Source organism: Bicyclus anynana, chromosome 18 (genome assembly GCF_947172395.1).
Source record: "Bicyclus anynana chromosome 18, ilBicAnyn1.1, whole genome shotgun sequence".
In the NCBI taxonomy this organism is placed as follows: Eukaryota; Metazoa; Arthropoda; class Insecta; order Lepidoptera; family Nymphalidae; genus Bicyclus; species Bicyclus anynana.
The window spans coordinates 14,553,882-14,625,970 of record NC_069100.1 but is presented as its reverse complement, the minus strand read 5'-3'; the positions used below and the strand labels follow the sequence as shown (position 1 = coordinate 14,625,970).

The 72,089-nt window shown below is 36.8% G+C and overlaps 6 protein-coding genes across 11 annotated transcripts in view; 3 read left to right on the top strand and 3 right to left on the bottom strand.

Annotated features, from left to right (window-relative positions):
- Window positions 1-4,311, bottom strand: part of LOC112052334 (adenosylhomocysteinase-like 1) — a 38,527-nt gene extending 34,216 nt beyond the window's left edge. The window contains exon 1 of the mRNA XM_052887211.1: window positions 3,658-4,311. Coding sequence (XP_052743171.1) covers window positions 3,658-3,898 — 241 coding nt within the window. The 5' untranslated portion in view covers window positions 3,899-4,311. The remainder of the gene's footprint in view (window positions 1-3,657) is intronic.
- A 784-nt stretch (window positions 4,312-5,095) lies between these two features.
- Window positions 5,096-22,166, top strand: LOC112052336 (uncharacterized). Its single transcript, XM_024091364.2, has 8 exons — window positions 5,096-5,208; window positions 7,932-8,061; window positions 9,062-9,219; window positions 9,761-9,864; window positions 11,683-11,834; window positions 12,861-12,935; window positions 13,384-13,499; window positions 13,972-22,166. The coding sequence occupies exons 2-8, from the start codon at window positions 7,938-7,940 to the stop codon at window positions 15,025-15,027; spliced, it is 1,785 nt and encodes a 594-aa protein (XP_023947132.1). The 5' UTR covers window positions 5,096-5,208; window positions 7,932-7,937; the 3' UTR covers window positions 15,028-22,166.
- A 912-nt stretch (window positions 22,167-23,078) lies between these two features.
- LOC112052333 (uncharacterized) lies at window positions 23,079-36,462 on the bottom strand. Of its 2 annotated transcripts, none has more exons than XM_024091352.2 (7): window positions 36,328-36,462; window positions 35,893-35,956; window positions 34,174-34,342; window positions 33,079-33,202; window positions 32,326-32,491; window positions 27,191-27,310; window positions 23,079-25,831 (listed from the first exon to the last, which is right to left on the bottom strand). In XM_024091352.2, the coding sequence occupies exons 2-7, from the start codon at window positions 35,947-35,949 to the stop codon at window positions 25,634-25,636; spliced, it is 834 nt and encodes a 277-aa protein (XP_023947120.1). In that variant the 5' UTR covers window positions 35,950-35,956; window positions 36,328-36,462; the 3' UTR covers window positions 23,079-25,633. The 2 variants fall into 2 exon arrangements, with proteins under 2 accessions (XP_023947120.1, XP_023947121.1); XM_024091353.2 differs by having other exon boundaries at window positions 33,079-33,199.
- LOC112052332 (differentially expressed in FDCP 8 homolog) lies at window positions 28,117-29,909 on the top strand. Its single transcript, XM_024091351.2, has one exon. It carries the CDS (start codon window positions 28,530-28,532, stop codon window positions 29,853-29,855), a length of 1,326 nt encoding a protein of 441 aa, XP_023947119.1. The 5' UTR covers window positions 28,117-28,529; the 3' UTR covers window positions 29,856-29,909.
- A 9,855-nt stretch (window positions 36,463-46,317) lies between the features above and the next one.
- LOC112052337 (uncharacterized) lies at window positions 46,318-56,550 on the top strand. Of its 5 annotated transcripts, none has more exons than XM_024091368.2 (12): window positions 46,320-46,496; window positions 46,956-47,023; window positions 47,426-47,440; window positions 47,986-48,029; window positions 48,726-48,847; window positions 49,074-49,183; window positions 50,621-50,733; window positions 51,122-51,180; window positions 52,493-52,658; window positions 54,252-54,359; window positions 55,146-55,197; window positions 56,383-56,550. In XM_024091368.2, exons 2-12 carry the CDS (start codon window positions 46,963-46,965, stop codon window positions 56,514-56,516), a joined length of 984 nt encoding a protein of 327 aa, XP_023947136.1. In that variant the 5' UTR covers window positions 46,320-46,496; window positions 46,956-46,962; the 3' UTR covers window positions 56,517-56,550. The 5 variants fall into 5 exon arrangements, with proteins under 5 accessions (XP_052742908.1, XP_023947136.1, XP_023947140.1 ...); XM_024091367.2 differs by lacking the exon at window positions 46,320-46,496 and adding an exon at window positions 46,562-46,714; XM_052886948.1 differs by lacking the exon at window positions 54,252-54,359 and having other exon boundaries at window positions 46,318-46,496.
- Window positions 56,551-59,453: 2,903 nt separating this feature from the next.
- On the bottom strand, window positions 59,454-71,470 carry LOC112052341 (actin-like protein 6A). Its single transcript, XM_024091377.2, has 8 exons — window positions 71,121-71,470; window positions 70,211-70,359; window positions 68,646-68,872; window positions 67,038-67,155; window positions 65,232-65,363; window positions 64,735-64,885; window positions 63,612-63,812; window positions 59,454-61,980 (listed from the first exon to the last, which is right to left on the bottom strand). The coding sequence occupies exons 1-8, from the start codon at window positions 71,320-71,322 to the stop codon at window positions 61,877-61,879; spliced, it is 1,284 nt and encodes a 427-aa protein (XP_023947145.1). The 5' UTR covers window positions 71,323-71,470; the 3' UTR covers window positions 59,454-61,876.
- Between the last annotated feature and the right edge of the window lie 619 nt (window positions 71,471-72,089).

Sequence of the window (72,089 nt, the reverse complement as noted above, 5' to 3'; positions counted from 1 at the left end):
TGCCGGCTCGTTGACCCGATGCCGATCCCTTCAGAGTTGATACGTGTACAATGACCTTAAATGTTGCCATTTATCGTAGCCATTTAACAGCAGTTTACGAGGCATCTCAGGTAAAAAGAAAATGTCGTCACGATCCAATAGAAACAGCTTAAGACTGTATACGGCGAACGATAAATCGTTACGACACATTAGGACCGACTCTTACAATGCCTTGCCATTACTATATTTTTAAAGTTGATACTTATAATCATCCGCATCGTAAATACCTATCGGGCGCATCGTATCAATGTATTCTTTGTATAGAAAGTCAGATCGCACGCTAAAAATTAATTATCTTGTATTAGTCGCGAAGTGCGAAGACACGATCAGTTTTATCGGATGTCCTGCGGTTGGCGCTGCAGACTCGTAAACTTATTGGATTGTGAGTGGCTAGCACAATGCGACGCGTCCGATACAGATGCGGATATGTGGACGCGTGTCATATAGGGGATAGTATTACAAATACCAATGTATGTAGGTGCATATATGCAGATAGGTAACAGATATCTAGGTCATGTGGGTAAGTCTGTGTTGTTGATTGAAGTATGTGACAACATATTTGATACTACAAAGGTATACAACTATACATACATATATGTATATGTACAAGACTACTAGAATTCATATTTTATTCATAAAGAGATTAACGCTTAACTGTGAATTAGCTTGTTGTTAAGTGACATGCCAGTTCATGATGGTAACTTGATAAAAGTAATGTTTACATTTTAATAAATATATATATATTTTTAATTTTTAACTATCATTAGAAATCTGTTTTGATAAGGTCTCTGGGTTCGATCCCCGGCTGGGCAGATTGAGATTTGCTTAATTTGTCCAGGTCTGGCTGGTGGGAGGCTTCGGCAGTGGCTAGTTACCACCCTACCCGCAAAGACGTACCGCCAAGCGATTTAGCGTTCCGGTACGATGCCGTGTAGAAACCGAAAGGGGTGTGGATTTTCATCCTCCTCCTAACAAGTTAGCCCGCTTCCATCTTAGACTGCATCATCACTTACCATCAGGTGAGATAGTAGTCAAGGGCTAACTTGTAAAGAATAAAAAAAAAATAAAAAAAAATAAAAATAAGGAATAATTCATTTTATGCAATTTGTATGTCTAATACCTAGGTAAATTCAATTTTAAAACCTCTTGCTAAGCAAGCTATTTTTATAAATATCTAACTTATTTAACTAGTGTTTGAGTAGTTCTATTGACAGACCATGCAAGTAGCCCACCTGATGCGAAGTATAAAAACAAAGCAGGACATTTTTATTTATTTTATTTTTTTTAAAGAATATTTGTCATGTCTTTTTTTTTAAATATGACCATTCCCCTCTAACTAGTCGAGAAAGACTGTATAAGGAGTGGGTATGATAGTAGACCAACAGGGCGAGGATCGAACCACCAGCTCTCGTGATGAGTCTGACCGCTCTTACCATTGAGCTATTGAGGCTTTCAAAAACATGTAAGAAATACAAACCTACAAAGTACAGAGTTCCTAGAAAGTGCCTCTCTATGTCCATCAAACTGAGACATAAGTGTTAAGCCCAAGTGCTCCTACAAAGTTTTAAGCAATGTGTTAAAAAACATTTACTTAGTCGAGGGTACTACAACATTGATGAGTTCCTTAATGATAAAGATGCTTGGAGGCCGTTGGATCAGCTTCCACCTTCACACAGAAAGTAAAACTATAAGAAATGTAAACAGTAATTGTTATTAATTGTAAATTATAATACTGTATGACTTTTTCAAAAGAGCAACTGTTGAGTTTCTTGCCGGTATCTTCTCAGCAGAACCTGCCTTCCGAACCGGTGGTAGAATCTTTACAAATAGTCAACTGACGTGTCAAAAGTGCTTGTAAACTGAGCCTACTTGAAGTAAATGATTTTTGATTTGATTTGATTTGAAAAGTGCCTCTCTATGTCCATCAAACTGATGCCCAAGTTAAGCCCAAGTGCCAAGTAATTAACAGACAACCGTAAACTTCAGACTGAACAACAATAATGCTTGGCGGCTGAGACAAAATATGGCATTCCATGGATTCACCTTATGGGTGGCAGAGAGACCTCTAAGCAGATCCCTAGACTTGTGACCGATGGTGTAGGGTTAAGAATGTCCTTGACAGTTAACTGACACCTAGCCTAGCCAAATTTGGTAAGATCCTACTAGAGCAGCTTTGGATACCCTTTCTAATATAGAACTTGCGGCTGTTCTAGTGAGGCTAAGGTCTTTAAGCAATTTATAGAGAGATTTTGATGGTAATCCTAGAGCAGTAATAGAGCTATTTGTGACAGAGCCTTACAGAGGTAGTAATATCTTGCTTTATCTTTGACTCTATTACAGAAGTATTGTAACACAGAGCAAATTGTAACAAAGCCAAGCAGCAGCATGTGTACATGTATTAGTCATAGGGATATGCTTAGCATTTATATTATAGCTGTGGAGAGAGAGCTATGCTCGAAACCTGTTTGAGAATGAAGTGAAAAACTAAAGTAAACGAAATAGCTCTCAGGGCCATGAAATGGCAGTGGGCTGGTCATGTCTAATGACCTATGGTTGTTGGAGTCGTAAGGTTCTCGAGTGGAGACAGCATCTCAGTAAGAAGAGTGTGGGGAACCTCCACTAGGTGGGCCGACAACCAACATCAAACACCAGAAGATGGCTGGCATCGGTTGGATGCAGAAAGCTAAAAATAGACTGGGTTGGTGCAGCTTAAACAAGGCCTTTATCCAGCAGTGGATGCATAATACATAATGATGTTAATTCAATATCTCTCACCTAACACCAAATGTTTATCTTTAAATTTATTTGTTATAAATTCTAATATCTTGTATGGTCAAGCCATCTGACCCAGGACTATAAATAAATGTGTTGCGAATGTTATTGTCTTGTGGAGGTTGATCCTCCTTAGGACTTCTCATTCAGAGCATTCTGTGTTCAGATAAATATACAATAAATGTTGAGTATTATATTCTAGCTGTGGATGTAGAGGCAGAGGTCATATACACCCAGTGGATATGACCTCTGCCTCTATTTTCAGAGGGTGTAGGTTTGAATCTAATCCCGGGCATGCACCTCCAACTTTTCAGTTGTGTGCATTTAATAAATATTTTTTTTTTGTTTTTTTTTTTAAAGAATATTTGCCATATATTTTATAATATGACCAATATTCCCATTCCTCTCCATCTAGTCGGGAAAGTCTGTGCTAGGAGTGGGTACAACAATAGACCAACGGGGAGACCTCCACCACCTTGTGGATGAGTCCAACCTCTCTTACTGTTGAGCTATTGAGGCTATATGATTTTTTTAATTAAATATCATGTGTCTCAAACGGTGAAGGAAAACATTGTGAGGAAATCTGCATAACAGAGAATTTTATTAATTCTCTGTGTGTGTGAAGTCTTCCAATCCGCATTGGGCCAGCGTGGTGGACTATTGGCCTATCCCCTCTCATTCTGAGAGGAGACTCGAGCTCAGCAGTGTGCCAAATATGGGTTGATAATGATGATGATGATTATATTCTATAAAAGGTGCAAGGGAATCGGCGCTCAATCCGAGCATACTGTGTTCAAATACCTAGGTTAAGTTTTATATTTATAAAAGTATTAAACAGATACTCACCAGTATAGGACGTCGAACTGTAAGAATCTGCTGACGACGCAGACAAGGATCTGCTTCTGTAACGAGCTGACTTCTTCAGGGCTCCAGACTTCCCTCGTTGGCCCTCGAACTTTCCCGCGGCTCCGTCAGGTGCACCGCCTCGCACCTGCCCAGGGTCCGTCACTGGACTGTCGCTGGCCACGGTAGCCGTTGATACACTCTCTTTCCTATGTTGGTTAGGCTCCCCATGCCCTTCAGACATCTTGAAACTCGATATTCTCACGAAATTTTCCGTACGACTCGAAAACACTATTTTCCACGTTCACACAACAAATTAACACTGAATCGCTAACACAGATGAATAAAACAACGTTTCAAATGAACACTGTGATAGTTAGAATTCAATTAGGGAATCTATATCCAAAAATAAAAAATATCAATATTATAAACAATTTCTATAGGCAATGGTGATCGAATCCTCGACTTTGATTATCGAATTTATTTGCATTTGACTGCTTTGATTAATAGATTGGCGAGACTATTTCGAGGATGGATGAGTTGGGTACAAGATTAAAATAGCTTTTCGAGTTAAAATTTACATTATATTATCAAAATTAAACGATAAAAATCCACTCGTAGCTAACCATCGCACAAATCGACATTCAACACACGCTCCCCGCACCTCGTCTCGCTTACCCTGGAAAATGCTGAAAACACCGACTGAACAAACTGAAATGAAACGTCAAATGTGTCGATCCACTGGAAAAACCGGTACAATTGTGAAGAGGTTTGGGTGAAAACCGATTTCAATGTGCAAATTATACAAAGATATATTTTTATGTAGCACTAGTTAATTATTTTAAGAGTAGTTTAGTAACACAGTAGATCTCTACGTGGGTGTTATAAAATAAGAAGTTTTTAATTGTTGTTGTTGTTAAACTTTTTAATAACTATTTCATTATAAGAAAATATCTATAACATAATATTAAATTATTAACCCGGCAGCTAATAATATGTTTGAATGATGAGATGAGATGAATGTTTTCAGTACCGTCCAACTAAGTATTTTCCAATAATACACTGTAATCTTTGCTAAGTATACTATGCTTACTATAATAATTTTATTGTTGTTTTCTTTTTAATAATTAATGATTATAGTTTTCAAACGCGAAAAAGTAACTTAATACCTACTACTTTTTTGCCAAAGCCAACTCCTCGTCCAAGTCACTTTTAAACTTTAAATCATGCAAGCAAGGAAACTTAAGACTAATTAATTAGCCTAAGAAAAATCCTCAAGTCAATTTAAATTGCTCCAAATTATTATTTTCTTGTGAAAATATTTAAATAATCTGCATTTAAATATTTTACTCATTTCGTCAGTTATAAAAGTATACATTTTAACCGGTAATCGGTAAAGGACTTCATAAGTTATGCACCTGTGGCTGAGAAATGACAATTTGTCAAATCACTAGCGCCGCCATTATGAAAATGAAATGCATGACAACCGCTACGTGAAACAAAAGTAGATAAAATAAATAAGTAACGAAAACTATTACTAAATTTAATAATTTGGTGAGTAAAAACATTTATAATCTAATATAATTTAGTCATTGTAAACAGTTTTTGCTGTTTACAAAGCAGCATGGCGTATGTTGGTCGATATCGTGAATTCAAAAAAGCACCAGTCAATTCGTCATCAAAGATTCGAGACCGGTCTAAAGTTAAAAACTCCAAGAAATCCACGCAAATATATCGAGGGCATGACGATAAATTAAACATGAAGTGGTTAAATGTACATTTCCATTGGGTTGACGTCAGTAATTTCAAATGCGTTCTGATTCCGAAGTTATTCCGTGGAATAGAAAATAAGTGACATGGTGTGTCATTAACTTATCTCGGTTGCCTGGCTCGATACCCGTGTTTATGAGTAAATATCGCGGATATTTGCTCGTCACGTTGTGCTAATATATCAAAGGTTGGTGGAAGGTTTCAGTGTAAACAACAGTTTGTTGAAGTATCAAAACCATTGTGCCACGAACTGTTACGCGCGATTTCTTCGGCGGATTTCTTGGTAGCTCTTTGTGTTAATGATTGTATACGTAAAATATTACAAATATCATAATTTGTATCTGTGTTACTTATTTATCTTAAAATGACTTGAAAGTCCTAGATATGGAAATTGTCACACAGTCAGATATGGATTAACACTGTAGATACATTTCATCTCTGTCTGGGTGTTCTTGCTTGTCTTTGAATGTACTAAACAGATTTTCATACAATCACTGGTATAAATTTTACATTGAGCAATATTTTGCACTTTTGCTGTGCAGACTTCTTCTAAAATATTTTTTTAAAGTAAAACTTTTAGAAAAAGAATAATATATAGGTACATAATTTATCAAGTTTTAATCAGATCCAACACAGTAATATTGTGATAATGTGTTTGTTTAATTTTTGTTCTATGTGTCTTGATAAAGTTCTCTGTTCTGTTCTGTTCATTTTGTTCACAGTATAGCTTATGACTTCTGGAATTTCATAAACTGATCTGATTTTTTTCTGTACTCCTTTTAAGTTATAACAACATCTTGACTTTAATCATAACTTAACTCAACATTAGGGCATTGGCTTGTATGAATAATAATATATTAATTTTCAAGTATGTAAAAATGCCAATTAAATAATCTATACTTATAATAAATCTGTAGAGAGGTCAATTCTGTACATGAAATATATTTCCAAAATAACTATCAGGGGGTGATTAGTGATCGATACTGATGCCAAAAATGCAATCAGTAAAATTTTTGTCTGTCTGTCTGTCTGTCTGTATGTTCTTTATAGAAACAAAAACTACTGGACGGATTTTAACGAAACTTTGTACAATTAATCTACATACTCTTGGGCAGGTTATAGTATACTTTTCATTACGCTACAATCAATAGCAGCAGAGCAGTGAAGAGAAATGTTGAGAAAACGGGAGAAGTTACTCAATTTTTTAAGCTTCTGTCGTGTGTACAGCCTTAATGGTCAAAGCTACATAGAAATCATGTATGACGGAAATGTTCTCCTTAAAATTATCTATAAAAACACAACAGCATATATATGTCTATCTTTTATGGTTGACTCACAATAACACGTGTAACTCCCGATAGCTTAGCAGTTCGGAGCTTTCTATTTATATTTGTCTACTCTTATGTTTATAACACTCATCACTTATCCCTAATAAGAAAGTTAACATTATTACCTATTGAATAAAAAAAGAATCATAAAAATCGGTAAAGAAACACCAAAGTTATACATGAAATACGCTAAGCCATCGCGCGTGAATACTAATTCATGCTTTAAGGATTATTTTTGTGTACGGTTGCCGCGCTCGACGCGACTCCCGGTGGGAGGAATAAATAAAGAAGTGCAGCCTTAATGAGTAGGGTAGGGTAGGGGTAGGGTAGGGTAGGGTAGGGTAGGGAAGGGGTAGTGTAGGGTAGGGTAGGATAGGGGTAGTTGAAAATTTACAACGACTTTCACGCGGACGAAGTCGCGGGCGTCCGCTAGTCTAATAAAGAACAGTAACATTTCTTGAGCAATAATTATTTGATTATTTTATTCTTATATAAAGCAGCATTCAAGTTTCTGTCGGCTAACTCTGGAGACAATTTATTGTACAATTTAGGTGCCATGTGAAATAATTATGCTTTTATCATATAAATATGTATTATGCCATGCATATAACTTTTACTATCTAAACTATCGAAACAACTGACTATTTGTTTTACATAAAAACTAAGTACCTCATAAATATACAAGCATGAGCAGGTCATAATTTAAAATTTCTCAAAATATGGTTTACAAGAAACTATGTACAGTATTCTTCCAAGGTAATCAAGGAAAACAGTAAAAATAGAGACACTCAAATCCCAATCAATTATTCCCCTCAAAAGGGGTTGTCAATTTCAATTTAATTTTGTATGTAATTTTACCTAGTAATTTAATCTAATAATTGTATTCAATCAATTTGTTTTCCTTTTATGCTAATGTTTTATAATAGTATACTTTTTTATTAACTTTGACATAATATAATCCTTTTATAAACTTGACATATAATTATTATGAAAGTGTTGACATGTAATTATATAAAATGTTCTGTGCGCCTAGAGTTAACATACATATCAGATTTTTTGTGGCATATTGTATTGATTTTTAATGTTTAATATGTGTATTGTTGGCGTGCTTTAAATAAATAGATAAAAATAAATAAAAGGGTTGTTGGCATCAACAGTAACGAAAGTACTGCATTTCAGGAGAGTATGTCGACAGGCCGCGGTCGCGGGTACACTGGTCGCCACAGCCTGGTGCAGAGGGAGCTGCGGCCCGGCCTAGACCTGGACGACAAGACCAGGATTGTTGCAGACCAGATCGCCAGAGCTGCAGGTATGCCAACTTTGTTCTTGGTCATACTCTTCATTACTGAAGGTTATATCAGCATTCTAGTCCCTATTTTTTTTTTTATTCTTTACAAGTTAGCCCTTGACTACAATCTCACCTGATGATAAATGATAATGCAATCTAAGATGGAAGCGGGCTAACTTGTTAGGAGGAGGATGAAAATTCACACCCCTTTCGGTTTCTACACAACATCATACCGGTATGCTAAATTGGTTGGCATTACGTCTTTTTCGGTAGGGTGGTAACTAGCCACGGCCGATGCTTCCCACCAGCCAGACCTGGACCAATTAAGAAAAACTCAATCAGCTCAGCCGGGGATCGAACCCAAGACCTCCCACGGAGGCTGTCAAAATGTTAGTTCATAATCCCTCTCCATACAGTTCAGTTTTCATTCTTATGACCATTGTAAAAGGTACACCTGTTAGTGACTTCACCTTATCTGACCGTATGGTGCTTTCCTCTCTACCCACATCTTCTTCTTTTCTGGGCCTTTTCTGCACTTGGTTACTAGTGGTTGGCCGTTGTGCGTAGGTCCTTCTGGTGCTGGTCCCCGCTGGAGTCACTCCAGCCAGCTGAGCTCGCTCCAGAAGCTTAGCAGGCCGCCCAGATCGCCGAACGCCTCATGGAGTGTTGCTGGGGATCCAATATGTGCTGCGCGTTCAGATACACCTCTGCATCTGAGCATAACATGTATCGGGGTTTCTTCTTCCTCCATGCATGCTCTGCAAAGAGAAAAGAGAACTGTCGGTTATACCTAGAACTGAAAGGTGTTTATTTAGTGAACAGTGCCCTGTCATTAGTTCTGTTACTGTTTTAAGTTTGCTACGTTTAAGTTTAAGTAGTTTTGTCATTAGACGTGGGTTGAGGCTTGGTAATGCCTCTTGTGTGTTTACAATCACTTGTGTTAGCCCATAACTCTGCATGTGACATCAGTGTCACTCTACCCACAACCATCAGTTTATCTTAAGGTATTGTGGTCTATTAGTTCCAGATTCATCAAAAGTGGAGCAAGTGAAGCCAGAGATGGAAGAGCCAGTCAAAGATGATAAGCCGGTGCGGGAGATGCCGGACACGCGCTGTGACGACGAGTTGCTGGTGGAACTGCTCTATGTGGATGAACAGTTTGCGCCATTATTGGTTCTGGTAAGTCTCACAACTTGCAAAACATAAATATCTCAAAAATTCTAGGCCATTTTTATTGAAACTAAGTTACACAGTTTTCAGTAGAGCCAGACAGAAAGTGTTACATCACTTGGTTCATCAGTACTTCTAGCTGTTGTAGACCAATAGCGGAGTGAAATATATTGTTCTCTTTCATTGCAATAGGACAAAAGTTATCAAAATCAAATCAAAAAATCAAAAATCATTTATTTCAAGTAGGCTCAGTTTACAAGCACTTTTATAGTTATGTCAGTGTGTATTTGTAAAAGATTAAGATAGTATAACTTGGCAAATTCATTCATAACACTCCCGATGGTCCGCGGGAGGGGGTAGTGATACCCCGCGCGCACGACTTCATACCCTCTCAGTCCTTCCCTATGCCCCGCTCGCTCGGAATCATTTTTTTTTAAAGAAGAAATATAGATATGTTATAGTATATAGAATACGACGCAACGTACCACAGTGCACTGATGAGGCATTGCTTTTAGTATTGAGCCATAACTATACCATATTCTGTTTACAGTTGGAACAGTTCTCACCAGGCGAGGACGGCATACAGTTCAACAGGAAGCTGAGACACTTTGAGACAACCGTCACTAGCATGTGTCCGGACGAGGCCAGGCTGCAGTGAGTGTTACTTGTTTATGCTTAAGCATATTGCATAGAAGCAGGTGTTATGGAAAGCTGTGTTTCAAATATAAAATACAGTTGATAACTATAATACTACAGCCTTTTGCTCAGAGCAATTATAAAAGGACCTGTATCGCACTCATAGTCACTAACAAAATTGTCTGTCATTTTCTGAGGAAAACGAGCTTAGATTTTGTATATATCTTATACTAAACTAGAAGTTTTTGCCCGTTTTTTACACAATTCAATTACACAAAAAGGTATTTTTACGGAGCTCTTTAACCGACGAACACGATTACAACTATTTAACATCGATTCTATAGAGACAGTTTTTATAATCGCATTAGAGTGTTAATCATATACTTGGACAGAAAAGTAACGTCTAACGAGGCAGGTCCTATACAATAATTGGTCTGAGGCCTTTTGTGACGAGTACTGTTTACCAACAAACAAATTAAAAGTGAGGGTATAAATCAATAGTCATTTCACACCTAATAATAATTATAATTAACTTGTTCTTAAATTAATAAAAATAAATTTGATTAATAAGTTTAGAACAATTAGGTATGGTAGTATATTTTATATAACATTTTTTAAGCAAACCATACATAATTTAAAATAAACTAGCTGACGCCACGCTGTTCCACCCGCGTGATTCTCGTTTCCGAAGGAATACGGTGATAATATATAGCCTCCTCGATAAATGGTCTATCTAACACTGAAAGAATTTTTCATCAGACCAGTAGTTTCTGAGATTAGCGCGTTCAGGCAAACTCTTTAGCTTTATTAATATTAGTATTAGTATAGATTGTATAATTTATATATTTTACTAGCGGACGCCCGCGACTTCGTCCTCGTGAAACTCGATGTAAACTTTCAACTACCCCTACCCTACCCTACCCCTACCTTTTCCTGATTTTTTTTTTGCTATAAACTTCACGGAGCCCGAGACCTTTCCAACGAATGCAAAACCGTGGAAATCTGTTCGTGCGTTCTGGACTTATAGCGTCAGAAAGGAAAACCTGACTTATTTTTATATAGTAGAGATAAGTTGTGAAATGATATGCGTTTTTTACCTTCATTTTTAATTTGTTTGTTGGTAAATAGTACTCATCATGAAAGGCTGTATAGTCAGTGTGTTATCCAATGAGCTGCAGGCTAATTCACTATCTTTGACGTATGCTAGATGACATATGAAATTAAGATTCTATGTAACAAATGTCATCTGGTACCTGCTGGTGGATATCACACAGGTAAATAACATTTTGTCAATTGATTTGATGTTTATTTTAATAGATTTGATAATTTCCCTGTGTCTATCTGTCTTTTTACATTTATGGCTTTACAATTCAGTTGATAATACATTAACGAGTTGTCAACTGAGTTGTCGGACGGTTTATTGAAATTTATGGGCTCACGATTGCGTTGGTAAAACATTAACGAGTTTTCAACTGAGTCGTCGGACCATCACTTATTTCCTTATATCTTTTAATAATAATAATAATAATAATAATCTTTATTTAAGAAAAATACACATAAAAAATGAAACAATAGCCTTTTTACTAAAAGTTACTACTAAGTATACTTTATTCTTATTTAATATAAGTATACTTAAATGTGTTAATCCAAATAATTAATGTGATGGAAGTTGCACTAGTATAAACAGTGTAGCAACTTCCATCGCTCTTACCTCCTATCTGTCTGTATATTGACATTTATGGCCTCACGACTCAGTTGATACTGCATCTACAATGACAAATGATCGACTGGCCGACTAGACTCAGTAGATAACGCACACTGCGCCGTGTCCCGCAGGCAAGCGTTCTCGTCGTTCCGCGCGGCGGCGCTGCAGAGCTCGGTGACGTCACGCAAGCTGGCCGCCGTGGGCGCCTCCTTCACGCGCCAGCAGCGCCAACAGCTGCTGCGCGCCGCGCTGCTCAACGTTGTCATGCAGGGCACATTCACCAGTGAGTGATCACCCTTATTTTTATTTATCAGATGAAATTAAAATTTATCACACTTATATTATAATGACGAAAAGTTTGCGTGTGTGTGTTCTTCCTTTACGCTGCGGTTACTGAAGCGATTTGGCTGAATTTAAGAATGGAAATAGATTTTACATAGGATAAATCCATGATTCCCGCGGGATTCGTGAAAAACTGAATACCACGCGGAAGAAGTCGCGGGCGTTATCTTTTGTTAACATGTACAGTTACATCTTTCATCAACATGTGCAGTTACATCTTTTTCAACATTTGCAGTTACATCTTTCGTTGACATGTACAGATACATTTTTCATTATCATGTGCAGTTACATCTTTCATCAACATGTGCAGTTGCATCTTTCATCAACATGTGCAGTTGCATCTTTCATCAACATGTGCAGTTTCATCTTTCATCAACATGTGCAGTTACATCTTTTTCAACATTTGCAGTTACATCTTTCGTTGACATGTACAGATACATTTTTCATTATCATGTGCAGTTACATCTTTCATCAACATGTGCAGTTGCATCTTTCATCAACATGTGCAGTTGCATCTTTCATCAACATGTGCAGTTTCATCTTTCATCAACATGTGCAGTTGCATCTTTTATCAACATGTGCAGTTGCATCTTTCATCAACATGTGCAGTTTCATCTTTCATCAACATGTGCAGTTGCATCTTTCATCAACATGTGCAGTTACATCTTTAATTAACATGTGCAGTTGCATCTTTCATCAACATGTGCAGTTGCATCTTTCATCAACATATGCAGTTGCATCTTTTATCAACATGTGCAGTTGCATCTTTCATCAACATGTGCAGTTGCATCTTTTATCAACATGTGCAGTTGCATCTTTCATCAACATGTGCAGTTGCATCTTTGTGACATGTACAGTTACATCTTTCGTTAACATGTGCAGTTACATCTTTCAACATCATGTGCAGTTGCAACTTTTGTTATTTTACTGGTATAATTTTGAACTATGTATATGTGAACCTTTACAGAATTGGATGTTTTGGAGCGCTCGAACCCCATATACCTGATAAACGCTGCCAATCTGATGGGTGATTATTTTGCAGGTAAGCTTAATAGTTTGAATGAATAGACATATTTTGATTTTGTCAATCTTGAAAATTATAATTTTATAATGAACTAGCTGAAGCCGCGCGGTTCTACCCGCGTGGTTCCCGTAGGAAAACGGGGATAATGTATAGCCTTAACACAACACTGAAATAATTTTTTTAAATCTGACTTGTAGATCCTGAGATTAGCGCGTTCAATCAAACAAACTCGTCAGCTTTATATATTAGTATAGAGTATAGAAGTATAGAAGCTTTGAAGTTTCACCTAGAAAGTAAAAATAAAATTTATGCGGACTAAATGCGGTCAAGTGGAAAATGAAATACGAAAATTAAACGCGAAAATCAACTAAAACTAAATAAATACCTTAACGCAACAACAACAACAATTAAACTAAGTTGCTTAGGCCTATTGCGAAGTGTTTGTAAGAAAAAAAAAATGTTTCAGAGGCTCGATTATGCAACGGCAACAAAGTGCACATACTGGCCAGTCCGCTGCTGCAGTACATGCGAGCGCTGCTGGCCAGCGACGACCTGCGCGCGCATCGGAGCCTGGCCACGCAGGTGAGACACACTCGTACTTGTTAGACTGTGTAGTTGAAACTCTCATTACCTGTGCAGTTGCAACATTCATTACATGTGAAGTTGTAGCTTTTGTTAATATGTGCAGTTGCAACTTTCATTGCTTGTAAAGTTGCAGCTTTCGTTAATATGTGCAGTTGCAACTTTCATTGATTTTGAAGTTGTAGCTTTCGTTAATATGTGCAGTTGCAACTTTCATTGATTGTGAAGTTGCAGTTCTTGTTAACATGTGCTGTTGCAACTTAACTGCAATGAAGTTGCAACTTTCGTCAACAAGACATATAATTGCAACTTCACTAGCTACATGAATCTACATTTGCTACTTTCATAAACGGCACATTTAAAATGTCGTACATTTTGCAAGCAGTTGCATAAATAAATTGCAACATTCTTATTCAAACTACAATATGTTTACTTCTAAAAGTAGCTGAGACCTTAATTTTTTTTTTCACAGCTAATGCAAAATGGGAGAGAACTATTATCGGTGCTAGCACAAGAACTAGAAGATCTGTCTATATCAATAAGACTTCGTTTGCTAACACCACCACCTGTCAGCATTATATGGCTTCTACTGTCAGGAGATTTATGTTTGAACAAATTCCTTCCACTACCGAACACTCTGCAACAGTTCTACGCTGCACATTTAGACTTGACTGTTGATGAAAGTTTTAGCGAAGTGACATATGGTTCGTGGAAGAAGAACGATTCAGAGTATCGGTCAGACGTCAGTGCTGAAGCAGACAAAGTGGGCCTCAATGTGTCACAGATCAGTCTAACCAATGACGATGAGTCCAAACCTAAATTGAGACCAATATTGGGAGCCGGAGCAGGGCTGTTACGTCAAGAACAGATGACACAAGAGACATTCGACACTTGGACTACGAAGAGTAATTTGACCAAAAGATATGATTTGAATTCTTGGAGGCAACCCGATGAAAAGAAAGAGGAAGTCGAACCGGTGTTCAACCCAACCGTGCTGCCACCGAACTTGCAGAATTATGTTGTCCCAGATTACCCCCCACCCAACTATAACAGTTACCCGGAGAACTATGCAAATTATTTGCAACAAGGCGACGGGACGTACATACAAAACTACTCGACACCGAATTACAACGCTCCAGAGTTTGTGCCACAATTCACAACTGAATTACCAAATATAACTCAACCGGAACGAGTCAACAATGAAATACAGCAAACGGCAAACATAAAGAAACCAGTAGAAAATTGGCGCAAAGAAAAAACTGACGTAAAAGAAGACACAAATAAGATTAAAAAGAACTGGACTCGACAGCAATCAAGGGACAGTCTCAACGAAGAAGAGAAAGATGAGAAATTTCGTTCAGTTTCTAGAAGTTCTCGAGAATCGAGACAGTCTGTTTCGAGGTTAAATCGAAGGAACAGTGGTGAGGGACGGTCGAAGACCCCACCCAGAAGGCACGTCACAGAAGTGCCTCGTAACCAGAAGTATTGGGACCACGATGACAGATGTGACAAGGACTACAACAGTTAGTGACAGTGAGTGACATTGGTGACGGAATAGATGTTGACAGATGATTTGTTTTAGTCTGCGGGCATGGACTAAACTTTCATAATAATATAATAATAATTATTGTAATATTTTTTTATGAAAAGTGATCTCTTAGTTGTTTTTGTGCAAGGACGTAGGTTTGATTCCCTGGAAGGCCTGTTTTGGAATTGGAAATTGTCAAAATACTTGAAAATGGTTGAGTGGATTTAGATACGGTAAGTAGCTTTGGAATCTAAATTGGAACACTTTTATACAATTAAATTGAATTTGAAAATATTGATATTAACATTTTTGATATTTTTAACAACTTCAATTTGATTGAAAAAGTTGTACTGGTGTAAGCAAATTAATAAAAATATTTAATTTTTTTTTCTTAAACTAATTGTGAAAGTAGATTAATTATTTTTTAACTATGTTTTATTGTTTTTTTTTTATGTAAAATTTTACCTTTTATTGTCATCTGTAAACATCTATTTAAAACTATGTAGAAACTTGGATTAAGTCACTTTTGGAAATAGTGTTTCCAGGAATATAGGAAAATTAAGACTCGAAGACTTATTATATGTGACAAGACATTTTATATAAGAGGTAAGAGATATGAAATAATACAGGGTGTTATTTTAAGATAAAAAAATATTGTTTATTCATTACTTCAGTTTATTCCATCCTTTAGATCTACATGTTTAAAACTTAACAGACTTATACAGAAGATATTTTTCGATCCCCATAATTTGTTTCTGAGTGTAAGATGTTCTTTTTTAAACCTCTAACAATGTTTGTGAAAAATTTATCTCCAATTTCACGATAATATCAACTTGGCATTCAAATGTGGATAATCAAAATCAAAACAAGCACTTTTGACACGTCAGTTGACTATTTGTAAAGATTCTACCACCGGTTCGGAAGACAGGTTCTGCTGAGAAGAAACCGGCAAGAATCTCAACAGTAGCTCTTTTTTCTTAGAATCAGTGGACTTTTGTACATAAATCATGTTTTATAAAATTATATGCATACAAAACTTAAATTTCCGATGTTTGAATTGTCTCGAAGTGTTTACATAAACCGCGAACTTTTTAACTGACCATTATTAACAGATCAGTTTAAAATATAACACCCTGTATGTATATTAGCACAAAAATGTAAGATTTTGTGATAAAATAATCAAGGAAATATTATAATAACTTTAATCTTAACTAGCTATGAACAGAAAGAGTAATAAGTTTAAAGTTCGAAAGGGTTTATAATAAACTAGAGTTCAGTAAATTAATGATCAAATGTTTGACAAACTTGCTTGTCGAACTTAACTTTTTCACCAAGCCATGCTTGTCAAACACATTAAACAAAGCCGCAGATAATCAAATTGTTTGACAAGCACATTTAATTTGACTAAAAGTTTGACAAATTTTTCTTAGAAGAAATCGAGCTAGCCGAGCTAACCATGAAAAATTTAGTAGTAAATAAATATTAGTAATCATAAACACAAGGCCACTATAAGATAATTTAATAATATGGGCGTAATGTATGCATTAACGCGACACGACGCGTTTGTCGCGGTGTGTTGCGTTTGAACGGTGCAGTCGCGTCCACGGACTAACATTTAGGTAGACACTTGTTCCTTCAATTAAATAATAAAATGGAAAAATAGATGAAACTCAGCACTAATGACAAGTTAATATGAAGATTCTGTAAAAAAAAATACTATAAAAACGAGGGCGAAGAAATTGTTAAGTGTCTTTATAGATTAACTATTTACAATTTATTAAAAAATCTTTTCGTTTTCAATTTATGTAAGGCGTATTAAGTCTTATAAAAAAAATTGTGATTGATTTTATTAAATATGGCAACAACACAATTATAAAGAATAAAAATGGTCAGGTAAATCTGACACAAACAGAAAAGAGTACAAACTTAAAACGGAAATATCTTTAATTTCCAATCTTATATAATATTAAATCTTGACATAAATTTGTTTACGAATTCATTCTCTATAATTTTGAATATTTTTTACCCATAGACGCAAACATTGAATATAAACAAAAATTTCTTTGAAAGTTCGCCATTGTTCTTTGCATATTACGGACTTGTAAATTTCCAATTGTATTAATCAACAATGTGCCTTGCAAAACTTATAGTTAATCCTCAAAACTCCAAAGTTAAGGAGCTGGAATTTAATTTTTCTTTAATCGCAAAGGAATTCCTTCAATCCCTTTGGACTGTTGTCATATAGACTATTAACGCTTTTTACTTAGACAATAGTCCAGTAATACAAGGCATTTTTTACAAAGAAAGTCATGGTGAAACATGGCTTTTTTTTATACATGGCTAATATTTAAAGAGGAATATTAGCCATGGCTATCATTTAAAAATAAATAAAAAAAGCAAGATATTGCCTGTGTGGGTTTTAAAAATTAGACTAAATTATTATTTATACGAAAGAAAAAATATTAAATAGGAATCAAATAAATAAATTGTAGAGAAATTTCTAAAAATCCATAGTCGCCTACAAATTAAGGTCTTAAATTACAAAACCATTTTCTTAAATAATAATCAATCGGCTGGTAATCAAATAAGTAATCAAAACAAAATCAAATCCCTCATTCTCAATTACAGCAGGGTTTTATTTGACTAATTAAATTTTATTTTGCTCAATTAAATGCTAGATATAAGTAAATCAATTTTTGTACCGCTAAAATGACGACTAAAAATTAAAAAAAAAAAATTTAAATATGTTTTAAAAGATAAACTTTAACATAAATGCTCATACATCTTTCCCTGTAGTGCGATGTTAAAATATGCTGAAAATATAAATTAATACTAATAAAATTGTAGACCAAATATCCGAAAGTTCCTTAGGCCACCTTCAGACTCCACCAAATTATCTCCATATTGTTGCATTGCGAGGTCTTATGAACCATTTTAACTTTTTAAACTATATTTTTAATACGTAAAATACATATTTTTAACATGAAAAAGCAGTATATAATTTCCATGAATTTGTCGTTTGTGATGGAACAAATCGCTGACTTTCTTGAAAAAATTGTGAAATATGAAAATGTGTTTATTTTTTTTAATGTGATAATTTGATATAATATTGTTTATGAAACTATGTATTTTTTTTAGTTATTTAAATAATTGAAAGCTATGCTCGCCAAAATATTACTAAAATTTAAACGCATTTTTTTTTTATCAACAAGAAAAGAAAGAAATGACTGGATTACTATCAAACATCTTAGAATTATGACTTCTTAAAAATCAGGAACAAACACTAATAATATTTTATTCATACTAGGTAGTAGATACCCATTTAATTTAAAAAAAAAAACGCTTACATTGTGCTATTTTTTTAAATAATGTGTGTTTATGACAAATTACATCAACTTGAAATTACAAAAATAATAACAAATAATATTTTTTTTAAATATTTTTAAGTCCTTTTTAATGATAACAAAATGTTTTGCATAATAACGAAAAAAAATGCATAATGGGTTTGAATATGATTTTTGGTTATTTTGTGTACTTGAGTCTAAAGTTCATTCAGTCAGTACATACCCCTACATATTTTCAAAAAACTTGTCGTTTTTAAAAAAATGGTGCATTAATAAATTAATTTGTATATATAGATATTATTAAACATATTAATATTAATTGACTTAATTAAGTTATAATTTTAACACATTTTATGATACTGAACGGCATAATATAAATCGTTACGAAATACGCTAGACAGGAAGGTCATCTAATGTTAAGTGACGATGCAGTCTTGAAAAAATTGCATACCCTCTATATAATAAAATACCTTTTAATAGTAAGGGAGTTGGAGAGTGGATTTTGGGATTTACTTGAGCATGACAAATGTACATGAGGAATACCTTGCTTGTTGAGTATTTGTACTAATTATGCATGTACTAGCGGACGCCCGCGACTTCATCTGCGTGGAATTTACATAATTTTTGAATCTCGTTATATTTCATATTTTTTATGATTTATTAACAAATTTTTAAAACTGTAACTCTAATAATAGATGACTTTCCGTACAAACTTTCAACCCCTATTTCATCTTTTTCTCTTTTTATTTTAGGGATAAAAAGTAGCCTATAATCTGCTCCAAAGTCCGATTTATCATAATGCCAAAATTCGTCTTGATCGGTTCAGCCGTTTAGCCGAGAAAAAGTTACAGACAGACAGACAAACTTACTTTTGCATTTATAATATGAGTATAGATGTGTAAATTTAGGTTAAGTTCGGTTACTGGCTAAAAGTGCAATTCGAAAATCTGACAGTTTGAGCGTAACCTAAAAGTAAAGGTTAAAAACTTAGAATCCTCCTACTCAAATCATAATTATATTAGTCAAAATACTCAACAAAATGCACAGGTATCTCTACATCTTGGGTGCTCAAATGAATCGAAAAATCTTGTCTTCGGCTCCCCTACTATAATCGACCCCTCCATAATAGTAAACGACTGAATCCAAATAAATAAGTATATAATAATAAAATTATCATGTACCTGCAAAGAAACTATGCACAATTTCATTAACTGACATAGTTTTTATTCAACGTAAGCTTAGCAAGTCTTTAGTTTTTAATTAGTAGATTAATATAATATAGTTTATATAATTGAAAGCCTTCTACTTAATGCATAATATTTAAAGTTTTAAACTCTTTCTGACATTTTTTATGCACGTTACCTCATAACTTCTCCATTTGTTAACCAATTTTGAGAATCCGTTTTTTGTTTGAAAAAGAATACTTTATACATAACATCATATATAACATCGTGCCTATGTCCTTTCCATCGATCGGTTTGAAGGCGGTGTCAAAAAACAAAATAAATTTTAAAAGCCTCTTTGACACACTCAGCACCGCCTTCAAATCTATCAACAGAAGCGACGAGTAACTTAGTGTAATTTCATAGGAATTCAAAGTATGAGTGTGATTATTAAACCATTTTATAAGTAGCATTCATACCATTGACCTATTATAATAAAAGGACGCACAATCATGTAGAAAATTTCCTTTTAAAACTGGCCAATTTTGCTTTGACAGTTTTAGAGTTATTGGTAAAGAAAATTATACCTAAAAGCCTTTAAATATAGTCCAATATTCAATAAAATCCCAAATTCAGAGCAAATTCAACTTTAACGATTGAGTTTAAGGTTGAATTTGCAAATGCGACTACTTGAATTGAGTGCCAAGAAGTTGTGTTTGGTACTCATTGAGTGGGGACGTTTTTGGTCGTTGATTGTGCATCCACTTTTTAATAGGAGATCGATGATTCATACTTTACCAGTGACATTCATTATCTTACTAAGTCGATGTAATAAGTGCAAATAACTCTTCGTACTATGTTTATGAGTGAGACTTGCAAAGTAAGAGTGCAAATGACAAAATGTCTCGAATTGACTTACTTGACAGTGTAAAGAGGGCTTAAAATTGCTCGAAAATGTACATATTAGTTAGGATTTTAGATTTAAATCTTTTAGTTAGCTAGGCTAGTTAGGTTAATTGTCATGTGAACGCGCCTTTAGACTACGATTCACATGTTTTGGCGGAGGTAGTTATAATATAGACTAAGGCTTTAGGTATATTGAAAATTATGAATGGGAAATAGCGTTTTAGACTTTAAAAAGTTGATCCTAGGAAGCACTATCGCTTTGCTTATTTTTGTCGCCACAGCGTTGCTGTGCTGCATCCAAGTTTGGAGGCATTTACATCAGTGATTCCCAAAGTGGTCTATATCGACCCCTAGGGTCTATGACAAACTGCAAGAGGTCTATGTCAGCGAAAAAAAATTTGGGGGGACCATTAAATTTGGTTTCCACGATAGTGGATCATAACACTGATATTACCTATTTCTTACATCATATTATCTTATAATATCAAAACATATACATTATTTTAAAAGTAACTATGAAGTAAAAAAAATATTATATATGTTTATAAAATTGTGTAAGTTGTAGGATACAGAAAATCAATATCAAATAAATAGGGGGTCTACCCAACACGGAAAAACATGGCAAGGGGTCTACGACACAAAAAAGTTTAGGAAACTCTGATTTAGATAATCACAACATTAATAAATTGAAAAGAAAAATCAAATTACAAAAACATTTACTATTTGCCAAAAGTTATTTATTTAAATAAATTAATTTTGGGACAGAACAAATATAAAGTGAAACAAAAGTGTTAATGTGGCTGTAATTTAAATTACATATACTCTACTTAATATCTCTTTTCTCTTAGAAGAAGACATATAATAAAAACAGCAGGAAAAATATGGATGCTTAGGGCCAAAGATAAAGATGAAAAAGAATGGCTTTTACCCTTAGCACATAATAAAATAACAGAAATGCAATATTTTAAAATGATTTATGTATTTTAAAATAGTTAAGTCGAAAATAAAGCTATAAATAATACTCTTCCTAACTTATCACAGCAATGCTGCTTGGCGACGAATAAGCTGTGTGATAGAACTTTCCCTGATAAATCCTGAAGTGTAGAATTGTAGATGGCGTTAGTAGTACAATAGATTGCGCGCTCTTTTGTTTAATTTAACTGTCAAATTGCCAACAAATACCATAATAACTTCACCGTTCTGCCGCTCAGAGATTGCGGTTTCGACACCTGTCAATGAGAGAGATAATGTCAGTGTCATTGAGATATTTAAATGTCTTTTATTAACCATAATAAAGAGTGATTAAATAAAAAAATAAATATTTATTATTATAACAAGTAAGTATGAAAAGGTGACATTGACAGGTGTCAGAAACGCAATCTCTGGGCGGCCGGACTTTAGGTACTATAATAACATCTGTAATTTTTCATACATTCAACTGTTTTTATTTTGATGAATAGATGTATGGACTTAAACCTCCGCCTATAAACAATGTATGTAATATAGTTTTAATTTAAATTAATAATATAATACGGTAGATTTTGTAAAATTTAAGAAAGGAAAACGTTTTGGTTTCTGAGATATTTGGTATAGAACGTCGGCCAATTTTGTTAATATTTAACAAGAGGACAGAAACTTAGTTAATTCATTTTTTAAATGATATACCTACGTACGGTATGATTTTGTGGAAAATTATGTAATCTCGAATTAAATGAAATTAAATTTCCGAATGTATGTTTTATTTTTATTTGTATGTCACGTTAACACGTATTATAGTACGTAAGTCTTCATTATTGCCAGACTTTTGAATGGCATTGCAAGACACGGGCTTATATCGTGTAAGAGACAGGATTTGTAGCTAATACCCACCATGCTGCAGCAATGTTGATTGGCAGGCTTTAGCTTGTACTTAGTAGCAGTACTGCCAATTTAGCTTGGCAAGTTCGTTCCCATAATATGCGGAGGGGGGAGAGACTGCGCGGGGGCAAACCCCCCCCCCCCCTCCCGCTCCCAGCCCGCGCGGACTATCGTGAGTGTTACGATGCAATCTAAGATGGAAGCGAGCTAACTTGTTAGGAGGATGAAACAGTGCCTCGGTAAGGCGGTACCTCTTTGCCGGTAGGGTGGTAACTAGCTGCGGCCAAAGCCTCCCCCCACCAGCCAGACCTGAACAAATGAAGAAATCTTAAATCGGCCCAGCAGGGGATTGAACCCAGGACCTCCGTCTTGTAAGTCTACCGCGCGTACCACTGCGCCACGGAGGCCGTTAATAGCTTCTTCAGTAATGTAGTAGTTTCAACATTTAACCTTTAATGCAAGGGCCCAGGCCTTTCTCCTTGTAGGAAAGGGAATATGGAGCTTAGACCCATCACACACTACGAGTTATCGAACAATTTAGTGACGTCATGACGTTGTTGTTTTTGTAGCCAAGAGTCCTAATGGGGGCTATACTAAAATAGAGAAATTTTCACTTTAGTAGTCAACGGCGTAGCCAGGATTTTAGACAGGGGGGGTCAGAACGTACGTCGCCAATACTTTGAAAAAAATTGTATGGTCGAATTGAGAAACCTTTTTCTTTTAAAGTCGGTTAACTATCTTACAAGTAAAGAAAGGCTAGGTTTGGTGAATAAAAGATTAATTGTAATTTTGGACCCGTATTTATTTTAGGTCACTTATCAATTAGTTTTAACAGTTCATATTGCAAGCTCAAAATGCTTATATTTACTCAAATACAACTCGTTATCTATAATAGGTAACATAAATAACTTTTATTTTAAAATGACAACATTGGAAAATAATCTAAAACGTAGTCCCATTTCTTTAATTAGTAAATAACCATATATTTTCTGATGAATGAGGTAATAACATTTAATTACGAGTAATTTAAGCCAGTGATGGTTAGACCTTCGTTATTTTTTATAAGCTAAAAGTCAGCTTGTGTTCTCTACTTATTACGGTAGGAGTATTTATCATGGTGACTGGAAGGTAACCGGTAAATTTTTTTTATAATATTATTATCATAGGAATAATATGAGCTGTCATGTCTTCTGTCGCCATATACTTTAATTAATATCAATATAAATTAATATCTTACTGTTCCGAACAGTGGCGTAGCCAGGGGGGCAATAACCCCCGGCATACGAACGGGGACAAACGCCGTGATTTTAAAAATAAAAAACGTTCCTGAAAGGCGAACCTACACCACTACGCCACTAGTTCGGAATCTTACAAAGTGTATTAGGTAGGTACCTATATTATATATCTGTTTTGTGTGTTTGCCACTAAAACTAAATGTCAGCATTGTGTCGCACAACTTACATAAAATATGAAAGTCTGGCCATGGCTCTTACTGTATATTCTTTAGATATAATGAAAATTGTATCTCATATGTAAATAAGTATTTAAGAGTTTATTTATTTTATATACCTAAATAATTAGCATAATATATTTTCAAAGCCTGATGATAATATTCATAATAAGCGTGAATTCGTATTGTGCGTGAAATATATATATACCTTAATATTCAAAAATAGAAAAACGACTAAACTCACGTAACGCATCGACCCGGATTCCTTAATCATGAACTTGTTGCAACGTGATGTAATACAAATATATTCCGACAAAATCACGTGAGTTTTAGACGGTTTTCAACCTACTACTTCGGTTTTAATCTACCTACTACTTATATATTTATTTTAAAAGTTACTTGGTGTTTCAAAGTTAACACGCAAGCAAACATGTTATCAATATCACTAATCAAAGTTCTCAATAATCTATCTATCTCTGTTTAAAGATATTCGTTGGCCAGTGAAAGCAATAGCAAGGTGTTATTCAAATTCTCAATATCATAATTATAAAGACTTGATTGTCATCAATTGACGAATTTTACCACGAATACTAGTTGATTTCATTCATTTAGGTAAATAAACATTGTCACCCAAAGATTTTATACTAGTACGTATCGTTTATGTCACCCTATTTGAGAGGAACACATGGACTCAACCGACAAAACGTCCTCAATAACTAAATTACTAGTGACATTCAGCCATCATCAGCCAGGTTAAATTAATCGGACCCTAACCCATAAGTAATTAATTAAAAACGCACATTGCAACAGGTACAAAGAAGATAGATAGGCTATTGATAACGAATATAAGGCATATATTAACTTAATGTAGGGGATAAATTATTGCTTAAAAATGCCAATGGGTCCCCCTATTAACACCCATTAACACATCTTAAATGTAAGGGCACATTGGGCTCTTGCCTTGATGTGGGCCCCTATTAATATATTCCGTAACAAGGAACATTGTAAACTGAGTTGTATGTAATTTTTTTTTTACTTATTTTTTCTAAAAGGGCCCATATTGCATGCCCAAGAGATCGTGCATGGCTTAAGCCGGCCCTGTTCTGTTTATTATTATTTTTTTCTAACGAACCTGCACCAATAGGTGGAATTAGCAAACATTGCATTTCGATTATTAACGCTGCACCTTACATCCTAAAAATTGCCATCTTAAATATTATTTGTAATTAAATGCTATATTTTAGGTACTGTATGAAGTAGGCAAACTTGGAGATAACAAATTGACGTCGAAAAACCATGACATTGTAAGGGCTTGGACCCATTACCACGTCACGACGCGGACGTCTATTTAATATAGAAGTTTTATTAGTTAAAGCCGGTCTAGTAGTATAGAAGTATTCGGATTCTATAGAAGTATTTGGATCAGAGTTGCCACCCGTCTTTTGCTGGGACAGTCCCCATTTGAAGACGTGGTCCCGCGTCCCGACGGTCTATCGATTTTGTCCCGATATTTTTCAATATGCGATAGGCTCAATTAATTCATTCACAATACCGCGCAACGCATGTATCGCATTCGTCTTCGCTCGGTAGATTTGATAAAAGCATAATAGCAAATTTTTTTGAATATACGCAATAATTATGTCTTGTTCAGACTTCGTAAATAAATACAAAAATGATGTTGAATTATTTAAAATAAAAATTAATAATTAATTATACAAAATAAAAACACAATAAAATTTCATTTTCCTTAGACTGTCTCGCATGGGTCTTATTTTGATTGGACCAAACTCCGAACGTCTCTGACGTATGCCCAATCGTCCCGATATTTTCCCTAAAGGTGGCAACCCTGATTTGGATTATATAGAAGTATATGGAGTAGGTAATGTTTACTGAATGGAACACGAGAAGGGATGGTACAGAAGTAAGTTGAACATGGCAGAAGTACTGGCAGCTACTTCCATCTGCAACTGCTTGTCCGTTTCTATTTCGTCCTGAGCCTCAGAAGCAGTGCGCTCTTCTTCGCGCGAGGAATCTTCTAGAAGTAAATCGGTCGACGTGTTGTCCGATTTTGGATCTATGAATACCTGCGAAGTAAATAATTAAAAAATATTTACCTGATTAAAAAAACTTGACTCATATATTTTAAGCATGCAGACAATATGCCTATACTTCTGATCCGTGTGCTATTATATATTTAGTGTTAAATAGATAGTTACATAGTTACTTGGATTCAGAGGGCGTAGGTTCAAATCCGGTCCGGGGCATGTACCTCCAACTTCTCAGTTATGTGCATTTTAAGAAATTAAATATCACGTGTCTCAAATGGCAACGGAAAAACATCGTGAGGAAACTTGCATAACTGAGATTTTTCTTAATTCTCTACAAGTGTTACGTCTGCCGATCCGCATTAGGCCAGCATGATGGATTATTACCATAGCTGGGCACCGTTAATCAAATAGTTAGCTTCGTTAATCGTTAATCCGCTACAAAAAAAGTTAGCTTCGTTAAACGTTAAAGCGTTACATTCCGGAAGAATTAACGCAAGTTAACGTTAATCGTTAATCCGTTAATATGACTGGTTAATATTGCATTTTTATATCATTGTGTGAGATCCCCATTGGAAAATAAGGGTGAGCACTGGGGAAAAGTGCCATAATTTGATTATAGTTGATTTTATCTATAATTTTAACATAAATATAGTAATTTGTTGATTTCATTATGAAAAAAATCTTTCATAATTTCTTACTTGTCTAAATCTGTTAATCGCGTCGCGCGGTAAATAGTAGGCATTGGATTAACGATTAACGGACTTCTGCATATTAACGGAAGTTAACGGGTCCGTTAACATTTTTGAAAGTTAACTTAAAAGTTAATCCGTTAATCAAAATGTTAACTTCGTTAATTAACGATTAACGGATTAACGAGTTAATGCCCAGCTATGATTATTACCCTAATCCCTCTCATTCCGAGAGGAGACCCGTGCTCTACAATGAGGCGAATATGGGTTGTTAATGATGATGATATTAAAGTTGTATTCATATTTTATAGAGGAAAGATTTGATTGTTTATTTGTTTGTTGAGTGCTACCGGACCGATTTGAAAAATTCTTTCAATGTCGGGAAGCTGCACTATCCACGGGTGTTATAGGCTACATTTTAACCCTGTATTTTTACAGGAACGGGAACTACGTGGGTGAAACCATGGGGCGTCTGTTTCTCTTAATAATAAAATAGTTCACCTGCCCCCCTAGCCAAGTGTCACAACGATTCTCTTTCTACGATCGCTAACGCTTCGAAAACTAGAAAGATGTATGGGAATGACATTTACTATAGACAGATCACGTGATCATAATCTGTCATTCCCATACATTTTACTAGTTTTCGAAGCGATAACCATCGTAGAAAGAGAATCGACGTGCCACTTGGCTATGGGGGCAGCTTTACCTCATCATCATCATCTTCCAACTGTGGCAGTCCGTAGCTGTCGACATCTTGGCTGTAAGGAGTGAAGTCTTCATCAGAGCTGTACTCGTCACTCTCCTCTGCACATTCGAAGTAACGACTCTGGAATACGAAAACTGAACCATTTATTTTGTTTTAAATATTGTTTGAGATAAAAATTAACAATAATGAAAAAAAAAACCCCCGACTGCCTAACCTGCTCGCTTCTACTTCGTATACATCCCCTCCTCGCCTATTTTCGTAAATAACATTTTTCTAATTGCAGGTTTTTTTTTAATATGGCCATGATACGCCATTTTGAAATCCTCTTGATGAGCCTTTGAATTTGATACCCATATTGCAATTTTCGAAAAAAAAATTTAACCTCGACTCTAGAGCGTCTCACAGTCGTGAAATTATTTTTTTTTACTTCACCCATCTAAACACTTGGGTCATTATGACGAATGCAACGATATCTTAATTACGTAAATTCGTGCAGCGGTTTGGAAGTTAAGAGATGTTAAAGAATACATACATACAAGATACGCGCGAAAATACCCGTCTTGCAGTTGGGCAAAAACAGTTTACCACGAAAAAAGACGTTCAATGCTATTGCAGTCCAGTAAGGATTAATTAACTGATTTGAATAATAATGAAAATATATTATTAGTTTATCTGTTTTCTTTAAAAAATATTACTGGACGGAATGCTTTCTAACTTTTTATTAAGCTATTGCTCAAAGCCAAGTTGAAACGGTCGTAACAATTGGCTAGATTTCATAGCGAAAATATTAAGAAAAAAAAACAGGAAGTATTTTTCTTTCCACGATTTGGGAAGTTTTGCTTCGGTTTTCGGGGAATTAGGAAAATAGACATTGGCAACCCTGATATTACGTCAAGTCCGACTACTGTCAAATATGTGTCAAAGTCACTACGACAATTTCAATTTGTTGTTTTTTGGATTACTCATCTTGTTCGTTGTATTGTAAATTGTTATAATTTAATTGAAAACAAAGAAAGAATCATGCATGAGTCCACAACGTGATGATATACGCATTATTTTACTGATATCACGAAGACAACCGTTCGGATGATTAACTGTAAACCCCAGTCAAGTGGAAATGGAACAATTGTGTAAATAACAAATTTCCGTGTTCAAATTACCATTAAATTCTGTCGTGTGTTACGTTCCAAGGCTGTAGTTATAGAATTAACAAAATCAACAAGATAAATAGCATTAAAGTTCCAACTATTTAACAAATTAAAACCTATAGAATTGAACAAGTGAAAACTATTACAAAAATACGAAATCTCTGCAACGCTACGAAAATAGTTGAGAGACCATGGCTGCTGCACTCGCGAACGATTCTCCTAAATATAGAAACAGTTTAATATGCTGCAGCCCACGCAGTGCGGATGTGGCATCGAGATCCTCGTCTTCCACGTCAGGCTGCGTGTCTGCGGACGAAAGCATCGACTCGAACTACGTACCCAAGTCGATGTCGAACAAAAAGCTTAAAATCCACAGCACAGCTACTCGGGAGGAGATAGAAAGAGCAATCAATCAATGTAAGGAGCTAGTTTTGAGCAGTCCGCAGTGTTCAGACGAAAGGAAATGGTTGGTGAGATACTTGGTTGAACTCAGGCTTAGATTGGAAGATCTGAAGGACAGCGACGGGCAGCTGAGGGCCAAGGTAGCAATAAAAGGTCACCACTTCGAGCAGCAAATGAATATAGCTAATAGAAAACAGTATTGTGATCACTGCAGCGGCATTGTGTGGAGTATTGTACAAAGCTCGTACATTTGCACTGACTGCGGCTACATCTGTCATTATAAATGTGTGGACGAGGTGTGTAGAGTCTGTGCTCATGTTGTTATGACAGAAAAAGGGCAGTTCGAGATGAACATTTGCCCAGAAAAAGGATTAGCGGCCCAAGACTATAAATGTGCAGAATGCAGTACCGCTCTAACATTTAAAGACGCTTGGAACGAACCACGGTTGTGCGACTACACAGGCATGTACTTCTGTGCAACATGCCACTGGAACGACCTGTCTGTCATCCCCGCGAGGGTAGTGCACAATTGGGATTGGGACAAAAAATACATATCAAGATTAGCTTACCAAATGTTGACACTATCATGGTCGAGGCCATACATAGACATTGAGAGCATAAACTCCAAACTTTTTAATTTCATAGCTGAATTGGAATGGGTACACAAGATGCGGAAGGATTTGGAATGGATGAGGAGGTATTTGTGCTCTTGTGGTGAAGGCTCCAGCTTGCTGTCTCCATTGTCAGTTCAACTGGGTGACGTCAATAAGAAATACAGTATGGCACATTTGCAAGCAATCAATGACGGAACTTTAGAATCGCAGCTAACCGAACTTACAGAGGAATGTAGATCTCACATAACAAACTGTGCATTATGTTCTGGTAAAGGATATTTATGCGAAATATGCAGCAACAACGAGGTTTTATATCCTTTTGACAATGGTGCGATAATGTGCGAGAAATGTAACTCTATGTACCATAGAGGCTGCTGGTTGCGGAAAGGACAGAAGTGTCTCAAATGCCTGCGGCTAGATGAAAGGAGAAAGATCACTTCACAACCTGCAGATGATATTGATTCACATTTAGAGTATGAAATTGATAAATTTGTTGAGTAGATTTCTCTCATAGAATGTATTTACATATTTACTAAAATATATTTGTTATTATTATATTAGAACTTTTATTAATTTTAGTTGCGACTAATTAAACTAACTTTAAATTGTGTATATAGTGTAAATATGAATAAAAGAATAAGTATATAATATAAACTGTAACTGAGGTTAAAAATTTCTTAACGTTAAAAAGAAGCAGGCCTTACTTTGGTGAAGTTCATTATTCAATATTTCGCTTTGCTCAGTGAAGAACATTATACTAATTTCATAGATGTTGTGGGGGCGCCTAAACTAATACTTTAAACTCTTGGATGTATGAGAATTCGACACTCGGCGGGTGAATGGTCCCCTGGGGGTGCCCCTGCAATGTCTAGGAATTCCACTGTTAATGCTCAGGTTTCAGAGTGTAGCATACATAGAGGCTAGCTGCTTGAATTCATCAGTTTTGAAGAGATAAGCAAAATAAAGCAATAAATTATTGTTGATTTAAAAAATATGTTGGCTATTTAGTTATATGATAGTTATAATTATGGATTTCTAGATGGAAATGGTCTGTGGATGGAGGCTTGCTGTGGTCTGTGTGATCTGATCTTTATAAGGGTTGAATTTTTTAGTTTATTCATTTTTGTTTTGAAGTATACCAGTTTTACCACCCTAATGAGCATCAAATAGTCTAAACATAAGTTTCCCCTTTTCCTTGCTTTATGTCAAATGACAAAGATAACTTATCAAAAGGTGGTGAAACCAGCCTTAAGTCTAAATTATCTTATTCTTGTAACTTTTCAGTCAATACAAAAATGTCTTACCCCCTTAGTGTCGAATGATTTTATGTATAAGACAACCTCAGTGTACAGTTACATACGAAATATATTTAATGGTCTAAGATATTGTTAGATATGTTAATATACATAACATAGTTAATGAAATTTTGAGCGTATTGCTTAAACAATATCATTTGCCATGGTGCTGAATATAGACTTGTTTCAATAAAGTTAAGCTTTAATAAAATTAATATGAGTAAATATGTACATTTAAATTATAATAATAAATATGGATCCAATAATTTAGGTGTAGGATTGTAGAGTGGTTGAATCCATTTTAATTTTGGCGTTTATTTAGCTGGATTATTAATAAAATTAATACAACCATATGCTCATATTTTTATTTACAACTATGTCCCTACTTATTGCCAGCAGGCTTATTCACTTTCTTTGATGTATGCTAGTTGACATATAAATCAAATTCAGATTCTATGTAAAAATGTCATCCGGTGTTTACTGGTGGATATCACACAGTAGGTAAATACATTTTGTCAATTGCTTTGATTTTTATTTTAATAGGTTGATAATAGAGGCCGAAATAGTGAATAGGCCAGCAGGTACAGGTTTTCAGTGATTTTGCTCTGCAGGACTAAGTGCAATTACACTAAGCTGATGTTCTAGTCCATCGATTCCCAAAGTGGTCCAGGTGGACCCCCAGGGGTCTATAGAAAACTCGGCAGGGGTCTACGTTGACGTGACATAAAAATGGGGGTTCACGATTCGTGTGCGGGGGTCCACGAAAAATCTGGTTTCATACCGAATGAGGAGTTTTCTAAATAAAATAATTGAGAACCGCTTCATTGTCCTGTGACTGTGAGTAGATATCAAAAATTAAAGTTAACTTAGTTATCTGTTGATTCAGCTGCAACGAAAATTTCCGTAATCTAATCACACTTTATTGTCGAGGTTGGGATTTGAGATACATTAATACATACAGGGGTCCACCGTAGCCAGTGAAATTAGAAAGTGGTCTATGAAAAATAAAAGTTTGGGAACCTCTGTTCTAGACCTTCAGGATGTTCTATAGTTGCCATTTAAAAACCACACAATGCAGTCACGCAGGCGTGACGTCATAGCTGGAACTGAATGACAGCTCACCTGACACTGTAGACCTATAGGTGTTCAGCACGTAGTCCAGGCGCTGGAGTTTAGACGCTGCATATACTATACTCGTGACGTCACCGTGTTAGGAAGTAAACTGAAAGCTCAACAGTAGCTACAGGCACCTGCAGTTTGACGTCACAGCATTTTGAAGTTAACCTTCTTCTTCTTAAGCTGCCTCTCCGACTAGCGAAGGTTGGCAGTCAGTTTCTTGAACTCGTCTCAATCCTTCGCGAGGCGAAATAATTGTGCGGCGCTCGCGATCCCGGTCCACTCTCTGAGACTTTTCCATACTGACGACTAGGGAAAATAGTGCAGTGGTTAACCTAAACACCTGCAATCTGTACCTGCAGGCGTAGAGCCGAGGCTCAGCTCAGAGAACTGACAGTCTGGACACCTGCACACCTCAGTGCAGGTGTTACAGAAGTGACGTCACAGCGGGGTTAACTGACAGGCTAGATTAATATATATGTCTGTGTCTGCAGGGGTGGTCTATTCTGTGGTGTTGCTGGAGTGACATCATAGAACGAGGAAGTTAGCTGACAACTCACCTGACAGTCTAGACACCTGCAGGACTCTCTGTAGCTGCAGGTGTTGAGCACGGAGTCCAGGTGTTGCAGGTACACCTGCGTAGTCTCCAGGCGTCGCTTGCGGCGAGCGAGCGACGACAGGAATGTTAGGATGGACGGACGTTGGGACGGTTTCGATTTTTCATCACTGTGAGTAATAACTTTATATAAGTCAGTTATCGAACAAGCCGCATTATTCACTAGCGGACGCCCGCAACTTATTTCGTAACGTAGTTAAAATCTGTTTTTTAGGGTTCCGTACACTATTGGTTAAACGCTTATTTGTGAGTAGGTACAATAATTACAGGATAATGAAATTACAGTAATTCCTTCCTTACGTTCAAAATGAGGATGAATTTTTTCTTCGTCTATCCCATGGTGTGGTGTAAGTTTATTGGTATTTTTGTGCATTACATAGGGGAATAAAGTGCTAACTTAATCTACGGAACCCTACTCTGCGCGTGGCCCGCCACGCACTTGGTCGGTTTTATACTGGCATTCATCAGAATGGTTTCCGCGTGATTTGTGAAGAACTGATTATCGCGAACGAAGGCTTGCCGCGTGAGCGACCATTAGACATTATTAAAAATATATACCTACTGCCTAATTACAGGAAGGTTATATATGTATAGCTTTAAGGACTAAGAAAAACACGTACGAGTCAAGCCGATTGTAGTGATGGGTTCCGTAGACTTTAGAATAATGGTTTACCTGTGCGATTTTGTAAAAGCTTACCCTTTGTCAAAGTCTCTGTTCAATAGAGCGGGCTTCTCGTCTTCGCACAGCAATGCTTCCGACGAGCTCCGTTTGCTGCGCCGCTTCACACAGCCCACCGGCTTCGTGCGCTCGTATATCACTGCTTACCAATCGTACATTCGTTACTTACTGACAGATCTATCACTACAACCACAGAACACAATACCTAGAACTGCAAGTAAGTACATAAAATGTATAAGAGATAAACTTGTTGCACCTATAGGTTCAGTAGTTACTTGGTTACGGATCATCAGGTCTAGGGTTCGAGTCCTATGAAATTATTTTTGTAGAATTCATTCCATAGCAGCCTGGAGTTGGAACTTCGGTGGTATTGTATTGGGTGCTACATGGTAGATACACACTCGTGCCGTGTGAGTGTTTGTGTGTGTAAAAAAATGGAATGTTAGCAAAACCTTTGGCTGGTGGGAGGCTTCGGCCGTGGCTAGTTACCACCCTACCGGCAAAGACGTACCGCCAAGCGATTTAGCGTTCCGGTACGATGCCGTGTAGAAACCGAAAGGGGTGTGGATTTTCCTCCTCCTAACAAGTTAGCCCACTTCCATCTTAGACTGCATCATCACTTACCATCAGGTGAGATTGTAGTCAAGGGTTAACTTGTAAAGAATAAAAAAAAAACCGAAACGCTTTTTTAAATTATTTAAACATGATAAAGAAGGAGGCGTGTGGCATCAAAACCCGTTTACCAGAATAACTGTTGTTTATTAGCCACTCACAGACAAAAAGGAAAATTTTTAAATATACGTTTCTGTTTTGTTAACGCTTCAGTTTTACACACAAACGCGTCCGTCTGTACCTACCTCTATTACAAGTGGCGTATAATTATAGGTACCTACCTGTGGTAAAGACATTGTATGGAGCCCCTGAAAAATGTTCATAATATTTTTTTTAAGTAGGTATGTTAGATTACTTCTGACTCTGAGCTCACAGTCTCAGGCCGGAGGCCATTCGGACCTTGGGCACTAGGCCCTTAGTATTTTGCCATCCCTGCCCCTAAAGTTACGCCTCTGACGATTAAAATCAAAACTTGAAAATAGAAGATCCAGAGTTACCTACCAGTATCATTCTGGTCGTTGTAATTCCACGCGAGCTCCCCGTTGCAGTTGTCGTCCACATGCGCGTCCGCGTGGACGCTCGGCCATAGCTGCTCCACGGACGCGGTGTAGATGGTCTCGGTGGACGCGTTGCCGTTCTCCACGTCGCCGGACGTCGGCTGCTCCAACACCTGGACGCAAATAACACTCAGTGGTTTTATTGCTTATCATCATTATAGCTTGGCAACTTCGTTCGTAACACTCCCTCAGGCCGTGGGGGCGTGTAGCGATGAATGAAAACCCACAACTGATGCACCTCACTTCCCCGCACGCAGTCTTTCCCCCCGTGGCCCGCACATCATGGGAGTCTCATCAACGAACTTGCCAGACTATAATAATCCATATTCGGCTCACTGCTGAGCATGAGTCGTCTCTCAGAATGACAGGGGTTAGGCCTTAGTCCACCACTGGCCCAATGCGGATTGGCAGACTTCACACACGTAGAGAATTAAGAAAATTCTCAGGTATGCAAGTTTCCTCATGAAATTTTTCCTTCACCGTTAGTGACACGTGATATTTAATTTCTTAAAATGTAGGTACATAACAGTAAAGTTGGAGGTGTATGCCCCGGATCAGATTCGAACCTACGCCCTTCAAATCGTAGGCAGAGGTCATATCTACTGTGCTATCACGTCACTCTTACAGCAATATTTTATACCACGTACTTATTCCTCAATATATATATAAAGTAAAACCAAGTAAAAGTTAAGTTGTCAAAGGCTGTGTTAGGAACACAGCCTTTTCCTAATTGGAGAGGAAAGGATATAAGCAATATTGGTCATAATTTACTTATAAATGAAAAAATAAATAGATACTAATAAGTACGCACTTTACTACCTACTTACCATTGGCGTACCGCGTAGCGAGCCTTGGAGGGGCTCTGTATCAAAATTAGTTGAGAGGCCCAAATAAAGGGTAAAAATTCTCACAACAGAAAAAAAATGTTTGAAATAAATATGACAGTGACTTAACATAAGTAGGACGTTTCAACTTTTGGGCGCACGCTTATCCAGGAAAAAAAAGAGATTGATATTTAATATTTAAATATACATGTATATACATGTATATTATTTCATCATCATCATTATCATTGTCAGCCGATGGACGTCCACTACTGGACATAGGCCTCTTGCATGGACTTCCAAACAAAACGGTCTCGAGCCGCCAGCATCCAGCGGCTCCCTGCAACCCGCTTGATGTCTTCGGTCCACCTAGTGGGGGGTCGACCAACACTGCGCTTTCCGGTGCGGGGTCGCCATTCCAGCACCTTGGATTCCAGCACCATTCCAGCGTCCATCGGCTCTTCGAACTATGTGGCCTACCCACTGCCACTTCAGCTTCGCGACTCGCTGAGCTATATCAGTGACTTTAGTTCGTCTGCGGATCTCCTCATTTCTGATTCGATCACGCAGATATATTATTTAATAGCGATATTTTACAAATTTTTGCTTTCACACGCAAGGGACTGTGGTCCAGGGGCCCCATACCATTGATACGGCAGTAGCTACGCTCCTGACCTCACTACTTGATTGTGATTTAAAGGCACTAATTCCAATATATATTTAAGCGAGCATTTTTGTTTCTTTTGTGACAAATCTTTATCCTTCATTTGGGGCCCAACTAATTTTGATACAGGGCCCCTCCAGACAGGCTACGCCTCTGAGTGAGGTACGTAACTTACTTGGTAATGCGCTCGTGATCCTAAGAAGAAAACAGGTCCTGTTCCACTGGCAGTCATTTTCCCACTAAAACAAAAAGAAATATTCAAATATCAATAAATTTTTCTTCGTAAATATTAAGTTGAATTTCTGGCACACGTATACACACATATCTAACTAAGGTACGAGTACTCAAAATTGTTCTGTCTAGAAAATTGAGCAACATTATTTAAATCGTTATTTAACTATATCTACTTCTCCTCTTAAATAGGTTCTTTTGTTAAAATTTATACATTAATCGAAAACTGTATTTTATCAATTACTGCAATAATTTTATCACCCGAATTTATCGATATTATCACCCGAAATAAGTAACCTATATTGTGAAATAGAATTAAGAATTTTATTATTCACAAAAAAAAAATCTTAACAAAAACAAAAATAAGTTAAGTACCTACCTTAAAATTCCACTTAGTTTTAACACTTAAATTCTTAAATATGTGTCATTAAATTGTAATGTTATGTCATTAATTATTGACTAAATATTAAATTGAACACAAAACATCATCTGATGTTTGGTAGTACGGTACCAATGTGACGTATTTCTGACATGCGCAGTGGGGTAAGGTACTGGGTAAGCAACCCTAAGGTGGCGTTCACACATACGAGTAACTAGTATAGACCGGGGGCATACAAAAGTCCAGACATAGCATCTCATTTTAGGATATCTGAAACTTTGTCAGCCTATACTCTTACCATAAGTAAGTACTAAGCATGGTACCTTGAGTATACCGAGCCTGTAGCCGAGGTCCGATTCTCAGAGGAGACGCCAGTAAAATAATCTATATCTATACTTACAATAAAACTGGTCGAATTTTATACATTTATTCGCATTTTGAGATTTTACTTATACCATTCGTAACACTAAACGTTACCGTGGCATAATGGATGCCAGCGCCATCTAGAATCTATACTTTTAATACGAATTCTGTACATTCTGTACATTGAAGATATTTTGAAAATTTTTGTTGGGGGGGCATTATATAATCGATATTGAAGCTAAAAATATTTTTTTTCGATTTTTTGTCTGTCTGTCTGTCCGTGTTTTTTGTTATTCGGGCATCACACTGAAACTACTGAATGAATTCAAATGAAACTTGGCACAGTTTAAGGCCATAATGTGGAGAAGGCTTTAGGATACTTTTTATTGCGAAAATAAAATAAAAATGGCGGTGAAATAGGCGTTGAAAATTTGTATGGAAAGTCCTTTATTTTTAGAGTTACAGTTTTAAAAATTTGTTTATAAATCATGAAAAATATACGAAATATAATGGAATTCAAAAATTTTTTAAATTCAAACTCTAAAGTGGTGAAATAGGGCTTGAAAGTTTACATTGATTTCCACGCGGACGAAGTCGCGGGCGTCCGCTAGTGTAAATATGACTTTGGAAAGTGCTGACTTTGGCAGAAAACAGGCTTTAAAGGTGCAGATCGCAGGTTTTCGGACTAGTAATATAAGTCTTGGAGCTCATTTTGGGCTTTAATGAAACCAAATTGCATTTTTCCTTCACACCACGGTGAATCTAATTTTTGGTAGCTGCTTCATTTACAGTTAGTGTCTTCAAGACATTCGGAAAAGAGGCCTGGGTTCGAATCCTAAGTCACCAGGAGATGAAATATTGAACTTTGTGTGATTATAATTGATCATCTGAATCAATCGAGGGCTTAAATTAAAACGTGCTTTCTGAGGTACGAAAGTGTAACACAACAAACTTCCCATCTACACGGCATCGTACCGGAACGCTAAATCGCTAGGCGGTACGTCTTTGCCGGTAGGGTGGTAACTAGCCACGGCCGAAGCCTGACCTGGATCAATTAAGAAAATCTCAATCTGCCCAGCCGGGGATCGAACCCAGGACCTCCATTTTGTAAATCCACCGCGCCAACCACTGCGCCACGGAGGCCGTCAAAATGCCATCTCGGAACTGATTTTTTTTTATTGAGATTGTTGATAAAAATAAAATCTCAATATTTCAAAGTCTTCTCGAACCCAGGACATCGTGATCTGAAGCCACGCAGGCTAACCACTTGACCACGAGGCAATGGCAACACACCAGCTTTATAAAAGCTATATAAATCTTTCACTGTGAATCGTCTTTAGGAGAAAGCTTTCAGCGATTGTGCAATATTGTGCATCTAATGAAAAAATAGTGTCTATACTTCATGCGCTGTAGGATGGTGCGGGTGACAGTTGCCTTATACTCGTAGTCGTAACGTTCATAATTGCGACAAACTTTCAAAAGTTGTAAGTATGACGCCCTCCGTGGCGCAGTGGTATGCGTGGTGGATTTACATGACGGAGGTACTTGATCTCCGGCTGGGCTGATTGAGGTTTTCTTAATTGGTCCAGGTCTGGCTGGTGGGAGGCTTCGGCCGTGGCTAGTTATCACCCTACCTGCAAAGACGTACCAAGGGATTCAGCGTTCCGGTACGGAAGTCATAAAAATTTCGTCGCAAACAAACAAGTCTCTGCTTCAGCATGAAGCTACAGCTAACAGCGGCGCTGGTTTTTAGGAGAGACCAAGACAATATAGACTATTTTTGAACAGTGGCGTAGCGTGGTTTGGACGGGCCCTGTATCAAAATTAATAAGGGGGGCCCAAATGAAGGGTAAATATTTCTCACTAAAAGAATCAAAAATGCTCGCTTAAAAAAATCCAACTTTTGGACGCACGCATAACCAGGGAAAAAAGAGATTGTGGATTACCTATATCTTACTAATTATTGCTTTCACATGTAAGGGGCCCTGTAGTCCGGGGCCCCGTATCAGTATAATTTAAAAATATACAAGGATTTTATTAAAATAACTGTATAAAAAGAAACAAAAAGAAATAAATAAAAACTGAAGTTTTTGTAATAAATCAAGATGGCGCCCCTAAAGCAACTATGACATGACAATTGTCAGCAAACGTCAAATCGAATACTGCATTGAAAACGTCATCAATCCGCCATTATTACCTATAATAGTGTTGCATTTATTGGGAGAAAATGAATATTATTTCGAAAGAATGAGAGTAAATTTAGATTTGTATAATCAAAAATAGTTTAAAAAAATATTTTCTTTTATTTTCGACAGGGTACAATGACTGATCCTGGTCTTCATACAATTTTGGGCCATCTCCTTTCTTCAAAGTAACGTGAACTTTAAATAGTAGTAATTAGGTCTAATTTACTTTGAAGAAGTTTAAATCCTTATGTTTATGAGTAGGGGGGGAAAAGTTTGGCTTTGTCCTTAGCTTCGCATCTCTTCGGATCCTCACTGGATCACCACCCTATCACCGCGAACCGTTCTACGCAGTCGCGCGTAACGCCAACTTACTTCAAGCATTCAGCTCCCCTAAAACAAGTCTTTAAGACCTAACTGTTCTCCATTCAATATTAAACTTTATTTTATCCGCATTTACGTTTAAATTCCGTTAGTATTAATGTCTGCTATTGAAGCACATTATGAGAATAAAGTCTTGAGAAATGAAACCTGATTTCAACCCCTCCATACATTGGTGCATAGAGTAATAAATGTGTAGACGGTTTCTTTATTGAATTTATGTGAAAATAATGTTTATGTGTGGAAATTTACAGATTTCCCAAAAAATAGAGCTGTTTTATTGATTACTAAAAATTAGCATGCCTTATTAATTATAGGTTTTAAGCTCTGAAGCATAAATGTTAGGTTGGTAATACTTTCTTAGACGAGTCTTCGTTTACTTTCCTGAATAACTTGGAACTCTCTAATTTAAAATTACCAAAAAATATCATATTAAATATCCTCACAACAAGTCTTTTCTTTTAATCTCACGCAATGCACTTCTCTCTTCTAGTTTTTGGCGTGCCTTTCTTTCACGCATACGGCTTATATGCATGAGACTTCTTGCGAGCTTTCTGAGACGTACACGTATTTCATCTTCCGATGATCTACGTTCTCATATTATGTTCTTATTTGTTGGCACCCTAAAAAAGAGCGATTGTTGATGCAGCCTCTGTTACAACACTACACTGTGAATCCTACATCACGCTAACGAAATGTTTATCGCCGAGCGATATATAAGGAAAGGTTACTCCTTAACTGTTGGGAGTCCATTACCACAAGGTAAGGTGGTTCGCGCAGCCGCCACACACAATTGCGCATTACACAAAATTCAACCTTGTCTCTAGACAATAAGATACAATTTCAACATTTGCCATTCAGTCAACTAGATTAACGCTAGAGAGTACCTCAGTACCTGGACACACGGGAATGACGAATGCTTGGACTACAAATGACTGCTACAGTACCTAAGTGGTAGACTTTGACTCCTTTTTGCTGTCATGAAATACAACTTTGTCGGCATAGAAATAAAGAATAATTTAGCTTGAAGTTTTTTCTTATTTTTTACACTAAAATAATTAATTAATATAAAAATAATAATAATTAATTAATAATTAATTATTATTATTTTTATTCAATTACAAGTTATCAACTGACCACTACTGACTGCAATCTCATAAAATGTAAAGTAACGTTGCATTCTAAATTAATTAACATTCATATGTTTATTGATTATAATATTATTGTTGATTAATATTCGTACTCGATGTTGAAGTTATGGCTTGTACCTATAGCAGGCTACCTACTTTCACTAACTTTGACGTATGTTAGAACTTATACGATTTTATGTACCTACTAAATGTCTTCCGGTGCCTACGGACAATCCTGCGTGGTATCGTATGACAGATTAAATGTTCATTTTAATAGGTTAATAATTATGAAATTAGTGAATAGGCCAGCCGTGATGTAGGTTTTTTTTTATTATTTACAAGTTAGCCCTTGACTACAATGTCACCTGATGGTAAGTGGTGATGCAATCTAAGATGGAAGCGGGCTAACTTGTTAGGAGGAGGATGAAAATTTACACCCCTTTTCGGTTTCTACACGACATCCTACCGGAACGCTAAATCGCTCGGCGTTACGTCTTTGTCGGTAGGGTGGTAACTAGCCACGATCGAAGCCTCCCACCAGCCAGACCTGGACCAATTAAGAAAATTTCAATCGGCCCAGCCGGGGATCGAACCCAGGACCTCCGTTTTGTAAATCCACAGCGCATACCACTGCGCCACGGAGGCCATTAAAAGTAAGTAAAAGGTATTCGGTTAAATTTATAACTCAGTTCTATGTGGGATTTTATATTAACAACTTGAACTGATTTATTTTGCTAGGGGTGTGGCTACCGCTGTATCAATAATACGGGCCCCCCGAACTCCAGGGGCCCCTTATGTGTGAAAGCTAATATTAGTAAAATGTAATCCATAATCTCCTCTGGTTTGATAAACCTATGAATTCCCGTATATTCATAGGTTCTTCAAACATCTTTTTTTTTTTATAATTTTATTCTTTTTTCATATTGGACCCTCTAATAAATTTTGATGCAGGGCCCATCCAACGCACGCTACGCCACTGTATTCTACTCAAAGAAACGATAAATGCAACTAGCTAGCCTATTCATTATTTTGGTCTTTATTATCAACCTATTAAAATAAACAACAAATCAATTGACAAAATGTCATCTACATATTATATGATATCTGCAAGTAAGCATCGGATGACATTTGTGTTTTATATCATAGTATGTAAATGTCATTTTTGCAATAATTGATTTCACGACGCTTTTATTAGATCAGTGTTACAATTTCAATTTTGGGCGATGGAAATTGACCTAAGTTCATTCTATATTTGAACGCTTTTTAACGTCCGTTAAAAGAACTCTCCTGCGAAAGAGGGCTTAGTTAGCCCTCATGTGTTTTAAAAACGCTGTCGTGTGAACATAAACTAATTATATATTTGAACGCATATTGAAAAAATTCTCGTGCGAATGGGGGCTTAGTTAGCGTCCCGTCAAAATACTGCTTGGGTAGCCGGTAGATAGGTATGTAGGTAGGTATCGGTAGGTAGGATACGCATGCGCCGTAGAATACAACGCAACGCCGTACAATAATACGTCTGCAATAGCCACATTTACCTCAATTTATGTAAGCGTTATCATAGGCTTTCGTGGCGCAATGGTATGCGTGTTGAATTTACAAAATGGAGGCCCTGGGTTCGATCCCCGGCTGGGCCGATTGAGATTTTCTTATTTCGACTTCGGCCGTGACTAGTTACCACCCTACCGGCAAAGACGTACCGCCAAGTTTAAAATTGATTTAATATCAGCATATTATTAATTTTTATACAATTTCAATTTTTATACTGGGTGTCCCGTAATTATTAGGACATATTCTACAGGGCTATAGCTGACATCAAGGCCTACTAAAATAACGCATTATATATTAACCGAAATATTACGTTTTTTAAGTTGTAAAGATTTAAAAAAGTACCGTTCGTTTATAGACGGAGCATCTTGATCAACCGTGCGTTTTACATTACGATAACGCACAAGTGCGTAATGAGATAAATTTCGTTATTGAAATTGGCGAAATAAGAGACCCTATAAATGATGGGCTAACTGTCAGCCATAATTATATAAATTGAGGTATGTCTGGTAGTGGCGAGCCCTCGATCGATGACGTAAATAAATAGCAGTACGACTGCAGTCTATAAATAAATGTTGCAGTGAATGCAGCATGTCAGTGGTTTTGTAAATTATCTACCTGTTACAAGAAAACATTGTAGTGCCAATCTTTTTTGGAACACAGTTCCTTTACGCAATAGAGTGAACTGATGTAAATCGTCACGAGAGGAAAATTCATTCATGCGTTACGCCCATCACGTATAGCACGTGTTGTTAACATATTAATATTAATTTACTAGCGGACGCCCGCGACTTCGTCCGCGTGGAATTTAGTTTTTCACAAATTCCTCGGGAACCATGGATTTTTCCGGGATAAAAAGTAGCCTATGTGTTAATCTAGGCTTTAATATATCTTAATACCAAATTTCAGCTAATTCGGTTCAGTAGTCGAGGCGTGAAAGAGTAACAAACATTCATATCATCAAAATCATCAGTTTTCGCAAATCTCGGGAAACCATGGATTTTTTCGGGATTCTAAATTTCCGCCAAATCGCTTCAGTAGTAGCGTAGCTAGTAGTTAAAGAGTAACAAACATCTAAACATCTAAACATACATCCAAACGTCCATACAAACTTTCGCGTTTATAATATTAGTAGGATAGGATTATGAAACAAGACTAAAATTCACGTAATGCAACGTCGGAGTTTTTATTACTGCTACCGCTGAACCGATTTTAATGAATTTCTATAGAGATAAATGTACATGTAGTTTGATAGGTAATGAAGAGCTTACATTGACTATCGTTAAAATTTAAAATGTTGATAAAGTAAACTAAACCAAATAGTACTAAATGTTTTGTTTTTTTTTTTCGACGTTCCCAGTAAGTGCACGAAATAACTGATTCCGTTGTTTCTCAGCGACATAAGCGCTTGCCTGACCTATTTGTATGACGTCATTCCAGCTTGCAGTTTCGACCAATCAGAGAAGCGGGTCTAACTCACGCTAACGAAATGTTTAAAGCTTTGCTCTATATATACACCAAAAACTCTTAGCTTTGTGGAGGTCTCTGCTACACGGTAAGCCGATTTAGGTGGCGAGTCGGTCTAATTCACCACCTGCCCGTACTGTAAAGTCGAAAGGCTGAAGTATAGGTAATTTCAATAACACAATTTCTTTCCAACAAAAAAATATTATTCTTTAAAAAGTAATATGATTCAATCGAGATTATCTCTCAGATAACACCGAAGTAGCAACTTTGACTTCCTTTTGCAATTTAGAAAATATTTTTTTTTTATATTTTAATATTAATCACATATTTTAATAATTTAGGTACCTACTATAGTTGAAATTGCATTTTTTGCATTAATGTAGGTAGGATTCTAGATGTAAGAAAATTCATAAATTTATTGTCTGACGGTGTCGGTCAACGAACTCAAATATCACAATCAAAAAATCAAAAATCATTTATTTCAAGTAGACGTGATATAATCACATCACTGCAAACGCCAATCACGCTGGTATAATACCTCTATGAATGACGTCACTTGCTGTGTTTCGGCGGCAAAAATTTTACGTAGATATTTTTTCATTTATATTAAATTTTTTACTGGTTATTATTGACGAGACAAAATAAAATATAGCTTATAATACTTCCATAATTCAGTTTGAACACTGTTTACATAAGAGGCAAGTAGAGTGACTGTAAACTTCTTATTAAATTAAAATATTTAAATTTAAAAAGTTCAATTTATAAGTTATATTATATCGCTGCGTGGCTGTGTATATCTGTGGTGTCACCTGAATGAGGGTATCAGCTGATTTTCAGCTAATACCCTCATTCAAAATTGACCCTTAAATAAAAATAAATGATGTGAAATTTGAGTTGAAAGTTTGCATAAAAAGTCCTTCATTTTTAGGGTTACTGTTTTAAAAAATTGTTTATAAATTATAAAAAAAAATACAAAATATAATGTGATTCTAGAATTTATAAAATACAACCCAAATGGCGAGGGGGTTCGCTAGTTTTAGAATAACCCTATTTTCTTTCTTTCTTTTTTATTGTAAAAGCTCAGAATATTATAGCCCGATTCATTGGTCTCCAATCCAGGACCTCGTGATCCGAAGTCACATACGCTAACCACTGAACCGACAAGGCAATTTATAAACCTCGCGGTTTCACCGCGTAGTTCCTATTCCCAAAGGAATACGGGGATATAATATAGCATATATTATAATATATATTCCTTAATAATGTAGCTTTCTGTTGGTGAAAGAATTTTTCAAACTGATACGAGTTACCTGCATAATATAGTGTTTTTGGAGTTTATTTAAGAATACAAATCTTCCTGTAATGTTAATATAACTAATATATATACTATATAACTGTATATTTTCTAAGATTAGGAATAGGGTAGGAGATGCGAGTTATTGTGGGGATTTTAAGTTTGGATCCACGTAGATAATTAGCATTTGTGATTTGGAGGATCACGTTGCTCCATATGGGTTGGCGGTGTTAATAGACCAGAATATTATGAAAAACATTATGAGGTAACAAAATTGAATATCATATTATAGAAACAAAAGAAGGTCAAATTAGCTACTAGCGTGTGGTTGAGACCATTGCCTCTCTTTATCATTTTTCTTGACATATTTGACAATTAAGTTTATTCCATGAATGATTTGCTATAGTCAGCGCTTCATCTTAACAGAAGGCAGGGAATTAGACCGGCTCCCTGCCAGTACCGGCTTACGTAGTAGCTACGGACCTCCCGACGAATACTAGCATCTCCAATCTTATATACTGCACGGAGTTAAAAATTTCGTTAGCGTGAGTTAGGATTTCTAAACTAAATTTAATTTTACCCTTTATTCCGCAAAAATATCAACATCAAATGTTATTTTTTAAAGTAAATACACTTAAAATATTTTTTAAAAATATTATTGCAAATTTTACTGCATGCATTATTGGTAATTTTGTAATTTAATATTTCTGCATTTTATAACGGTAGTTGGCCTAAGAGTAAAAGAGATAGACGACTTTCACGCTTCAATTTTATCGGTTCATTGTATTTGTATTCTACATTGGTTTAGGTCGGCCGCATACACTCGTTTTCCGAATCCGTTTTCCGTGTTCGGAAAACCGAATGCATGAAAACAATATAAAATTCATTAAATAACGCACATGTATGTTTTTCCAAACGAAATAAATTTCGCGCGTACGTATCAAATTCGAGCCCCTTCGACAAAGTACATTCCCAATGAAGAAAAACGTAAAATCTGCGGTAGTCTCAAGGAATTCTAAATCGAAATAACGCATTAGGAAAACGAATACGGAAACCGGGTGTATGTGGCCGGCCTTAGAGCACCTTTACAAACTGTCATTGTCATTGGCCTTTAGAGGGAAATGTGGTTATACAAGAAAGAGGGATGGTTATATTTTATAGTATCTTACTCACTATTGCTCACTACCAAATGAATGAATGAGTAATGATTTTGTGAGCGAGTCAGCACGATTTTATGAATCACTGCGAATCTGCGAATTGCCACAGATTAAGCGAATTGCGATGCGACTGCCACTTGATTATAACTTAATGTATACGAATGCTACCTACCGCTACCACATTGTTGATTATTTTTCATTTGTATAATTTCGCATTATTTTTTTATGTAAATGATAGTTCAATTCTTTTGTTTCTTGTTAAAAAAAAATGTTGCCATATAAAATAATAGCACGTTGTGGTGTATTTACCTTTAGGAAGAAAGTTAATAAAATTAATTCGGTACATATTAAAATGATTAAATCGACGATTTTTTTACCAATTTCATTGTAATTTGATTATATAACAAAATAAATAACTTAACCAAAAAAGTATTTTTGCTAATGGCAACATTTTATTGAATATTTTATTTTGGTGAAATCTCGCCTGTGAGAAAATAAAATGGCGTTTTAGAAATATGAAATATGTATTGTTCAGTGGTGTTCGTCTTGATAGTGTTTAAAAATTAAGATTATCTTTAATGAAAAATAAGTGAAATCAAATTTAATAAATATATTTACAAAATAAAATCGATTGTTGCCATCAAAAGTAAGTAATTGTTGCAATCATTAAATTATAGCTTTTAGGCGGTGTTGCAATTTGCTTTTTTATTTATTTTGGAAAAAAGGTTTATTCCGAATTCGACTCACGACTGTTCCAGTTTCTATTTCTAATTCTAAGACGTTTGTTATTAAAACAGCTATGTGTATTACATTAGGTTTTCTAAGGCATAGAACTATTTAAAACAAAGTTCGTAAATCAACATGGTAAATAAATTATACTTATCTACTTACTTACTTCAAAGAGATGTGAGAAATAACTTGCTTATTTAAATAATTACTTGAAAATTTGTGTCTGTACACAATCTAGATTTCCAATAATTGTTAAAAAGTGGTGTTTTGTTATTATTTTCCTTCATAGTAATGGGCATTTAATAATATTGGGACACTTGTTGTCATTCTTTTTATGTTTATAGATACTTAATAAGTAAAAAATAATTGTTTTCAGCTAAATCATGTCAGATGACGATCAATCTTCAGAATCTGGAACTACGTTGGGGGCCGTTCAAGTATTAAGTAAGCAGATACAATTATTTATCCCCCCTCCCCTTTTCAGCAAAAGCAAGTAATGTATTCTGGTTTTTTTTTATTGATTTGCTTACTGAGTAGATAGAAATATAAATTATTTGTGAGAATACCCAAAAATGCTTACCTACCTACTACTAACCTACTAAGTGAAAAAAAAAGAATGCACAATTATTAACAGCCTTTTGCTGATTTTATTTCCATTTTGATTGCAATACAAGAAGTTTCTTCCAAATATCAACGGCCATCCTACAAACAGCCGACCTTAGAACCTCCTTTGTTATGGAAATCTAATAAAAAGTAAATTACTGTAATCCAGTAATGCAAAGTAACATATAGAACCCCCTTCCCCTGTAGTGCTTACATAATACTAGAACGGCCCCTTGTTGACAGCAGAATATAAAGATGGTAAGTACACACAGTTTATTGCTTATAGTAAATCTAAATGAACTGCTTATTTGATTAGTTCCAAAGTAAGCATAGCTTGTGCTATGGGTAGTGAGGACTAACAAATGGATAGCTCATGGATGTACATATAAATATTTATAAATCTTATATCCATGCTAATCACAAAAATATTTTTTTCACTTGTGGGAATTGAATCCACAGCCTTCGATGTAGAAGACTGAGTTATTACCCACTGAACTAGTTGGATTTCATAATACTCATAATTTGTTATATGTACTAGTGGACGCCCACAACTTTGACCGTACTTTGGTTATGTTGCACAAACCGTTCTCATCGCTGTATTAACTTTATACTACTTAACTGGCAAATTTCATCTTTCTACGTCAAGCGGTTTTCGAGATTTCGTGACGAGTGACCTTTATTATATATTTAGATTTCTTTGTATAATAATATATAATAATAATACTTGAAAATTTAAAATAAATTAACATGGTTGCTAAATACAACTTAATAATGATAAAAAATGTATGTTATTATAATTACAGGCCAATTACAAATTGTGGATATGCCGCCTGCAAAAAGAAGTAAAGTAAGTTATAATTAAATTACCTTTGGCACCTTTACAATGCAAGTAGCCGACACCCCACAGTTTTACCTATGAAGTTCTCGAAAGCCTATCACAAATAATGCCGGTGCTGGGTCCATCGCGTGATAGAGAGAAAATCTCAGCAAAGTCCCGGACTTGTGACCACAGGATGTAGGGTTAAGGAATTCCTTGACAATTGATTAACACTCCCCTCCTCCACTCATGTTGTTCTCCCTACTTAACCAAATTTGGTAAGATCCTATTAGAGCAGCTGTGGATACTCATTCTAATATAGAACTAGCTGCACTTCTAGAGAGGCCAAGGTCTTTAAGCAAGTTATAGAGAGATTTTGCTGGTAATCCTCTCGCACCTACTTCTACGGCGTACAGACTAACTACATAGCCATTTTTAGTTAGTTCATTTGTTAGGTCATAATATTTATTCACTTTCATACTGTGGTCCTTCGGAATGTTAGTCTCCCACAGCTCAGTAAGCTCAACAAGTACTATTTGCTTAGTTTAATTCGACTAAGGGAAATTATCTGGTGTAGATCACGAAATAGCGACATTGGGTTGGATTTTATAATGTTTTTACCTAGGATTGAATAAGGCTTAATATTCTTCTTAATCAGTATTTTGTCATTAGCCCTGTAATTGTTTTAAGTAGGGGGAAGTTAAAAAGTAGTTTTTTCATTTCTAGTTATCAGACACCATCCTACCAGACGGAGGGGACACGAGCAGCGATGAAGCCTTCAAATATGTGCAGGTGCTGGACTCGGACAAGAATGTAGTCGTTGACTTGCTCAACTTGACGTTGGTTAAGTAAGTAATCCGTTTATCCATAATAATATTTTTTTTTCTCACGATGTTTTTCCTTCACCGTTTGAGACACGTAATATATATATTTTTTTAATTTTTTTTTAAATAAATAAAATTAAATATCACGTGTCTCAAACGGTGAAGGAAAAACATCGCGAGGAAATCTGCATACCAGAGAGGAGACTCGAGCTCAGCAGTGAATGATGAATGATGTTATGTATATTCTCAGATGTGACGATGGACAGGAGTCGTACCGGCTGGTGACTCAGGAGGAGGCGGAGAGCGGTGGGGAGGGGGAGGAGACCGTCACCTGCGTGCTCTCCAACGATGATGGAGACGGTATTATAGTTTTTACTCGCTGATAATGTAGAGTCATTGGTAAATTGGTAAAAATGACTGAAATCACTCAAACATGTTGAAAATGAAAATTAGTTATGTAGGTACTAAATGATGAAGTTATGAAAACAAACATTACAAAAAAACATTTTGAAAAATGATTGACCTCCTCTTTTCAAGTCAGTTCGGAAGGCGTAGATTTGAATCCGGTCCGAGGCATGCATCTCCAACTTTTTAACCGATTTCAAACAAAAGAGGAGGTTCTCAATTCGTCGCGTTCGTCGCGTATGTTTTTTTTAATTTTTGTTACGTCATAATTTCATCATTTCTTAATCAATTTTGAAAATTCAATTGATTTTCATGAAAATCGGTTAAGTAATTTTGTGTTAAAATGAAAATAACGAAAATGTATCATAAAAATCAATATATTCAAACCTATACTAAAGCCATACTCGAGGAGTACTGTTTACTAACAAACAAATTAGAAATGAGGGTAGAAAAAGTTTTAATTTGTTTGTTGGTAAACAGTATTCCTCTAGCATGGCTCTAGTATAGTCATCATCCCCATTCCACGCGGACGAAGTCGCGGGCGTCCGCTAGTATAAATGAAAGTTAGACAAATGGATATTGTTGAACTCGTCAAGGTTGAATTCCGCCTGCGGGTAGTGGAGATGTTTTAAAAAAAATACGTATGCACTATGACAAGGTTTTATTGCGACTGATTTAATACTTATGGCTGTTATGATAGATGTGCGTGTGTGCGTTATGTATGCATATTAAACGAATGTCTGTTGTGTGATAGCTTGCAATATGAATGTTATGTATGTAACGTTTTGTATGCGACGTATGACTGTGTTTTGAGTTATGTAGTTAGCTTATTAACCCTAGATTACTAAACTAAACTTTTTTTTTTTTTTTTTTGACTATCGTAAAAATTACGACAACAAAGTTCGCGTCATTTCCTCGTCCCCCGCTTCACTGTACCTTCCTAATTTTATTAGTCAGTTTTCTAAACGCTGTCATTTTGGTCGGATGTGATTTCTAAATTGAGTTATAACTAACATGTCGTAAAATTTACGAAAGTTTAGTAGTGTGAGTTTTAAGTTGCACTTGTTTTTACAATACATACATAGTCCTGTGTCCGTCTAAGGCTAGAAAAATGACAAAAAACTTTTGCATGAAATGTAAAAGAGCCATATGTAGGGCGCACGACATGAATATGTGTTAAAATGTATAGTAAAAAAAACATTTTTCATTAATATGTGTATCTTATGCCCAAAGAATAAATAATTTTAATTTCTTAAATAATTAAAGTTTATGATTCGTTGATTTATATTGTTTTATTTGCCTGTCGTATTTTTTACGAATGTTTAGTAACATCGTCACTTGTACGATAGTTTAGTAATCTAGGGTTAATCTAAACAGATATTGTTATTCCAGAGCACGAGAACAACTCGTACGTGGTGATAGACGGCAACGAAGGGCCCGTCGTGTTCCTACAGTCGAGTCTGCCGCAGTCCAAAACACCACCCGAACCAGAAAAACCCAAAGAGGTACCGTTTTACGATGAAAATAAGATCATGTCGGGGCTTCGACCATTAATAACAGGACCTGCCTCGCTAACCGTTACCCCTCTGGCAAGGATCAATGATCTAACGCGTTTATAAAAACTGTTGATCTAGAATCGATGTTTCATTGTTGTAATCGTTTTCGTCGCTGTAAAGAGCTCCCTAAAGATGCCGGTTTGTATAGTTGAATAGCACAAAAAACGGCCAAAAACTTGTAGTTTAGTAAAAGATGTAGTAACGTTTCATTTGTAAGTATTTATTTTTTTTATTTGTATGTTTAAAAAAAAAAAACAAAAAAAAAAAAAATCTATCTTACGCACTCCTTAAACCTTATGCACGCCATTGATTGTAACAATAATATGTTTTGTTGCAGCAAACAGCACTGACGCCGGTGGAAATATTGGAAAGAGCTAAATCATTACAAAAAGCAAAGTGAGTTACCTAATTACTTTTTTTAAGTTTCTTTTTTTTGCTAGCTCAGGAAAGTTACAAAAGGGACGATGACAGTTTTTTAAATTGTATATAAAATAAGAGTTGTATCAAAAAAAAAGAGATTTCGACGAATTTATAACCTCCTCCTTTTTTGAAGTCGGTTAAAAAGTAACAGGGTATCTGCGATCATTATTTTCGGAGCTACAAGGATTTAAAGGGTCAGATTTGCGGCGCTGCCGCGGATCCCTGAAAAACGCCCCATACAAAATGGTACTTAATGATCGTTAAATTGGTATGGGCGTTCAAACAAAACTACAATTATCTTTGTTATTTGTGCGTTTATAGTTCATGTATTGGAAAATGTCACTTTAAATGTAAGGAAGCTAAAACCGTATGAATTTTCATCTAATTACGTCATTTTCATCTATTAAAAAAAAATAATAGATTTTGAATCTGATCGTGTGTTTATCGCGATCTTGATGCGACACACGATCAGTTTTATCTCCACATGGACTTTGATAACAAAGTTTTCTAGGACAGAAATACATTTCTGAAACTAGGCCAAAGTTCATTAACTTCATACTTACGTAACAGAATTAAACAGTTTTAAATTTTTCATAAATTAAAATTTGTCTTTTCGCTATTAGCTTGATTATATAATGATTTATTTATTTTGCTATCATCCGCGAAAATTCGGCGAACCCATGCGACAACGTCACCCAGGTCCGACAAAATACTCTCTACGTACGTTTCACCCCGAAACCGGAGCATCCTCAGGAGATGTTGACTCTACAACGTGCAATTGCAAAGTGTCGTTTTCGACCTTTGCTTCGTCTTTTATAGACCAAAAAGTAGGTGGGGCAAGAGCTTTATTAATTAGCTTGAGTTCATTTTTAATATTGCTAAGGGGTTTCTTGTATTGGACACGTAAATCGTAGTCGTAATTTAGTAAACCTCGAGAGCCATGATAGCCCAGTTGGATATGACCCCTGCTTCTGATTCCGGAGGGTGTGGGTTCGAATCCGGTCCGGGGCATACACCTCCAACTTTTCAGTTGTGTGCATTTTAAGAAATTAGATATCACATGTCTCAAACGGTAAAGGAAAACATTGTGAGAAAACCTACATACCATAGAATTATCTTAATCATCTGCGTGTGTGAAGTCTGCCAATCCGCATTGGGCCAGGTGGACTATTGGCCTTTCATTCTGAGAAAAGACTCGAGCCGAATATGGATTAATAACGAATTTAGTAAAGTTCGTAATATTAATAGTAAATACTTTATAATGTTTATGCTTATTGGTGCGTCGCAGGGCGCTAATGTCGCTCCACACGACGCCGACGCGCGGGCGGCGCCGCAAGACGCAGCTGCCGCCGCCGCACGAGCTGCTCGCGTCGCCGCACTTCCGCCTGTACCTGTACTCGTGCAAGCTGTGCAGCTTCAAGTGCAACGCCATCAAGGAGCTCACCGCGCACAAGGTGACGTCATCATCACCATCATCATCATCACCATCGTCATCGCCATCATCATCATCATCTTCATCATCACACCACCACCACCATCATCATCATCATCATCATCATCATCACACCACCACCATCATCATCATCATCACACCACCACCACCATCATCATCATCACACCACCATCATCATCATCATCATCATCATCACACCACCATCATCATCATCATCACACCACCACCACCACCATCATCATCATCACACCACCACCACCATCATCATCATCATCATCACACCACCACTATCATCATCATCATCATCATCATCATCATCACACCACCATCATCATATATAGGCGCATCTTTATGCGCTTGAATCATCCGCCCGAGCTAGTACCCCCAAGCGATTTAGCGTTCCGGTACGATGTTGTGTAGAAACCGAAAGGGGTGTGGATTTTCATCCTCCTCCTAACAAGTTAGCCCGCTTCCATCTTAGATTGCATCATGACTTACCATCAGGTGAGATTGCAGTCAAGGGCCAACTTGTAAGAAATAAAAAAAATTAAAAAAAAAACGTGGCGGGTAGCAGCGACAGTGAATGTCCATCATTTTGTGGTAGAGGAAACACCTCGAGCAGGTCCCAGGACTTGTGAATTTGAGAGTAGGTTTAAGAGATCCCTTTAGAATGCAACACTCACCTTCCCTGCTCGACATGTTTTCCATGCCCACACTAAACAACCTATGATGAACATTAATTAAATCACAAAACATTATCACTAACGCGACTGGCAGCGTGACAGTGTCTACGCTGCCTAACAAACAACTGAGCTCTTATTTAATACCAACACTGATACCTCCCTTCTACAACAACATAACTAATGAATTTCAATACCACCTGTGATCGAGTAACTTATAACAAGTGTAGAGGAGGTCGCGTTGACCTTTTAAATTCCGTAAACTCCGCAACAAGTAAAATTAAGGAGATGCCTAATTAGTGTTGCGTTGCAGCGCAGTGGATCACGTATATGTATATACCACACTAGTGTTTCGATGGCAGGATGGCAATGGAGAAATCCGGAGAAGGCCTTTACCCTACAGAGGGGTTCTCATTTTTCAAAAATTAAGGAAATATATATGTATAACATTAAGCATAATTAATATACCATCATAACAAATTGCTGATTCAATTATATAGAAATAATGTACACCACAAATACAAACAGAAAAACAAATAATATAAAAATTATTAATAAAAACATATATTGCAGAAAATTTACTAAGTATAAAAGTGTTACCTACTTTGTTTTATATAAAAAGTATAAAAATAATTATCATATGTAAATGGTAAATAATAGAAGGCTTTTTTATTTATTTATTATATTTAGTGTTTCGCAGTGATATCGCAGTACAACAGGACGACGTGTGCATCCAGTCAGTACTGAACTGTAAAACACTGTCCGATGTAGCAACACCTCAGTTGAAACGTTACTGCGATGATGGAACGCTTTAATGTAGCATGTCATTTTAAAAAAAAATACACACCGTCGACGCAACGGAACGCAACGCACTAATGGGGCGTCGCTCTAAAAGCTTGTAATTCCAATCGCAGGCGGCCGAGCACGCGGGCGGCGCGGGCAAGTGGCGCGCGGGCTGCCGCGCCTCCACCATCATGCTGCAGTGCGCGCGCTGCCCCTTTCGCGGGAACACGCACTCGCAGGTACACACGCAACACAACTCCACACTACTCCACACTACCCCACACTACCACACACTACCACACTACCGCACACGACCCCACACTGCCGCTCACTATCCTACACTAACCCACATTGCCACGCACTAGCATACACTACCGCACACTACCATAAACTACCGCACACTACCCTATACTGCCACACACTACCTTACACTACTACAGAGTACACACTACCCGACCCGGGATAGTGTTGGGTACAGTACATACTACCCCTCACTACCCTACACTACACATACCGAACCGAAGATGAATTCCTACTAGTGGAATATATCATAATACATTACTACAACTAAGTTCCGATGGATAAAAATGGATTTCAATAATTTATAAAAGCTCTTATTTATCTTTCAATGTATGTTATGGTGGATTCTTTGAATTCTATTTTTAAGTAGATATCTTCAAACGATTGAGCTGAAATTTTGTATACACGTTAAGTTTGGATGACAATGCATGATATGTTATATGACGTCATTCTAAATTCAATATGGCGGACCACCCAAGATGTCGGAATAGTTATTTTTAATGCATTCCTACAATATGGGTATCAAATTAAAGGCCTTATTAAGAGTAACTTGAAAATATATAAATTAAATTGGTGATGCTTTTGGTATAATGGTATAATAAAATGTTTACTCATTAAAAAATACTATTATATTTTGAAGTCTTTTTTCCCAATAATTATATGAAATCTCATTTTAGAGAAGTTTGTTTAAATTATTACATATAACCTTTTTTTTTTATTTCCAGCTAATGAAACACGTGAAAGACAAACATTTAGAAGTGACCACAGTGAGCACAAGTGAGTATCTAAAACAAAAACCAACTGCAAGGAGGGTTATGTTATCTTGACATCCGCATATTCAAACTCTATTCATAATTTATATTTCAAAATTTAACACTTATGACAATGGGGATGATAACTAGGTTTGAATATATTGATTTTTATGATACATTCGGGTAAATAAGGTCAATGTTAACAAATTTATACATAAAAAGCAAAGATTGTCTGGATATTTGCAAAATAAATAAGATTATAAAATTTCAAAATCTACTAAAAATATTTTATCGTAATTAGATGAAAATTCATACAGTTTGAGCTTCCTTACATTAAATGTGACATTTTTTAATACATGCACTATAAACGTAAACGCACAAATAGCAAAGATATTAGTAATTTTGTTTGAACGCCCATACAAAACCTAACGATCAGCGAGCCAACGACGTGACTAGATTGTGCCATTTTGTATGGAGCGTTTTTCAGGGATCCGCGGCAGCGCCGCAAATCTGACCCTTTAAATCCCTGTAGCTCCGAAAGTAATGATCGCAGATACCCTGTTGCTTTTACAAAATTGCTTTACTATTAGCATACTCTTAATTTATATACAATTTAAAAAACTGTCATCACCCCTATTACGTAAACTCATATATTATTCAAAACTTATTCTACTTCCTACTAATATTATAAAGGCGAAAGTTTGTGTGTAAGTGTGTATGTTTGTACCTCTTTTAAGCTGCGGCTACTGAAGCGATTTGGCTGAAATTTGGAATGGAAATAGATTTTACTCTGGATTAACACATAGGCTACTTTTCATCCCGGAAAAATTCACGGTTCCCGCGGGATTTGTGAATACTGAATTCCACGCGTACGAAGTCGCGGGCGTCCGCTAGTTTACCAATAAAAAAAATACTCAAAACTGTTCACAAAAAATTAAAAAATAAGAATTTTGTTAGTTTTTGTGAACAGTTTTTAAAATATGTATTTAAAAAGATAAGACGCAATTTTTCATGAATAAAATTAAAATTACTGACGCGAGAATGTATTCGTTTTTGAATTTTGTATTTGGAGCGGCTACGACACGTAGTGATCTGTGTGCTCTATCTGCCATTATCCTTAATCTGTGGTAATTTGTTTGTTCGTGAACAGTGCACATCGAGTATGGCTTTAGTATAGGTAGATGAGTAACCGTCAGTTGTCACTCACCAGGTAAAGGACTGCTGGAGAGCCCGGAGGTGAGCGAGGCGGACGTGCTGGTGTGCGGCGCGTGCGGGTTCGAGTCCTCGCTGAGGCACGAGTTCAAGCTGCACATCGAGGAGGAGCACGGAGTTAGTGCGTGCTAGCGGGCGCACGGCCTATATACTGACTGACTCACTCTGTGTTGTTTTATTTGTTTTAGTACCTACCTTCCCACTGTCACCTTTTTTTTTTACTATGCTGTGGCTTGTGCTTGACTAACTAAGCCTGATCATCATCATCATCATTAGCAGCCCATTTTCGGCTCACTGTTGAGCACGAGTCTCCACTCAATGAGAGGTGTTGAGCTAGGGAAGATGTTGTTTTTCACAGATAGTGTTTTCTTTTTTTTTATTCTTTAAAAGTTAGGCCTTGACTACAATCTCATCTGATGGTAAGTGATGATGCAGTCTAAGATGGAAGCGGGCTTGTTAGGAGTAGGATGAAAATCCACACCCCTTTCGGTTTCTACACGGCATCGTGCCGGAACGCTAAATCGCTTGGCGGTATGTCTTTGCGGTAGGGTGGTAACTAGCCATGGCCTAAGCCTCCCACCAGCCAAACCTGGACTAATTAAGAAAATCTCAATCTGCCGGGGATCGAACCCAGGACCTCTGTTTTGTAAATCCACCGCGCATACCACTGCGCCACGGAGGCCGCCAGTGTTTTATCGGATCACGAAGTTTTGAGTCCGTAGCAAGCTATCCTGGCTATTTTTATGATGGTGTCTGTCTGTCTGTCCGGTATAATCTCTAGAACGACTAAACCTTATTAGAATGCTGCAGGGATCTACGGGGAATGAAGTATGTCACCGTCTACCGAGTGGCGTGCACTTCATACATCGATTAAAGCACTGCATACCCTAAGAGTTGTCTTCTTAGTGCTTATTATATACAGATTATTCCAGTTTGTATTAATTGATTATGAAACACGGCTAAAACTCACGTGATATTACGTCGGAGTATGCCCGACTAGTTTCGAACCCATACGGGTCCCTTAGTCATGAGCTGGTTCTTGCATCGCGGCACGATCCAAACTGACGTTTAGCCGTGTTTCATAATCAATTAATACGAATAACACTCACGATAATTTAAATTCTAAAATATTCCAGTTTGCTTGATTTTATTACTAGTGCATACCCTGATCGACAACCTTATGCACGCCACTGCGTCTACCATTTGACGTCCAAAAACTTACGAAGCGATTAGCATCTTTGTTTATTATACGCATGGCTAGGGTATGGAACTCACTCCCGAAGTTCAAATCAAATCAAAAAATTCATTTATTTCAATTATGCTCAGTTTACAAGCACTTTTGATACGTCAGTCGAGTATTTGTAAAGATTCTACCACCGGTTCGGAAGGCAGGTTCTGCTGAGAAGATACCGGCAAGAAACTCAACAGTTGCTCTTTTTAAAAAATCATGAAGTTAGTAGTATATTTATAGATTACGATAGATTTACGATTTACGATTCGGTACAAGTACCTATAATTCTATGTAGTAACCTGTGTTCCAAGTGGGAGTTTTTAACGTTTTCATACAGTGTCTATCGCGTTAAATGTAAATGCGAATTTCCAAGGAATTGAAACAGTTGTGCAGTAGTGCCACTAGATGGCGCTGATTCAATTCCTTGGAATTTTTTATTTAGGCACCCTGGCGCGCGGTCAAAGTGTAAATTAAAATTGCATGTGTCGCGCAGACGCTTAACGGCGACGAGATGATAAGACGACCGAAGGAACAAGTAGCCGCGCCTTACCCGGGCAGGCAAGGAGGCCGTGGCCGTTAAGAGTGTGCAATATGTAATTTGGTGGTTACAAATGGTTCTGGATCTCAGATTCTAGAAAAGTTAGGAGCCTGATATTTGGGTAAATGATATTTCAAAGTGTTAGTTTCGTTATGACTATACAAAATACACAATTTGTAAAACTTTTCTCGCTAGTTTATTTTTTTGAAAAATACGTGTTTTGCTCACATTTTGCTTTCAATCTCAGGAAAAGCAAACTTATTTTCTTTTGTTTTGTATAGAAAAATAGGTATATATGTTGAACATGGCCATTTTGTTTTTCGTTATGTTGTTTAATTTACTTGCAATTAGGTAAAAATGGTTTTGGCGCTCACGTCACAAAATTTGCGTCGCGTGTCAATCGCTCCGTGCTTTTCACTCACGTGAAAGTCATAATTCGACGTCTCGCTTGCGCTTCGAATTTTATCCATATCGTACCGACACGCTGCGCGCTCCTAAGGTTTTCTTAATTGGTCCAGGTCTGGCTGCTGGGAGGCTTTGGCCGTGGCTAGTTAACACCCTCCCGACAAAGACATACCGCCAAGCGATTTAGCGTTCCGGTAATGTCGTGTAGAAACCGAATGGAGATTTTCACCCTCCTCCTAACAAGTTAGCTTGCTTCCATCTTAGAATGCATCATCACCAGGTGAGATAGTAGTGAAGGGCTATCTTGTAAATAATAATTAAAAAAAACCTTGATTTTTATCTGGGAGAAGATGACCTGCCTGCTGATGTGTCGTGAGATTTGGTGAATGGAAGACAAAAAAATAATTTATTTAGTGTTTTTTCCTTTGACACCTATGTATCTAAGGTTTTTTCAGATAGGAAGGTACGGTGACGTTTGGGACTTGACGTTACTAGTGATGTAGTAAAAAATGGAATGAATGAAAAAATCGATTTAATCGATCTTATCGAGATCATTTATACTGAAGTAAAATTATTCTATTGGATAGAAGCAGGCGTTACTTTGCGGAAGTTCATCATGATTATATAATGATTTATTTATTTTGCTATCATCCGCGAAAATTCGGCGAACCCATGCGACAACGTCACCCAGGTCCAACAAAATACTCTCTACGTACGTTTCACCCCGAAACCGGAGCATCCTCAGGAGATGTTGACTCTACAACGTGCAATTGCACGTTGTAGAGTCCGAATTTTCGCGGATGATAGCAAAATAAATAAATCATTATATAATTAAAATTATTCTTTTTGGTGATTGATTTTATGACATGAAGGTTTCAAATAAAACGAAATTCACTTACAAATGTACTTATTTATTATTAACTTAGTCATACTGATTAAAAATTATTGTAAATAAAGCATATTCTGAACGTATAGTGTTATAATTTCTTCATCACAAGATAGTACGGTCACCGTGTAGACTCCGCGCAACGAAACAAGTCCCGTAGACGCGGCGCTAATGCCTTGATGTCATTTGATAATGGCGGTCTAATAGGCTAGTTGACACATTTTTAAATGGTCTTAAATAGTTCATTATCGTTCTACTAGACTTAAACTTTTTTTTATTATTTTTTTGAGACGTGATTACACGAAAATTTTAGTTATAAAATATGTTTTTGACAATACGAGCCAAATCGCCTGTCGGCCATGACAGTCTATGTTTCAACTGTTTCATGACGTCACTATAATAAATCCCATACAAACGGAGCGTTTGGCAAACATATTAGTTCGACGTTTAGTACATCAAGTGTGTTCGTGACGTCAGAAAATGGACGACAGCGTTTTTGACGTTTGAAAAATTTGAATTTAAATAAATTAATAAAAGTTAAGGATTTCTTAAAAAACTTCATTTAAAAATATTAAAACACTTAAAACTTCATTTTTTTTAAGTATTATTATTATTCTCTCATTTATTTATTACTTCTCTTTTTTAAATTTTTAACAATATAAGTAAAAAATACAAAACATTATTAAAAAATTATAAAAAAAAATTCACCCTCCCGCTGCGGGACATTTGAGTGCCCAAGCAACCGGTGGTCAGGGCTCCAGAGTGAGGAACCTCCTCACAATACGCGCCGTCTCAAGAATCACTGTCTTTTGGATCCGACTCTTGATCCAACAGTTAAGCGAAAGCTTCTTCTTAATTATTATTATTATTATTTTCAAATTATCTAAACGTGAAAACACTGTCGTCCATTGTGTGACGTCACAACACAATGTTACTTGATGTACTAAATGTTAACTATTATTTTTGTCAAACGCTCCGTTTGTAAGGGATGTGATGTAGTGACGTCATGAAACAGTTGAAATACAGACCATCATGGCCGACAGGCGTTTTGGTTCGTATTGTCAAAAACATAATTATTTAATAATTGAATTTTTCATGTAATCACGTCTAAAAAAAACATTTAAAAAAGTGTCAACTAGCCTATTGATATTAAATATTGAAGACAATTTTAGCGAGCAGCAACAATTTTGATGACAAGTTACATTGACCTCTTATAATAAATGACGCACAATCATGTAGAAAATTTCACTTAAAAAATAGCCAATTTTACTTTGACAGTTTGAGAATTATTGGTAAAGAAAATTATACCTAAAGGCCTTTAAATATAGTCCAATCTGTACTATTTGTTTTGTTTGATTGAACGCGCTTATCTCAGGAACTACTGGTCTGATTTAAAAAAATCTTTCAGTGTTAGATAGCCCATTTATTGAGGAAGGCTATAGGCTATCAGCTAGTATTCAATAAAATCCCAAATTCAGAGCAAATTTAACCTTAGCGTGTGTAATTGAGTTTAAAGTTGAATTTTCAAATGCGACTACTTGAATTGAGTGCCAAGAAGTTGTGTTTGGCACTCATTGAGTGGGGACGTTTTGATCGCTGATTGTGCATCTACTTTTTAATAGGAGATCGATGACAAGTTATTTATTAATTAAGTTTGCCAGCGACTTTGACATATTTTTACACATACAAAAAAATCGACTTATGAACTAACATGCTTAGCGTAGTCATGACCATGTGAACATTTAGATGGCGTGTATTTATTATAAGTATTTTATTAATAATGATTAATACACTGTTAATTCTTAGTTTTATTACGAGTAAATTTAATTATTAATATGTATCATGTCCGACGGCCTCCGTGGCGCAGTGGTATGCGCGGTGGATTTACAAGACAGAGGTCCTGGGTCCGATCCACGGTTGGACCGATTGAGGTTTTCTTAATTGGTTCAGGTCTGGCTGGTGGAGGGCTTCGGCCGTGGCTAGTTACCACCCTACCGACAAAGACGTACCGCCATGCGATTTAGCGTTCCGGTACGATGTCGTGTAGAAACCGTAAGGAGTGTGAATTTTCATCGTCCTCCTGAGAAGTTAGCCCGCTTAGTTTGCATCATCACTTACCATCAGGTGAAATTGTAGTCAAGAGCTAACTTGTAAAAAAAAGATGTATTTGTTGTTGGCAAGGCTTGCAAATAAACTTTATAATTGAAACACTTATTTCGCAGGTCGTAAGTACACTAAAATCAAGACACGCGAAGTTAGCCCTGCTGCCGCGCCACTGCATTACCACTGATACCTAAAATGCTCAACGCACGATACTCTAACTATACTTCGACACTAACTAACTAGGCTACAATGTTCCCCTCTAAAGCCGAGCACTTCACAAATGTCCACAAGTGTCACTCCCCTCCACCCTCCCCCCGGGTGAGTCACTCCTAGGGACACTTCCTCTCTAGCTGCCCCTTGCCCCCCTCGTCGTACTCCTGGGAGGAGATCCACATCTGCTGGAACGAGCCGATGGACGCCAGTATGGAGCCACCTGCAAAAAAAATCTTCATTGTATCAACCTCAGACCAATTATAGAAGGACCTGTATCGCACCTATAGTCTCGAACAAAATTGTCTGTCATTTTCTGAAGAAAACGAGCTTAGATTTGGTATATATCTTATATTAAACTAGAAGTTTGCGCCCGTTTTTTACACAATTCAATTACACAAAAAGGTATTTTTACGGAGCTCTTTAACCGACGAACACGATTACAACTATTTAACATCGATAATATTGAGACAGTTTTTTATAATCGCATTAGATCGGTGATCATATACTTTGACAGAAAAGTAACGTTTAGCGAGGCAGGTCCTATACAATAATTGGTCTGAGGTATCAACAGACCACAGGACCTCCTTATAGAGAGAGAGTCATCATCATTATCAACCCATATTCGGCTCACTGCTGAGCTCGAGTCTCCTCTCAGAATGAGAGGGGTTAGGCCAATAGTCCACCACGCTGGCCCAATACGGATTGGCAGACTTCACACACGCAGATAATTAAGAAAATTCTCAGGTATGCAGGTTTCCTCACGATGTTTTCCTTCACCGTTTGAGACACGTGATATTTAATTTCTTAAAATGCACACAACTGAAAAGTTGGAGGTGCATGCCCCGGACCGGATTCGAACCCACACCCTCCGGAATCGGAGGCAGAGGTCATATCCACTGGGCTATCACGGGTAGAGAGTAATGGAGCCAAACCATCGATATTTCATACTATAAATATGTAACGTTTTAAGTACTTTTTCGGCAATGTATTGTCTATTGTGATTGTATTTTCTTTTAACTAGTATATTATTGTTTTGTAATGACTGTTTTTGACAAAATAAAAAAAAAACACCATCACTTAAATCTATCTATCTTATCCTCAGACCAATTATTGTATAGGACCTGCCTCGCTAGACATTACTTTTCTGTCAAAGTATATGATCAACGATCTAATGCGATTATAAAAACTGTCTCTATAGAATGGATGTTAAATAGCTGTAATCGTGTTTGTCGGTTAAAGAGCTCCGTAAAAATACCTTTTTGTGTAATTGAATTGTGTAAAAAACGGGCAAAAACTTCTAGTTTAGTATAAGATATACACAAAATCTAAGCCCGTTTTCCTCAGAAAATGACAGACAATTTTGTTCGTAACTATGAGTGCGATACAGGTCCTTCTATAAAAAGATAAATATACTTTATTTGCACACCACAAAGACAAAAACAAGTGAAATAAAAAACAAATTAGGAAGAGATCAGCATACAAAAGGCGGCCTTATCGCTAAGTTGCGATTTCTTCCAGGCAACCTTCGGTTTAGGAAAACTTAAGGACATCAGCAGGTGGCGTAAAACAAAAATAACCATAGTATTAGTAATACACATACATACAAATAATTTACATCCTAATACATAAACAATATTACACAAATACCTACAATAATGAATAAAATACATATCAAAATATACTAATAAATACATTATATTGAAGAGAAATAATATATACAGATCGTCTTTACTGCACCAGATAATGAGTCTTTACGGCATTTTTAAAAATGTCCAGTGTCTTTGATTGCCGTATGTTTAAAGGGATATAATTGGTCTGAGACGTTATCATAGAAGATAGAAGGGAACTCACCGATCCACGCGGCGAACCTGCGCTCGTGGTGCGCGGGCGGCGCGCTGGTCTTGAGCCGGTGCGCGGAGGGCGCGCGGCTGCTCAGCTCCTTGCTGAGCCGCTCCAGCCAGCCGCCCGCGCACGCGCCGCCGCCGCACGCCACCACCGCGCCCCACAGCGCCGCGCGCGCGTCCGCGTCGCACGCGCCCGCCGCCGCGCACACTGCACACAGACACCGTTCATCCGGCTCGAAGGACCAAATATTTGGGCGACGCACGTGACATGTGATGATGGAAATATTCCATAATTAATTAATCTTGACGGCCTCCGTGGCGCAGTGGTATGCGCGATGGATTTATAAAACGGAGGTCCTGGGTTCGATCCCCGGCTGGACAGATTGAGATTTTCTTAATTGGTCCAGGTCTGGCTGGTGGGCGGCTTCGGCCGTGGCTAGTTACCACCCTACCGGCAAAGACGTACCGCCAAGCGATTTAGCGTTCCGGTACGATGTTGTGTAGAAACCGAAAGGGGTGTGGATCTCCTCCTTACAAGTTAGCCCGCTTCCATCTAAGACTACATCATCACTTACCATCAGGTGAGATTGTAGTCAAGCGCTAACTTGTAAACAATAAAAAAAAAACTACTTATTTGATAGAATGAATTGTTTTGCCTCTGTCATAGTGATGTTTAATTAAAACTCATTTATAACCAGCGAAAGCCCGTGAATTCGTCGGCGTGAATTTAAGTTTTTCAGATAACCATTTCAAATCCTAGAGGAATTCCGTAATTAAAAAAAAGTAGCAACTACTATGATGTAATAAACTTCTTTATCTTCCAGTGAAAGTCTCATTATAATCGGATCAGCCATGCCAGTGATTAGCCCGGACAAAAAGACAAATATTCTAAGTCTTAATTAGGGTTTTAGTATCGTGTATATCCAATAAATATCTAAGAGCACTGATGATGATGATGAAACACAGTTACTTTGAAATCGAAGATTTGAAGATGTCCTAAAAAAGAAAGTAAATTTTGGTGATGGATTGTGATGACAAAAGGAAAATGTCAATTTAAATCGAGTTCGTTAAAAATAATAAAAATCTGGCTCGAAGGACCAAAAATTTTGGCGACGTATTTAGTACATTACCTAAGTGCGGCGCTCCTAAACTCTGCTCGAAAAGGCACTCTGTGAGCTTGAACCGCTCAGGGCCGAAGTCCTGGTGGTAGCCGCCGGGGAACTCGTAGTGAGCAGCGGGCACCGAAGCCGCCACCCGCTCGTCGTACGCTGACTCTGATACCTGAAAGGAGATGGAATAAAGTTGTTCAACTGCACCCCTTCACTTAAAGTGCAATATTTCGTGGAGTGCGTTCAGGGTGCACCTTGTGCCTTTGCCGTTCTACCACAGAACTGGCAAGTATTGCAGAGATCAGAATGATATATAGAGGGACCAATGGCTTAACATGTTCCCCAAACCAAGGGGACACCACCAACTTCCTGACTTTAGACTAAAATTTTTAATTGATTTTTTTTAAATAAAGAAAAGCCTAGTATTTCATTGGCCAGCCCAGAACTAAAACGCAGAAACCACTTGAGTTTGTAGTTAAGGGCTAACTTGTAAAGAATAAAAAAAAAATAGAACTGACCTGTGCGACACAGTGTACGAAGTCCTCGTACTGTCTCTTCAGCATGTACTGCTGCCACGAGTGCGTCAAGCCGGCGGGCAGCGTCTTCAGTGTGTATCTAGCTCGCTCCCTCTCGCGGATCACTTCTTTACTCTGTCGTTTTATATAAATAAATTAATATTTATTTATTTATTTATCACTTACATGCATAAACATTATAGTAATAAATATACTTAAACAATACACACCACTATCTAGCCCCAAAGTAAGCATACAGAGTAGCTTGTGTTATGGGTGCTAAGATAGTTGATATTATAATATTAATATACAATTATATACTACATATAAATACTTATATAATGTATAAATACACACAGACACTGGAAAACACCCATGCTCATCACACAAATATTTTCCAGTTGTGGGAATCGAACCCACGGCCGTGGATGCGGAAAGCAGGGTCACTACCCACTGCGCCACGCGGCCGTAAACCTATGCGTTTATATGATTCTCGTGTTGTGTCTTTTAGTCCGGCATTACTTGAACATATCTACTAAAAGATTTGCGAAATTCAGCAAGCGAGGAGAAAAACAAATCTAAACCTGCTAATCAATGCCAACGCGCGAAAAAGAGGCGATTCGCGGGTCTGCTCCAACCTACATGCTGGAATAGCAAACAGCTTCATTTTACGTGACTTTTTTTGTACATATTAATTTTATATAATACTAATTTAAATTTAAATTTTTGTTTCCACCCTGAATGAGTATGGTTGTACAAAAGGTCGCAATACAACTGACGCAGGTGCTAAACCTTTAAAACATATCTATGATGCATGGAAAAGTTCTAAGAATGCTATCGTTGTCGGAGCAGCATTCGATTGGGTTGATAACACTCTGTTGCTTAAGTTAAACCACTTTGGCATCAAAAATGTTGCATTTAATCTCATTGTCTCAGTGATAGAACACAAAAGGTATGCACAAATTATATAAAGTCGCGCATTTCTTCTGCCATAATGGGTGTCCCACAGGGTTCAATTCAGGGTCCTTTTCTATTCTTTGTGTACATAAACAATTTAAAAACAAATTTACATAAACGATTCCACACCATGTCAGCGGCATCTGTGAGATTGTACTGTTTGCTGACGACACGTTCTTAATTTTTAAGACCGACAGAAGTAAAAATAACCTTGACGATGTAAACCGTGACTTACTACAAGCGTCACATTGATTCTCTGCAAATAAATTACTTTTAAATGCAAAGAAAACTAAATGTGATGAGTTTTCATTACCAAATGGTATAAAATAATAAGTCTATAACGATCAATGGTGAAACATTGAAAATGAAGAATTCTTGGGAGTTTTCCACAGTTTTCCTGGAAAGTGGAAACTTGAAATTCACGCGTTCGATGGTCGCTGGTGTCGGCGTGACTAAGTCATTCGATAGGCTGGCTCGTGTCGTCATGAGCCGATATAGTACGAAATGTTCCGTGAGTTAGGTGGGGAGTAGTGGTAAACCGCTCGGGCGGCCTAGCTCATTCTTGTTGTGACGTTCGATCCGTCCACACCTTTAGTTGGGTAATCCTTCATGGATTATTTTGGTATAGGCGGGGAGAATGACTTCGAGTGGAGAATAGTGGTAACTAGTTTAAAAAGGCATCTTTAACCCTACATCCTTCGGTTACAAGTCCGGGACTTCATTCAAGGTTATTTTTTGCCATTCGGGGGATTTTTTTTAACATTCTTGGTGGGAATTGTTAGACCTGAACTTTCATCCAATTAGTGTTTTGCCCTTCAAATCCGCTTCTGACGTCGTATCAATGAAACTCACCGCTATACTGTATATGGGCAGCATCTGTATGTGCGCGCTGTTGAGCATGTGCTTCGCTTGCGCCACCAAGTGGTCGCCGCCCACCGGGGACCGCACCGCTGCACTCACTAGAGCGTATCTGAAAAAATATATAAACAACAATCACTACATTGTCCAGTCTAGATTCACCAAAACAGCAGAAATGCATGAATACCTTGAAATGCCGACAGTCGAGAAAGAAATAACAAAAAATGCCATAAAACACAAAAGCAGACTGCAAGAATACACAAATAGTCTAGCCAAATGGGGATGATGACTAGGTTTGAATATATTGATTTTTATGATACATTCGGGTAAATAGGGTCAATGTTAACTAATTTATACATAAAACGCAAAGATTGTTTAGATATTTGCAAAATATTTTTAATAATTGATTATAAAATTTCAAAATCTATTAAAAGTCTTTTATCGTAATTAGATGAATATTCATACAGTTTTAGCTTCCTTACATTAGATGTGACATTTTTTAATAATGAACTATAAACATAAACGCACTAATAACAAAGATATTAATAATTTTGTTTGAACGCACATACAAATCTAACGATCATTACATTAACTACGACGTCATTAGTTCGTGCCATTTTGTATGGGGCGTTTTTCAGGGATCCGCGGCAGCGCCGCAAATCTGACAAAACTTTAAATCCCTGTAGCTCCGAAAGTAATGATCGCAGATACCCTGTTACTTTTACAAATTTGCTTTACTATTAGCATACTCTTAATTTATATACAATTTAAAAAACTGTCATCATCCCTGTTGCTAATCACGCCTGGTAAGACCAAAAGCGATCTACTGTGGAATAATAGTGTGGTCCACCACACAATTATTCCACAGTAGATCGCTTAAATACCCAAAAAAAAGGACCCCAACACGAAGAGTCGCTTAATGGAGTGACCTTTGACTTGAAACATTCTCTGCTATGAAAAATTCAGTGTATAACAAACATAGTTCAGTCAATCATGGTCTTTGGACTGTATGTTTCAAGGGTTTTCATTATTTTCTTCTGCATAACACCAGAAATTATGTCCCCAATTGCCAGCCATTTAGTTTTGCGACAACCCTTCGTAAAACACAGTTAAAGATTATAGCAATCCCCTTATATAGGCTCGTTGGTACCATGGTTAGTTGGTTCAGCTATGGACAATGAGGTCCTTTGTTATTAGGAATTTTAGGAAGCTGTGATAGCCCAGTGGATATGACCTCTGCCTCTGATTCCGGAGGGTGTGGGTTCAAATGTGGTCCGGGGCATACCTCCAACTTCTCAGTGATGTGCATTTTAAGAAATTAAATATCACGTCTAAATATCTCAATCGGTGAAGGAAAACATCTTGAGGAAACCTGCATACCAGATAATTATCTTAATTCTCTGTGTGTGTGAAGTCTGCCAATCCGCATTGGGCCAGCGTGGTAGACTATTGGCCTAATCCCTCTCATTCTGAGAGGAGACTCGAGCTCAGCAGTGAGCCGTATATGGGTTGATGACAACGATATTAATGTAATGGGTATAACACTCAATTTGTTTTAATTTTTTGCCCGCAAGTTACACACAAAATGATGATGAACCATACCCATCTATGACAGGAACAGCGGATGTCTGACTGGCGCCAGCGTCCACCACCAGCGCCGTGGACTTCCCGTTGGCGAACGCAGCCAGCACCGCATTCTTGACGAGGAAGAAGGCCGGTGCCTGGTACTTCTCGAACAGCAGCTCGGCGAGCTTCTCCCGCGCCGGCCGGGTGGTCCACACAGCCTCCGTGAACAGAGCCGGGTGGTGTTCTGACGGCGACCTTATAACCTGCAGACCACAGATTAAAGAATAATAGGCAGATAGAAAGAAGATAGAAAGAAAATATGTTTATTCATTTTTAGTGTCACAAACAGTTTATGCTATCTTAGATATTTAAGACTGTCTGTGACACCAAACAGAAAAGTCTCAAAAACATGTCTCAAGTTGTAGGGGCTGGCGCAAAATGACGTATTATGCGAGAAATCCTTTTAAGCGTGATCGTCTTAAGCGGTTTCTACTGTAAAATGTTGTTAATTTATACCTTTTTTTTTGTTCTATTATTCTCGTGCGATCAGTCGACAGACTATGAGCAGAGGTGTTGTAAGTAAATTTGGCGGTTAAAAGCAATCTTCCCCAGTGGGAGCAGCTCTATGTAAATTTTATTTATGGCTTTCAATCAAATTTGCCGTCTTTTCAAGCGTTGAATCGTCTGTGGTATAGTTAACTGTACAGCCAGGTGATTCGGATGGTTTCTGAGTCTGGCTTTTACTGTTGGCATTTCTAGATGTTCGTGAATTTCTGTTATTCGTAGAAACCACGGCGAGTTCGACACTTGTTTCAATATGTAGTTTTGCGCTCTTTGTATAATGCTAATGTTGGAGTCGCATGCTGAACCCCACAATTGGACTCCATACATCCATACTGGTTTAATTATTGTCTTACAGATAATTTATAATTTATAATACAATCTTCTTACTCTTGAATCTAGACACAAGTTGCTTGAAGCAATGGTATTGCATGGACTCATCAACAATAAATACGATTGTCCTGACTTAGTATGTAAATTATCACTAAATGTTTTGAAGTACGCAGGTCAACGTCGGCTGCGTGCTTATAATTTATTCGCTGTAAATTTCTGTAAAACCAACGCTGGAAAGCGCGCGCCTGTGCGTCGACTTGTGGACACATACAACACGTTATTTGACGATGTGGACGTATTTGCCTTGTCCGAACCCCAATATAAAAAGGCCATCTCAATCACTCTTCAAAAATTAAATATCCCTGTACCTGAGTAGTAATAGTGTCTTAATTCTTATTATTAGATCTCTTATTATAATTATTATTACATTTTTTTTTCTTACCTATTTGTGTTTCGTTGTATTTTTAATTATTATTGTTATAATGCTCTCTTTTTTTTATATAGATTTATGTTTGTTTGTTTTTTTTTGTAATTGATTTGTTTGTGTATTTTGTGACGTCATTATTTTCGTATGTGTATTCGTGGATAGTATCGTTGTTTACATGTTTAAACTATTTTTACGTTTACTTTTAGATTTAAGAAATAATATGTAAATGTTAACTATCCCTAAGAAATAAAAATAAAAAATAAAATAAAATAAAATATACCTTAGAGTAGCAATAATCCAGCATCTTCTCAAACAGATCCCAATTGTCGACTTGTCCATCTTTCATGTATGTCTGCACTTCCATGTTGGGCCGCGGCACATGCAGCTCTGTTACATCGATGTAGTATCGCAACTCATCTTTTTTGGTCGCTGGTGACAAGTTAAATATACTATCAAAAACGGCTGTAATTTATAATAGCCGGAGATTGTTGGGGCAAATTTATAAGTGATTACTATAGTAAGTTAAGTAAGTTAATTTTCCGTAAGTAGCTTCATCTTGATGAAACACTCAACTTTTTTATTTACAAAAAAATTCTGGAATTTGTAGGACATTGTGGCTGTTAAGTTGTATAACTATTAATTAAACAACAGTAAAAAAACATCTGGTTAGTTTACTTTTGGTAACTATTTTGGCTTTAAAGTAAGTAAGTTTGGCTTTTAAGTCATTTTAACGCTTTAGCTTTTGATGTTAAATTAAATTACATTACATGGAGTTTACACTGTATTATAAAGCTGAAGTATGTTTGAACGCGCTAATCTCAGGAACTACTAGTCTGATTTGAAAAATTCTTTCAGTGTTAAATAGCCCATTTATCGAGGAAGTTTATAGGCCTATTCCCGCTAATGGAAGAAGATCTACTCTTCTGAGGTAGCAAATATTAGAGAATTAGCTGAAGTCATGTGGGACAGAGTGGCTCACGATAGTTCAGAATGAAAATGGTTGGATTGGCCTTGGTCGATTGGCAACCAGGTCATCAAAAAACTAAATAAATTACAAATACTACGATTTGTTTTGAAATATTGCTATTAGAATAACTTTGATCTGAATAGAAGGCAATAATTCATATTATTATTTTATCGTTAATGCATTTTATCATCCAATCGTTTCAAAACATCTACCAAATACTCACCGGTCTGTGTGACATTACCATCTGGAACCTTTTCCTCAGCATCTGGTATATGAGTAGCAGGTCCTACTCCTATCACCGCAGGTATATCAGCTTTAGGGGTATCTTCCTGGGCATAACCAACCCTCAACGAATGATGCCCAGGATCAAACACTAAAGCACCTATCTCGTCTCCACCGTATAACATGCCGTTTGGCCCACTCATTTTTCAATTAAAACTAACTTAATTAATTAATAGAACGTTTTTAATAATGTAATTTTTTAAAAAACTCTAAACAATTTGCTGCGAACGGAACCACCGATATTTTTTTTCGGCTTTTGACACCACAGATCACTAGTTTGACACCACAGACGAGACGACCACACCATGACACCACCACAGATTAATAGATACTATCCAATAATACATTGTAATCTTTGGATACTACCAAGGAGAAGAAACATTGAAACGTTGAACATATCAGCGCTACTAGTTCCGCAAACGGAATATTTTGGAACTAAAACAGCGGCAATTTTAAATGGAGATTTTTGATTTAATTTTTTTTTTCATCGAGGTTAGATAAAACACATAAATTAGTTTAGTTAGTTTAGTATTTATTTTATGGTACCCGGGCTCAAACTTTTGTAATCGTTTTCGTCGTAGAGCTCCCTAAAAATGGCCGGTTTGTGCCTAACCTCCTAGGTGTGTTGAAAGTCTCGAAGCCCAGTGCACTCCAAGCAGTTCTGTAGTCGTAAAATTACACGCGAAAAAAGTGAAGTCCGAACTCACTTCGATCTTATCCCATCCCCCGGACGGAGTCGAAATCACCTCTACGTCATGCGAGAATGTCTTTGCGGTTATCAAGGGCTTGCGCAAAAAGAAAACCCTGGGGCCTGACACCATTAGCAAAAAAGCTAATCCTGGCCCAGATTATCAACTTCCTGGTGAACATCTTCAATGTTCTCCTAGCCTGCGCCTTCCCGGACGCATGG

Coding starts and splice junctions, on each gene's coding strand:
- LOC112052336 (XM_024091364.2), top strand. CDS start 7,938: ATGTCGACAGGCCGCGGTCGCGGGTACACTGGTCGCCACAGCCTGGTG. Junction 9,865..11,682: donor CCGGACGAGGCCAGGCTGCA/GTGAGTGTTACT, acceptor CGTGTCCCGCAG/GCAAGCGTTCTCGTCGTTCC. Junction 11,835..12,860: donor CATGCAGGGCACATTCACCA/GTGAGTGATCAC, acceptor GAACCTTTACAG/AATTGGATGTTTTGGAGCGC.
- LOC112052341 (XM_024091377.2), bottom strand. CDS start 71,322: ATGAGTGGGCCAAACGGCATGTTATACGGTGGAGACGAGATAGGTGCT. Junction 70,360..71,120: donor TGGTAATGTCACACAGACCG/GTGAGTATTTGG, acceptor ACTTGTCACCAG/CGACCAAAAAAGATGAGTTG. Junction 63,813..64,734: donor TTTAGGAGCGCCGCACTTAG/GTAATGTACTAA, acceptor GTCTGTGTGCAG/TGTGCGCGGCGGCGGGCGCG.
- LOC112052332 (XM_024091351.2), top strand. CDS start 28,530: ATGGCTGCTGCACTCGCGAACGATTCTCCTAAATATAGAAACAGTTTA.
- LOC112052337 (XM_024091368.2), top strand. CDS start 46,963: ATGTCAGATGACGATCAATCTTCAGAATCTGGAACTACGTTGGGGGCC. Junction 49,184..50,620: donor CTCCAACGATGATGGAGACG/GTATTATAGTTT, acceptor TTGTTATTCCAG/AGCACGAGAACAACTCGTAC. Junction 51,181..52,492: donor AAATCATTACAAAAAGCAAA/GTGAGTTACCTA, acceptor GGTGCGTCGCAG/GGCGCTAATGTCGCTCCACA.
- LOC112052333 (XM_024091352.2), bottom strand. CDS start 35,949: ATGACTGCCAGTGGAACAGGACCTGTTTTCTTCTTAGGATCACGAGCG. Junction 32,492..33,078: donor AACAGAGACTTTGACAAAGG/GTAAGCTTTTAC, acceptor TATTACTCACAG/TGATGAAAAATCGAAACCGT. Junction 25,832..27,190: donor TGGAAGATGATGATGATGAG/GTAAAGCTGCCC, acceptor TTTACTTCGCAG/GTATTCATAGATCCAAAATC.